Source organism: Mytilus edulis, chromosome 8, assembly GCF_963676685.1.
Source record: "Mytilus edulis chromosome 8, xbMytEdul2.2, whole genome shotgun sequence".
NCBI lineage: Eukaryota > Metazoa > Mollusca > Bivalvia > Mytilida > Mytilidae > Mytilus > Mytilus edulis.
The window spans coordinates 49,916,285-49,988,373 of NC_092351.1; the positions used below are offsets into that span (position 1 = coordinate 49,916,285).

At 32.9% G+C, this 72,089-nt stretch overlaps 1 protein-coding gene across 1 annotated transcript; it reads left to right on the forward strand.

Moving 5' to 3' along the window:
- Positions 1–26,300: 26,300 nt before the first annotated feature.
- Positions 26,301–38,396, forward strand: LOC139484166 (uncharacterized). Its single transcript, XM_071267898.1, has 6 exons — positions 26,301–26,565; positions 28,007–28,070; positions 28,953–28,984; positions 32,062–32,151; positions 35,495–35,584; positions 36,331–38,396. The coding sequence occupies exons 1-6, from the start codon at positions 26,301–26,303 to the stop codon at positions 38,394–38,396; spliced, it is 2,607 nt and encodes an 868-aa protein (XP_071123999.1).
- Positions 38,397–72,089: the final 33,693 nt, after the last annotated feature.

The window sequence follows — 72,089 nt, forward strand, 5'->3', positions numbered from 1 at the left end:
TTCAGCCAAGCGTGATCAGTTTTTTTTTTCTATTTATGAGTTTGACTGTCCCTCTGGTATCTTTCGTCCCTCTTTTCTGCAGTTTTCTGAGTACTGACGTTGCCTATAGCTATCTTCTTATTAATCATATAACGCGTTATAATATTATCTTATTTGTTTTTATAATTATAACTTTTTCTTTTTAGTCTGTTGTTGATGATATCCATTTGACGTGACTCTGTACTATTACACCCCGTCATTATGGTATTGTGCTATAGTATATTTTTGTATTTTTGTTTTTCTTTTTTGCTAATGGCATTTGTGAATATACCTTTGTGTGTTTGTTCTTGAAACACATGATGTGGCTCTGTACTGGGACATCCTGTCGTTTTGTTATTGTGCGTTGGTAAAGTCTTGTATTTTTGTCTGTCATTTTTACTAAATTAAATGCGCATTGTCAATAGACCTTATTGTTTTTTCTACGTTACATATTTATCTGTTTTTAAAGTGATTAAGATCATAACAAAATGTTTACTGCTGTACCCCAATTTTTGACAGGTATGTTTGTATTGTTTACAAGTCGTTGTCATTATTATAGATTATTATACGAATGCAAGGCTTAGCTAGCTATAAAACCAGGTTTAACCACCATTTTATACATAAGAAAAATGCCTGTACCATGTCAGGAATGTAACAATGTTATTCATTCGTTTGATGTGTTTGAGTTTTTGTTTTTACCTTTTGATAAGGCTCCTGACTATGGACTGCCACAAACATACAGAATTTTGCGGAGTTAAACATGTAAACAGGACCCCCTCCTCCCCTTATCTGGTACAATGGTGTAACAGTAAATATAGGAACACACGATTAGATCGGTTGAAAAAGTCTTATCTCATCAGATGAATAGAAATAGAAATACATATAACAAAGACATAGTTAACGTGGCTGTGTACTTGTACATCCCAATGACAAAGAAAACATTAACATGATTAAGTACAGATCTGAGAGTTCTCGCAGTTACTGACAGCTAGTTCAAAGCCAATAATGACTAATAAAAACAATCATGCATATAAGACTAAATTATCAATCAGTCGAAAATAAACTACATGGTTAAAAAAGAAAAAGTCAGACAGACAAACAAAATATAAGAACACAAAAAAGATAAAAGAAAATACTGGACAACTCGATTTCCATCAAACAATTGGGGTGATCTAACGTGCTTCGGAGGGGTGACCAGATCTTGTCGACATGTAGTAAAAATCGTGACAAACTCGGTAATATTACCAAATTAAGTGTCATTAGAATGATTCATAGTTCAAGCAGTTTATTTGACGTTTTTTACAAACAAAAATGTCATACAAAGCCAAATGATATACAGTTACAGTCATTTATAACTGTCCAGCATTTTACGTAACAGAAATTACTGTCATCTTAAATATAAATTTAGCAGATTATCAACGTTTGAATCTTTTGATTAATGATACTGTTGTATACATTGTACATACATTTGTTATTTCGGGGCCTTTTTAAACTGAATATGCGCGCGTTATGGGGTTAGTTCATTATTGAAGGCTGCAAAAAGACCAACAGTCGTTCATGTCTGTATCATTTAGTGTCCTTCGAAAAGTTGTATCCTCTTATTCATACAATATATTTTTTATAATTAGTGCAGATGTTGCATATTTTTGCAAAAAAAGGTATAGGAAGATGTGGTATGAGTGCTAAAGAGACAACTGTCTATCCAAGTCACTATTTGTAAAAGTAAACAATTATAGGTCAAAGTGCGGTCTTCAACACGACGCCTTGGCTCACACCGGACAGCAAAAAACAAGAGTCCCCAAAATGACTAGTGTAAAACCATTTAAACGGAAAAACCAGAGACGAGAAACATTGATGAACCACATCAACAAACGAAAACCACTGAATATCAGGTTTCACATGAAGTACATCTAAAACATAAATGAATTAATAAGCATTCACGGAGAGTTTACAGTACTTATGTCCACAAGATTTTGGTAGAGTTTCATTATGTCCTTTGTATATAATATGTTTCGGATATATACGTATTTAACATTGCCACACACTTTTGACTTTTCCCAAAAAAATTTGTTCATATTTCATGATTTTTTTTCTTCTTTTATATGAAAAGGGGGCGGTATACATGGATATATTTTTAATAAATTGTATTATTTAAATTGTGTATGTAACTGTATGTTTTATATAGACAGTAACATTATTACATAGACGTGTATTGTGTATTTCCATTACCATTTACAAACATTTAACTAAATAAATTCCATATTGAGTTTCCCCAAAAATCTTGTTCCTGTTTTCTATTTTTTTCCTTCTTTTATCTTTTACGTATTCTCTCGGAATTCAATCAGAGCACTCATAGATTCATTTATGTTAAATGTGGATAGACGGTTACACAACGGAGCCAGCAAACACTAATGTGCGTTAACTTGAATTATACTGGCTGCCTTGCCATCTGCTAAATAACCATGTTCGCCGTACACAACCCAATCAAGTTGTCCTAATAGAAGAAACCTTCTTACAAAACATGTTCCTGTAGGCAATCAGAAATATTGTTGTAATATGTTGACCTTTAACCTATAACTTTTGACTTGAAATCATGTGTGCTGTAAAAAGAACAAAGTAAGGTACACGGTGTTTTGTGATAACCTTTGTGTATTTATGTGAAATTTCCACTGGTTGACATCTATACATGCATGACGCAATCAATGGCTTTATCAATGTAGAGAAATTCAAATAACATATATTTATTATACATCTCTGTATTGTATTATACAAACTTAACAGTAATAACACATTTAAAAAAAATGTTTTCGTCCAGAAAACCCTTAAAAATATAAATAAGAAAAAAAATTTAAGATGAAATGAAACAAAGTGAAATGTTCCCGACCACATTAAACCAAACGGTAAATAAAAATATGTTCAAAAACTATCAGAACTGTTCTTCTTCTAAAAATGAAGTCATTCGTTTTTATAAACAATAGTTAAGCTGGGGTCACACATTCAAGATTTTTACTGCCGTCCTTGACAGGACCATTCCCGATTAAAATTTGTCAAAAGTCTGATCAAGATCCTGTGAATCGTGGATGGAAATTTTATTTGTATCTTTCGCCAGGTAAAATTCGACCGAGTCTGTCACGACTGCGTCCCGATTCTACCGAATGTAATCCGACAGAGATCAGATAGTGACAAGACAGTGAACCGACGCTGACGGAAGTTATCCGTTCGAAAACTGTCGGCATAATCGGGATGATCAGGTACTGTCGGAACGTAATCCTATCACGGTCCGCTCTATCGCATTGCAAACGGCTTTGTCTGGTCTCAGTCGTATTGTATTCTGTTATTGTCGGGACTTCTCCAGATCATTCCCGTTTCACATGACACCGTCCCAAATACACAGAACATTGTTAGGAATTCGATCCGATACAGCAGAATCTGTCACGACATAGGCACGATTGTAATCCGACTAGCCAAATCGGCTGAGTTTCCCCGAATGTTACGGGACGCACCTAACTGTCGGGGTGCTTTGCCGAACTATTCGGACCCTTCCCGACCAGTAGGAATCTGTTACGAACTAAAACGACTTCGTTCAGACAATAATAGGACATTCCAGATAATTGAGGATACTAATCCGACTTTTTCACTTTTCGTGTCGTATCGCTGTCTGATCTCAGACGGGAGCAATAATCGGCAATGTGTGAACCCCGCATTAGGGAACAGTTGTTGAAAACTTGTGGACAAAGTGTAGTACGATTTATGTTTACGGCAGTTTCAGTAAAATCGTTAAACAGCTCATTTAGATTAACATCTTGCAATGATTCATTAAATGACTGTGTGCTGTTTCCTTGTTGTGTTGTACTTAAATGTTTTGGCTTAAACGTATTGCATGGCAAAGATCCACTAAATGGCAACGGCGGCGCTTTGTGTTCCTTAGCAGATGTATACAGAGTCTTTTGTCCAACGTTACAAGTAACGGAACTACGTTCTGTGCTCATTAGTGTGGTGCTGGCTGTTGTTATATTCGGTAGAGGAAGGCATGTAGAAGGAGCAATTGCTAAGATTTTTTTCTTCTTTTATATGAAAAGGGGGCGGTATACATGGATGTATTTTTAATAAATTGTATCATTTAAATTGTGTATGTAACTGTATGTTTTATATAGACAGTAACATTATTACATAGACGTGTATTGTGTATTTCCATTACCATTTACAAACATTTAACTAAATAAATTCCATATTGAGTTTCCCCAAAAATCTTGTTCCTGTTTTCTAATTTTGTTTCCTTCTATTATCTTTTACGTATTCTCTCGGAATTCAATCAGAGCATTCATAGATTCATTTATGTTAAATGTGGATAGACGGTTACACAACGGAGCAAGCAAACACTTATGTGCGTTAACTTTAATTATACTGGCTGCCTTGCCATCTGCTAAATAACCATGTTCGCCGTACACAACCCAATCAAATTGTCCTAATAGAAGAAACCTTCTTACAAAACATGTTCCTGTAGCCAATCAGAAATCTTGTTGTAATATGTTGACCTTTAACCTATAACTTTTGACTTGAAATCATGTGTGCTGTAAAAAGAACAAAGTCAGGTACACGGTGTTTTGTGATAACCTTTGTGTATTTATGTGAAATTTCCACTGGTTGACATCTATACATGCATGACGCAATCAATGGCTTTATCAATGTAGAAAAATTCAAATAACATATATTTATTATACATCTCTGTATTGTATTATACAAACTTAACAGTAATAACACATTTAAAAAAAATGTTTTTCGTCCAGAAAACCCTTAAAAATATAAATAAGAAAAAAAATTTAAGATGAAATGAAACAAAGTGAAATGTTCCCATCCACATTAAACCAAACGGTAAATAAAAATATGTTCAAAAACTATCAGAACTGTTCTTCTTCTAAAAATGAAGTCATTCGTTTTTATAAACAATAGTTAAGCTGGGGTCACACATTCAAGATTTTTACTGCCGTCCTTGACAGGACCATTCCTGATTAAAATTTGTCAAAAGTCTGATCAAGATCCTGTGAATCGTGGATGGAAATTTTATTTGTATCTTTCGCCAGGTAAAATTCTATCGAATGTAATCCGACAGAGATCAGATAGTGACAAGACAGTGAACCGACGCTGACGGAAGTTATCCGTTCGAAAACTGTCGGCATAATCGGGATGATCAGGTACTGTCGGAACGTAATCCTATCACGGTCCGCTCTATCGCATTGCAAACGGCTTTGTCTGGTCTCAGTCGTATTGTATTCTGTTATTGTCGGGACTTCTCCAGATCATTCCCGTTTCACATGACACCGTCCCGAATACACAGAACATTGTTAGGAATTCGATCAGATACAGCAGAATCTGTCACGACATAGGCACGATTGTAATCCGACTAGCCAAATCGGCTGAGTTTCCCCGAATGTTACGGGACGCACCTAACTGTCGGGGTGCTTTGCCGAACTATTCGGACCCTTCCCGACCAGTAGGAATCTGTTACGAACTAAAACGACTTCGTTCAGACAATAATAGGACATTCCAGATAATTGAGGATACTAATCCGACTTTTTCACTTTTCGTGTCGTATCGCTGTCTGATCTCAGACGGGAGCAATAATCGGCAATGTGTGAACCCCGCATTAGGGAACAGTTGTTGAAAACTTGTGGACAAAGTGTAGTACGATTTATGTTTACGGCAGTTTCAGTAAAATCGTTAAACAGCTCATTTAGATTAACATCTTGCAATGATTCATTAAATGACTGTGTGCTGTTTCCTTGTTGTGTTGTACTTAAATGTTTTGGCTTAAACGTATTGCATGGCAAAGATCCACTAAATGGCAACGGCGGCGCTTTGTGTTCCTTAGCAGATGTATACAGAGTCTTTTGTCTAACGTTATAAGTAACGGAACTACGATCTGTGCTCATTAGTGTGGTGCTGGCTGTTGTTATATTCGGTAGAGGAAGGCATGTAGAAGGAGCAATTGCTAAGATTTTTTTCTTCTTTTATATGAAAAGGGGGCGGTATACATGGATGTATTTTTAATAAATTGTATCATTTAAATTGTGTATGTAACTGTATGTTTTATATAGACAGTAACATTATTACATAGACGTGTATTGTGTATTTCCATTACCATTGTATATACATGGATGTATTTTTAATAAATTGTATCATTTAAATTGTGTATGTAACTGTATGTTTTATATAGACAGTAACATTATTACATAGACGTGTATTGTGTATTTCCATTACCATTTACAAACATTTAACTAAATAAATTCCATATTGAGTTTCCCCAAAAATCTTGTTCCTGTTTTCTAATTTTGTTTCCTTCTATTATCTTTTACGTATTCTCACGGAATTCAATCAGAGCACTCATAGATTCATTTATGTTAAATGTGGATAGACGGTTACACAACGGAGCAAGCAAACACTTATGTGCGTTAACTTGAATTATACTGGCTGCCTTGCCATCTGCTAAATAACCATGTTCGCCGTACACAACCCAATCAAATTGTCCTAATAGAAGAAACCTTCTTACAAAACATGTTCCTGTAGCCAATCAGAAATCTTGTTTTAATATGTTGACCTTTAACCTATAACTTTTGACTTGAAATCATGTGTGCTGTAAAAAGAACAAAGTCAGGTACACGGTGTTTTGTGATAACCTTTGTGTATTTATATGAAATTTCCACTGGTTGACATCTATACATGCATGACGCAATCAATGGCTTTATCAATGTAGAGAAATTCAAATAACATATATTTATTATACATCTCTGTATTGTATTATACAAACTTAACAGTAATAACACATTTAAAAAAAATGTTTTTCGTCCAGAAAACCCTTAAAAATATAAATAAGAAATTTTTTTTAAGATGGAATGAAACAAAGTGAAATGTTCCCGACCACATTAAACCAAACGGTAAATAAAAATATGTTCAAAAACTATCAGAACTGTTCTTCTTCTAAAAATGAAGTCATTCGTTTTTATAAACAATAGTTAAGCTGGGGTCACACATTCACGATTTTTACTGCCGTCCTTGACAGGACCATTCCCGATTAAAATTTGTCAAAAGTCTGATCAAGATCCTGTGAATCGTGGATGGAAATTCGATTTGTATCTTTCGCCAGGTAAAATTCGACCGAGTCTGTCACGACTGCGTCCCGATTCTACCGAATGTAATCCGACAGAGTTCAGATATTGACAAGACAGTGAACCGACGCTGACGGAAGTTATCCGTTCGAAAACTGTCGGCATAATCGGGATGATCAGGTGCTGTCGGAACGTAATCCTATCACGGTCCGCTCTATCGCATTACAAACGGCTTTGTCTGGTCTCAGTCGTATTGTATTCTGTTATTGTCGGGACTTCTCCAGAGCATTCCCATTTCACATGACACCGTCCCGAATACACAGAACATTGTTAGGAATTCGATCCGATACAGCAGAATCTGTCACGACATAGGCACGATTGTAATCCGACTAGCCAAATCGGCTGAGTTTCCCCGAATGTTACGGGACGCACCTAACTGTCGGGGTGCTTTGCCGAACTATTCGGACCCTTCCCGACCAGTAGGAATCTGTTACGAACTAAAACGACTTCGTTCAGACAATAATAGGACATTCCAGATAATTGAGGATACTAATCCGACTTTTTCACTTTTCGTGTCGTATCGCTGTCTGATCTCAGACGGGAGCAATAATCGGCAATGTGTGAACCCCGCATTAGGGAACAGTTGTTGAAAACTTGTGGACAAAGTGTAGTACGATTTATGTTTACGGCAGTTTCAGTAAAATCGTTAAACAGCTCATTTAGATTAACACCTTGCAATGATTCATTAAATGACTGTGTTATGTTTCCTTGTTGTGTTGTACTTAAATGTTTTGGCTTAAACATATTGCATGGCAAAGATCCACTAAATGGCAACGGCGGCGCTTTGTGTTCCTTAGCAGATGTATACAGAGTATTTTGTCCAACGTTATAAGTAACGGAACTACGTTCTGTGCTCATTAGTGTGGTGCTGGCTGTTGTTATATTCGGTAGAGGAAGGCATGTAGAAGGAGCAATTGCTAAAGTTTTAGGAGGCACTGTACAACTTGAGCTTGGTAAAGCACGAATATTTGATGATGTTTCACCAGCAGTTAAAGCTAATACTTTAGAATGTTCAGTGATGCTTTCTGTTAATGTCTGTCTCATACGTATATTATCATCATCATCAACCCGCTGATACAAAGAAAGAAATGCTACTGTCCAGTTACGGCCATGATCTGTGCATTGCAATATGAGTTTTTAGCTAGAACAGTAGCCCCGGTAGCACGTATTGAATGGTTAGTGTAAATTTCAGACAAGTTGCACTTCTTGCGCAGGTATGACATGAAATTGCCAAGCGTTTTTTCGCCCACAGGAATGTTATAATACCATGAAGGGTCCTCTTCCCAAAACTGATCTTTTGGTCTCTGCCATAGTTTGTCACACTCTGGATTTAATTTATTTACATACTTTTCAAAGGAGGACACGGGGCAATACTCAAAACCGGAATTTTCTGGCATTATCCCTGAAGTTTTTTCTTTGTCACTGCTGCGATGGTTTTTTGTCAACTCATCTAAAGTTTTAACAACATATTTAAGCCCCGTTTTCGGATCTGTTTTAACAGAAAACGTGGATTTTGTCATTTGTGGCATCTTTTCCATTCCCCTTCGACAAAAATACAGGCGAATATCAAACTGAACTTATTTTGAAGTCCAAATGGAGTTACTTACTTACTTACTGCCCTTGTACGTCATTGGCGTGTAGGGCAGTAACGAATCCAAATTGAGTATTTGGTGATAAATATATTGAGGTATACATTTTTCTTCTGTCAGCTTCGTCAATAGACGGATAATGCTCGACGTCTCCTAATCCCATGCGTTTAAGTTCTGCCATTGCCGCTTTAAAATTTTCTCTGGAAGCGCTAAAACTTTCATCATTCACAATGTTATTTTTTTTTATTGTACGGTGGAGCCTTTAAATATCTATTCAATGAGTATCTCAAGCATTGCTGTGAATTTGTTTTATATTGTTTTCCATCAGCTTTACGGACATCCATATAAAAATGACCCAACACTTCATCTAGTTTTAAGGTGTCATACTGGTCAAATCCAGGATCCATTTTCTTTACTTTGAAATACTCCCTGAAAATAGTGGCTGCTGCTATATTCTGCTTTATTGCTTTGTCAGCACTCATTTTCAAACGTTTTGTTCAATTTCTTCATCACTAGTATCAACAAATCGTCTTTTACCAGACTCCATCTTTAGTTGGCATAAAACCACATGAACTATGCACTACATGGAAAATCAATAGATCATCAGGGTTACACAATACACAGGTCAGTGGGCGGAGTTAACAGGTTACTATTGCGTAGTGAAATCTAGGACACTTGTGTATTAAACGTTTCATTAATTATATAGTACCTAATACGGTTAGCATAACCGCACAAAAATGTTATCATGCTTTGACCCAACTAGCATGATTATTTAGACGGAGTCGAAAATTGATAAACGGTTTCGCCCGAACCGTTCAACAATTTTCGACTCCGTCTAAATAATCATGCTAGTTGGGTCAAAACATGAACTTATATTTTCCTCACCGTTCAACAATTTTCGACACCGTCTAAATAACCATGTTAGTTGGGTCAAAGCATGAACTTATATTTTCCCTGTAGTGTACAGCAAAACACATCTATATTTAATTTATTGATTTATTAACATTATTAGCGTTCCCCTCTATGGCCTCCTTTTGTTATCAAAATATTTCCTGTTCGGTTTTTACACATTGTACGACTTTGCCCCCCGCAGAGCTATAGAAAAACAGTACATTAACGGGTGTTACACGGACTCTTTTTAGACGATACACGGACTCTTTTTAGTTGTTACACGGACACTTTTTATGAATAGAATCACTCGTGCATGATCAGTGAGTTCATGGGCACTTTAACTTTTAATTAGATTTGAACTTTTTGGTTCACCGACTTATTTCCTGTCTTTTTATTGAACAAAATATTTACGTTAGCATCAATATCTTTTTTTCAAACATTTCCAGTTAAATACTATTCATATCAGTACACTTAGGGATTAGACATTAAACTTCAATAGTGGGTGGGGGGGGGGGGGGGGGGTTATGGTTTTCAAGCAGATCCGGGTGGGGGTGTCCGGCGGTTGGTACCCCCTTTTTTTTGGCCGATCAATGCATTTGAATGGGGACATATAGTTGGAACACACACCCCCCCTTTTATCCTGGGTTGGGACCCCTCCCGCTTTGTCCTGGCTTGGACCCCCTTTTAAAATGGCTTGATCCGCCCCTGGTGCTAATTTAAACAAAAACATTTGGGTGATGGCGTTGAAAAGTAAATAGTTAATGTACTAAAAAAAGAACATACTTCCCCCTTTATGAAGCAAAATATTCGGTCAATAAATGTTTTCTTCAATATATGGACATGAATAGTATTTCGGACAATGCTTAAAGTAAAGAAAGGATGATACTGACGTGTATATTTCAATAAAAATAAGACAGGAAATAAGTGAATAAAGATCAAATCTAATATCAAAAGATAAAATCCCTATCAACTCACCAATGCACGATTGGTCCTATAAACAAAAAGTGTTCATGTAATACACGTCCAAATAAGCAGCAAATCTAGAAGAAAATCATTCAACTTATGTCATCAATTTTGGGCGGTAAGCTGCGATTGGATCATATAGTAACACGTGTTTTATCCCGATCAACACTTGCAGATATAGAGACGAGCATGAATTTATAAAAAAATCAAAATATATGGCTGAATATAGACAAAATCCATTTTTTTCATAAACATTTAATTCACTTTTATCGAATTTATATCAGTGGTGGATCCAGGTCTAAATCCAGGACAAAACAGGGGGGGGGGTCCAACTTTATTTTTAATTTAAATGCATTGATCGTCAAAAAAAGGGTTGTTCCAACCCCTGGGACTCCCACCACTGCATATTAAATTCATGTATTTGGCAACAAACGCGCGATTTCCACGATTTTTTTTTTAAGGGGGAATGGGGGATGGAATGGCACATCCTGCATTTTTTCATCAAAAATAAAGATCACAGCCTGTTTATTTTAAAATGAATTAGCCCCTCCCCCCTTTTCCCCGCTTTCCGTTTTATTCATTAAAATCAAACGTTATCTTACTTACCATTAAAATATTTCTTTAATATATTGCTTTTTTACGAAGTTGCATTTTAAAAAGTCTTAAATGTGTAAAACATTTATCTTTTACTTGAAATGGTTCTTTTTTTTTTTTTTTTTATCAAATTATTAAATTCCTGGTTTTTTTTAATGAAAAAAAAATCTCGGTTGATGGGAAATGAAAAAAAAAATGTGTTTATGCTATAACTTACATTTACTGCTTTATGGCTGTCTACGTTTCTCAAATGTTTAGTCTTGCTAAAAGTATTATTACTTTCTTGAAACGTCGTACAAGTCAGATAAAAAACAAAAGTAACAAAAGAAACAGGCCGGTTACAACCAGCCGAATAGTTTTTCTGCACTTGTAGTCAGGTCAAGGTCCTCGGCTTTCGCCTCGGACCTTGACCTGACTACTCGTGCAGAAAAACTATCCGGCAACGGTTGTTACCGGCCTGTTTCTTTGTTACCTTTGTATTTTATCTAATACTTAGTTTTTAAATGTGGCACCGTATCAAAACACTAAACTGATGTAGAGATTTAAAGACTTCTTGTGTATCGATTTATGTATGTGTTTAATACTGTTCCCAATGTACATATAACTTTTCAAAACATCATATTAAACATGCAATATTATTAATACGTATTTAAAAATCCTTATTAACTCTTACATTTAGAACATTTACATTGAACAAGAAGAGTGCAGAGAAAATAAACTCGGAAGAAAGAAGAGAAGAGTAGCAGTGAAAAAAGTCGAGGAGAGAGAAAGAAATCACTTAACCTGAAAGCTTTAATTACATACTCCCACTTTCAAAAACAATAGCTCAACGGACACTGAACGTTAAGGGGGTTAACTCGAAATAACAACTTTTGACCGGTTGTACAATGTACACAATTCAAAACGGACTAATTATATAATATGGTGAAAGTATCTTTGGGAGCGGGCGGATGACGGCTAGACGAACAAGAGAATGGAAAAAACAAAAACAAATTCCAAGCATTTTGAGTAATAAATTTATCTCAGCGAGGGATGTCTGTTATTAGCTAGAGCTGTACAAGTCAACGCAATGTGTGTCTAGGCATGGATAATTTACCCATGTGTTTATGGATTCGTTATGAATATATTTTGCAGATTTTGAGAGGTTGTTTTTTCGTGAAATTTCGGTAAAAATGTGGGTTTTTTTGGGGATCCCTGCACTTTAGAATTGTATGTTTATTGTGTTTTTAATCGGTTTTTTTTAATGAACATATTCAAAATACCGTTAATCGGTAAATTCCAACAAGACGGAAGTAGATCGTAGATGACGCAAGGAGCCCTACATTTGTAATAGTTTAAACATAATAAAAATCCAATGAAAAAAAATTAAGGTTTATACCAACACTAGTGCAGATTACGTGTATATTTCGGTCAACTTTGCCAGAATGTTTTTAGGAACACTTGTTAACAGTTACTGTAAAACTTTTTTTACGGAATTGATGTACATACATCTGTACATTTTACCAATATCTTCATCGTCAATATTTCTAACTAAGAATGCGGTACATGGGCGGATGCAGGAATTTTCGAAAGGGGGGGGGGGGGGGGGGGGTGCTAACCCAGGGCTAACCCAGGGCAAAGGGGGGGGGGGTGCAAAACATATGTCCCGATACAATTGCATTGATCGGCAAAAATAAAGGGGGGCGCGCACCCCCGGAACCCCCCCATGGATCCGCCACTGCGGTATGTTACTAAATTCGTAAAAACATTATAATATTTTTTAACAGACGTTTGTTTTTAAAATGTTCATATTTAAATCACTTAACACAAATAATGCATGCATTGTTTATCGACTGCATGTAATCAAAACCTTTCTTTAACTTAGCATAATAAAGATATGTTCCACTTCATCGAGATTAGCTCTATGTGAACAAGGCCATAAACGTTCTAGATTTAAATAAATAATAGCGTGTTACCTGTTTAAAAAATCTATAAATATGTTTTGACACAGTTACATTCCTTTAAAGCTACGTTTAAAATTAGCGTCCTTTATATAACTTTCCTATATAAAGACAACTAATCGAATTAGAAGTGAGGTAAGATTTATTTATACATATTACATATAATTATATATAATATACATCTAATAGATATTTATATATACGATCATGTGACATATAAAACAATGTTTCTAATGGGTAGTTTTATTGTTTAGACTGTTTTTAAGATCAATAGAATGTGAATGTCTCAGTATTTGTAGATCAATGAAATATTAGGATTAAATAGCAGTAAAATATCAGTTCATATCTCTAATTTTGAACTATTCAAATGATGACTACACCATTATGTGTAAACAGTGTTTTAAATAAAATATGTACAGAGAATGTCAGTTTTTGACTGAATTTCCGGCTCTTTCTTGACACCATGTGAGAATATTGTCTTGAAAAACGATGATAGTCCGTCGGAAGGGGACGATAAGTGGCGGACCCGTGGTTACTCTTGCACGTAAAAGATACCCATGTAGAATTCGAAAAAGAGCAGGCAAATATGCCGCTACACGGCTGCACATGCATGGTGGAATGGGATAAATATAAGTTGCAATTACATTTTGTTTGTGTACTTATATCCAAATCCACCACAAATAAATATGTAAAACTAATTTCGTTTATAAAAAGGATCTGGAAACAATTAAACAGTTCAATATTGACCTTTATTTTTAATCCCTATATTGGACAATTCTCTAAATCTGTGTCTGCCTCTGTCTAACAATGACCACCCTTTTAAAAAAACAACATTCAAACAAAATGCATGCAAATAATGTCTAAAGTAATAACGTATGATGATACATATTGCATCTGTTATGGATCTACAGGCAGCTTCAGGGTTGATAGTGACCTCTTAGAACTTCATGCAGATAATAGAAAGCTTTCCACGTTAAAAGATTCTGTATATTTATAAGAGTAATACATGAAAAAGCCTAAAAGGTACCCCTGGTTATTAGATCATATCATAGTTTTAAAGTTAATGTGTTGTCTTGTTGTATTACTCCATGTATCAACTTTCAAAATAGTGTCTTTTTCTCTGTAATTTTGTCAACTGGTTAAAGAAAAGGAGTATTTATTTATTTAGAAGCTATCATGATAGAACCTTCAAAAAAGACATAAAATCTGCAATAACTTATATTTTGTTCTTTAAGACCAGAAGATGGTCATAAATCACATGGAATACATATTAAAATAAAATTTGAAGACATTAATGATGACATTTTGACGACAGATTTAGATTAAACACCTCGAATAGATAATTCGAGACATGATTGTATAAATAATCGGCACCTGGTGTTTTGAACAATTACTCTTCTAATTTTGTAAGAACAAGTCAAGTTGCTTCCCTTTGTACATTACCCGAATTTAAATTAAAAAAAAATAATGTCTTTTTAATAAAGATATACATAAATTATTTGTGGTAACGATGATGTATTTAGCATGCAAAGTTGAAAAAAGTGCATGGAAATAATTTAAACTTACTGCAGGAAATTAACTTATATAATATTTCTACACTGAGAAAAATTAGATATTTAGAATTGTTTTTTTTTTGTTAAAAGATGTTTGTTTGAAGACCACTGAAAGAAGTTATTCATGTAACTAATATAATTTATACAATGATGTTATGATTACTGCCAAACGATAGATTTCAGTAATTTACGAAGCGAACAGGGGGAGGGTGTCATTCTTAAATTTAACCACGTGTTTGCATGTGATAAACATAAGTTTCCTTCTTCTTTCAAAAGCATCACGGTAAAAATGTATTTCATAATTTGTATGAAAAGATACAATTTTATTTTTTATTTTTTATAAATTTTGATACAAGCCTTAAAGCACGTCCAGTATTATGCTTTATATTGTCTTGAATACCAATGTTCATTTTATCAATAATTCATCGTACTATAAATCGACATGTACATGTATTCCAAATGCAATAGCAGGAGAAGTATCTACAATCTACAATGTTATTAAGAATAATGACAAAGTAATTGATTGCAGTTTGTTTTACGAAAATATTTCATGCAAAATAAGAATGATAAAAAAATCAGTACTGAATACAACAAAAAGTTCTATAATCGAAATTAATGGGCGAGAAATTTGAAGTGTCTCTAGAAAGTAAGGTATATTGGACAGCGAAACTGAAATTCAATCTTTCAACAGTCCGCCTACGGACTTAAAATAGTTAAAGAGGCCGAAAGTCAATGCTTTGAAATTGGATAATAAGTTCAGGATCAGTAATAGCTAGTGTAGTCGAAGAAATCTATTAAAATTTTAGCTAACTGGTCCGAGATTAGAGTTATTTAGTTGTCCCATTCTTTAAGACAAAAAAAAAAAAAAAAAAACACAAAATCGCTCTGGCTCTATCTGTATGATTGATATATTTAAGCATTCCAGTCTTTTTCTACTCTTTATATAATAGTATCCCATTATTCTTTATTCTATGAATATAGGCATCCCATCGATTTCTATTTTATCATTTTATTTTCTTATTAATTTTTTGTCCATGCTGTACGGTCTTAGTCAATTTCTCTCTGTTTTATTACATATTGTACATGTAACACCCCAACCAGACCGTCATTCATGTCTATGTTAATATGACATGAATCATCATTTGTCTAGAGAAATAAAAATATTTAACACGAAAGTTCAATTTTAGTCTCCTCAGTAGCGGGCAGTTTACATAATGTTTCAATCTAAAGGAAATGCTACAAATAAGGCTATAAAGCCTACAATGCATGTCAAATACTAACATTTTCAAAATATTAATATTTATAAGTAAGTCCTTACAAAACAATTTAACTTAGGTTAAAACAAGAAGAACAGAGTTGCCACAACGGGGAGTTGTATATTGGTTATCAAAGGTACCACGATTATAATAAAACTGTTCGTTAAAAATATATTTGTGTTAAAAACGGTTGTGGGAGTACACATTTTGTCAATATTAATTTTTAGCAATCCATGATATTTCAATATTTTTCTGAAAACTAAAAATATCTTGTACAAAGAGAGGCAAATCAAATTTATTATTTTTACATGTAAGGTTCCATATCGCAAGCTGATGATACTACATCATGTACAGTATTTCAGCAGGCTACAAGAGTGCAATTATTTATTTACATTTTACCGACAAGATGGTACTCAGAATAGAATCCTTCACAGCTTCTGATTGGACGATACAGGATTGGGATTACTTTTAATCGAAAGCGTATCCAAAATTAGGTTTAGAAAATGGAGAAAAAATCATATTCATAATCATAGGAGTTTTTCACCATATTTGATGCATTTTACCATTTGATTGTTTTTTGCCGGCTATCTTCAAAATAAAATAGATATACATAGATTTTTTAATAAGAAACATGATCATCAAGAGAAGATCTACTGATAAGTCTGCTGAGGCGAAATCTTCAGTTTACTCTATTTAAGAATTATTGCTCTATAATGACAATTCTTTCCATTTATTTTCCATTTTGCGTCATATCTACGTCTACGACAATAGGTCTTGGTGTTGATTGGTTGCACCTATACCACTTAACTATCGTTGTAATATTTTGCAATATCAAATAATTAATAATTTATAATTCCAGTTGCATACTAGAAATGTCAGTCTTGCATTGTTTTGCACAAATGGTGAGTATGAAAATTAGTTTTTCTAATATTATAATATATATATATATATCTGTATACATTTAGTATGCATATTTTTTAAGGGGCTAGCTGAAGGACGCCTCCGAGTTTCTCGCTACATTGAAGACTCATTAGTGGCCTTCCGCTGTTGACTGCTCATGGTCGGGTTGTTGTCGCTTTGACACATTCCCCATTTCCTTTCTCAATTTTATTTGCTTAGATTAGATTTAAATTAAAGTCATATGAAACCTCAAATTATAAAATAATATTAATATGTGTTTTATAAGAAAATGGATACTTTTCACTATTAAACTTATTTACATATACTTTTTTCTGAAGAAAATTCTTCAATTTGTCAACATTTAGAGTAAGAAGAGTTTACTTTTTTAAATTGCTTGCTTCCAGGAAGTAATTTGCCGACATAGTTTCCGTATGCAAAGTGATCTTAGCGTGACCCTCCTTCTAAAAATCCGGTGATCGCAATACGCATGGATCTGATACTGAAATAAACTATTATCTGATTGTTCATGTTGTACACGTGCTCAACATCTATGCTTCTTAGTTGATTGTTTACTATAAGGTGACAATCGGTAAACTACGGCTTCAAAACCCGACCTTAAATGATCGGCCATATGTTCACTTCATAACAGACAGAGAGAAAAAAAATTACGACTATACGATATGTTTGCGTTAAAATTGATAAAATCGTGCACAGAAGACTAAGTTTATGATATATACATGCATTGGTTCAAGAATTAAATAAACATTATTTTTCACCAGTCACTCGTTTCATATGACTTCAAATTATTATTGAATGTTTAAAACATTATTAATCGCTTTTTCTGAAACAACAACGCCAATCAACTGCATATTTCCCTATCTGACTTTCTGTAAAGTCACGTTCGAAGCCCACATCTGATATTTAAACTGCAAGTGAACACTAAATAATTCATTTATCATTGTTTATGACGTCTTTTAACTTTAACAAAATCTTCTTCTTTGAAACCACTTAAGCAAATTTAATCAATTTTTCCATATTAATGGGGTGTTCTGTTTAAAAATGTCTGAACAACCCGTTTGCCAACTAAGATGGCCTACCTGGCTACAAATAGAACAAAGGGGTAAAATATTTCCATATTTCTTTTTAAAACCAAAGTTAAGAGAGAACATCTGAAGAGATAAACATATTCAGAATATTGAGCTCTTATTAGCAGGGTAAAAATCTACAAATATTTCGACATGGCTGAAATTATCAGTATTCTATAACTAAAAATACACAAATTTGGCCATTGTTGAAGATGCAGATAATCGAAAGTTTATTCCTGTATATTTAACTCGTGCTGAAAACATATTTGCTTTTTATTTATAGTCGAAAGTTGTCAGTAAATAATGTCAGAACTGAGTGAGTCTTGTTAATTTTATTTTAATGATTTTTTGGGCAGCATTTTTCAACCAACAACTACGGTATCTTATTAAGCGCACCTCTTGTAATCATGGTAATAGCGATCACAGTTTGATTGTGCCTTTCCTGTTTGGGTTGTTCTACTCCCTTGCACTAGTTAGTGATTAACCTATAAAGGGTCACTGCAAAGTTTTTTGTCTCATCTTGACGGAGTCAAAAAGCGAGACAAAGGTATGCCGTTTTCGGCGTCGGCGGCGGCGTCAACAATGTATTAGTTTGTGATTATGTCTAGTTTATGGGGAAACACAAGTGGTATGTCAATCATGTTTGGTATGCAGTTGTATAAGCATTGGCACATCTCATTTCCATGGAGATTATTCGAGCCTGCCCCCTCAGTCACGGTCTATTGACTTCAAAATTTTGCTTTATACATGTATTAGTTTGTGATTAGGTCAGTTTATGGGGAACCACAAGTGGTAGGTCAATGATATTTGATATGCAGTTGTATAAGCTGTGGTATATCTCATTTCCATGAAAATAATTTGGTTCCGTCCCCTTTGTCATATTCTATTGACTTTGACATTTTTTTTTAAGTTATCATGTATTAGTTTGTGAATATGTGAGTTCAAGGGGAACCATTAGTGGTAGACCAATGTTAATTGGTATTCAGTTGTAAAACATTGGCATATCTCATTTCCATGGAGAATATTTGGCCTCGCCCCTCAGTCACAGTCTAATGACTTTGGAACTTATCTTAGTTCACATGTATTAGTTTGTGATTAGGTCAGTTTAAGATAAACTGCTAATGTTAAATCAATGATATTTGGTATGCAAATTTGCAAGTATTGTTTCCATGGAGATTATATAGCCCCACTCCCTCTTCATGCTTCATTGACTTTGACATTTTTACATAGTTTACAAGTTAATTTTTGTATTTTGCTTTAGGAACGACTTACAATAAGTCAATGGTATTTGGTATGCAGTTGTATTAACATTGGCCAATCTCATTTACATAGAGATTGTTTAGCCATGTAACTCAGTCATGGTTCATTGACTTTGAATTTAACTTGTGTAAGATGTTAAGGTATCGCTATTTTGATTTCAACATTTGCATAATCAAAATTACAAAAAGGCGAGACATATCTCTGTGATAACAGTTTTTTTTTTTAATTTTGTGTTTACCTCATATTAGTTATTATTATGTTTTCAGATTTTTATATACATATGTTTACACACAACATATGACATCCAGTGTCCTCATACTTCACATTGGAACTTGAGGGCACACAAAGATTGTAAGGAGATATCACAGTATTACTGTTTGTTCGACGAAAACACCGTCATGTATACTGAATTTTGTAGGCGGACACCAGATTTTGAAGGACCAGGTATTTTTTTGCTTTACACTTTTTTTGCTTTTCCTGGGAGTTCAGTATTTTTGTGATTTTACTTGTAGATAATAATTAATCCATGAACTCGAATTGTATTTGTTACAACTTGTTGGCATGTTGTATATTATATTATGTTATAGCTATTGTCAACAATGGCACAGTGCATTTGTGAGTCACTCTGGGTCAGCTGGCTTTATTTTCAAAGTATTATTCAAAATCTGTGTAATCGATGACCATCACATTGCCAACTGACATCCCTTAGAACAATCAGGCTATCGTTTCACAAAGAATCGTACGACAATCTTAGATCGTACGTCGGTCGTACGTCAAATCGTAAGTTTTTGACCGTTTCATAAACAATCGTTAGTCAAAATGTATCGCAAGTTTGATCGTAAACTTACGATTTTTAACAGGCAGTTGTAAGTCAAATCGTAGGGATTTTACCTGTCGAAAATTTGTTAAAATCAACAACATTACATTATCTTCAAGAAAAATAAGTGTCATTGGATCATTATAATACATGTATTTATGTAATATTGTCCAATCATAAGTAACTGATACTTTAAATTTCTGAAATAATCTTATTTCTCAGTACATTTGACTTTATTTTCCTTTAATTCAACGCAGCATCTTGCTTCCAATAGTCCAAATATTTGACCATAAAAACATAGAAGTGAGTGACCTAGCACAGTAACTATAAAGTCTAACTATATAAAAGGGGATCGGTATACGTCGTGCCACGGTGCTTGTACATAACTGTGTACTAAAGTACAGCTAAAAAAAGAAAATTATAAAAGCTTATTTACTAGTTCTACATTTATCACTCATGTTTTACACGGACTTTATGAAGATAACAATAAATACATATGTGATCATATGTCAAGCTTTTAAATTACAATCCAAATTAAGACCCCCTCTAGTCTTTAGACAAATCCCCCATTTTCTCATCTATCAATGCATGTCCTGCGGTTGTACACTACAGAGGAGGACGATGCTCTTTATTGATAGATAAATAATAGTCCAAAAATTGAGAAAACAATCATGTATAAGTACATGAATGTATTGGTATGAATCCATAGTTTCAATGTAATTTACTAATGAAGTTATTGTGAAATTGCCTATTCTAGAGGTGGCGTGAATCAGATGTGAATACTTAAAAATTCCAAAGATCTTTTAGAGAACATACAATTTAACTCTCTTTCATCTTGTAACAGTATTAAAGCATTTGACTTTTCTACTCTTTACACAAGTATTCGACATTCTAAACTAAAAGACAAATTGAAAGAGTTGGTACTGCTTTGCTTCTTAAAAAAGAATGGTCAACGTAGATACAAGTATCTTGTCCTAGGGAGGGATAAATCCTACTTTGTAAAGGATCACTCTGATTCAAACAACAAATTCTCTAAAACTGATATTATCAAGATGCTTGATTTATTGATTGTCAACATATTTGTTACGTTCGGAGGAGGTGTTTTTCAACAGACTGTGGGCATTCCAATGGGAACAAATTGTGCCCCTCTACTTGACGTCTTGTTTCTTTATTATTATGAGGCTGACTTCATGCAGGAACTTCTTAGAAGAAAGATAAGAAGTTAGCGATATCATTTAACTTTCCACTATATAGATGATGTTCTTTACTAAATAATTCAAAATTTAGTGACTATGTGGAACGCATCTATCCCATCGACCTACAGATAAAGGATACTACAGATACAGTTAAGTCGGCCTCATATCTTGACTTACATCTAGAATGGACAATGAGGGTCGGTTGAAAACAATACTTTACGACAAAAGAGATGATTTCAGCTTTCAAATTGTGAACTTTCCATTTCTAAGTAGCAACATTCCAGCAGCACCTGCATACGGGGTATATATCTCCCAATTGATACGATATTCCCGTGCTTGCATTTCCTCTCATAATTTTCTTGATAGAGGGTTGCTACTCATAAGGAAGCTATTCAACCAAGAGTTCCAAATGGGGAAGTTGAAATCATCCCTTCGTAAATTTTACGGACGCCATCACGAGTTGATTGACCGTTATGGAATAACCGTTTCACAAATGGTATCGGATATGTTCCTCACGTCGTAACTACAATCCCCTTCCCTTTCGTGAATGTGACCTGCCGAATTAGACTATTTACCGGATTTGTTATCACATAAGTAACACGACGGGTGCCACATGTGGAGCAGGATCTGCTTACCCTTCCGGAGCACCTGAGATCACCCCTAGTTTTTGGTTGGAGTCGTGTTGTTTATTCTTTAGTTTTCTATGTTGTGTCATGTGTACTATTGTTTGTCTGTTTTTTTTTTTATCAGTTTTAGCCATGGCATTGTCAGTTTATATTCGATTTATGATTTTGATTGTCCCTTTGGTATCGTTCGTCCCTCTTTTTTAAATCATCACATAAACATGTTTTAGTGCAATGCTAAATGAAAGTGGAGGTTTAGAGTCAACAAATAGAACCTCATCATTTACGAAAACTTCATTTATAATTGTTTGGAACAATGTACTACTTAAGATACTTGATATAAATTTCTGGAACGTTATCAACATAGTTTTTAAAATTGCATACAGAAAGGTGGTGAATTTACAGGATTTACATAAACATCAAGGTAAAATCTGTTTGACAGTGAAACTTTCACTTACTATAGACACATGATAGAGAATTGTAGATGTTATGCTTCACCCAGAGAGATTTTTGACATCACTTTCGAAAAACAATTGAAGTTCTTGCTTCAATTATCAATTTAAAATCATAATCTCACATTTTAATGTTGTTTTGTTAAAAATGCAAAAAATATCTCAAATTGGCAATATTTATCAATTATGGAATTTTGAATAGGTATATATGTATACGTTATACTTGTTTAAATTATTTCGACGAAGTCCGGGTGTCAATATAATCTAACAAGTCCGTATATAGCGTATTGACTGAGTAAAAGTATATAGTCTATATGTATGTACTATATAATATATTTTATAAAACGGCTTGCAATAATCTTTCGGTGTATTTTTAAATTTTATTTTGCAAGAATTGTAACATATTATTAAAAATATCAATATTCTTTGAACAACTCAATAGCTTGTGGCGTTAGCTTTCAAGTTTTTTTAGCGTCTGTATTTTAACATTAAAATTAAATGTCTTTAACTCTGATAAAATGACACATCTTCTTTTCGTTTGGTGCGGCGCTTCCCCCATGGTTGTTATATTTGTAGTCAAGACGTCATCAATCTTTAGCAAGATTGATCAATGTACATATAAATAGAATTGTAGCGTCAATGTACCTACAGTATAAGAGTATTTAAGAGTTTGTGAACTATAAGTAACACGACGAGTGCCACATGTGGAGCAAGATCTCCGTCCCTTCCGAAGCACTTGAGATCAGCCCCGGTTTTGATGTGGTTCGTGTTACTTAGTCTTTAGCTTTCTATGTTGTGTCTTGTTTACTATAATTTGTCTGTTTTTCTTTTTTAAGCGATGTCATTGCCACTAAAGTAAATGTTGTTTAATGTATTTTATAAGGCAGAATGATAAACATTGCAATATTTTTCTATGATATCTTTAAGTTAGAAACTAATCATATGAACATGTTGGTAAATAGTGGAAATTTCAAATTTGTAATTTTTTTTGACACAATGCTTTTCAAGTAATTAATTCAGAAAAAAAAACTCCATGTTGAACAAAATGGGATATTGACTTTTATCGACTTAAATAGTAATTAGTATGAAATCGCTTATTTGTAGTGTCTCGAAAAAAGCTACAAAAACTCTAAATTATACAAAAAGGATAATCGTTTGTAGCATTTTGAAACAGCATAAGTGATCGTTAGAAGTTGATTCATAAAATAATTTCAACTTAATCGTTCCTTTGGAAATTTGGTGTGTGTAAGATACCAATGCGCACATTTTAGACATGAACAAAAGCAAAACTATATAGAAATAACAGTAACAAATAGTATATTTTCATCGAAACTGAGGAATTATAAATCATTTTACTTACAGTATCTGAAATGCATGAAATGAAAGGGTAACATTCTCATATAATTTCAATAAAACCTGAGTCAAACAGCAGCATTTTCGTAGATGTCCTTGTTGTTTTACCAAAAGTCAGACCAAGACCCTTTTACTGTTTGCTGCACGTCCAACATTATGTAAATTACATCCATTCGCGACAAATTTTGTTCCAAAAAGCGTCCCGTTTCTCGACGAATTCGTCCCAAACTTCTGTTCATAATCCGATTTAATACTATTTGTATGCGTGGGTCTTGAAAAAAGTAAAATCACAAAAATACTGAACTTAGAGGAAGATCAATTGGGAAAGTCCATAATCACATGGCAAAATCAAATAACAAAACGCATCAAAAACGAATGGACAAAAACTGTCATATTCCTGACGTGGTACAGGCATTTTCAAATGTAGAAAATGGTGGATTAAACCTGGTTCTATAGCGCTAACCCTCTCACTTTAATGACAGTCTCATCAATTTCCGATATTTTTACATTGATGCGTTAAATAAACAGACAATAAATATAATAGTCAAAATATGGGTACATCAGTCATCATCGTTTAACACTTTTAAAAGGAACAATTTAACAGAACACAAAAACATCTACTATCTACGAACATATTTATTGAGTGTCTGACGTCAGAAAATTTTATACGTCACATACATTTTTCGTTCAATGTGCGTACAAACAATTTTAAAATTTTCATGGGAATGTTAGCATACAGGGTTAAAAAATCAAAAGTATGTAAGAATAGATTTAAGAAATAGACCGAGATTTAAACTAGTCCAAAAGCTTGAAGCTCACTTTACAATTTGACAAACTTTTAGTTTTAACCGCATCAAATATGTAATAATAAGATTTTAAATAAATTATTAGGAAAATTAAGGTGTACACTTTTATTTCGTCTATCAGATGTTACATTTTTAGCTCAACTGGCCCGAAGGACCAAGTGAGCTTTTCTCATCACTTGTCGTCCGTCGTCGTCCTGCGTTAACTTTTACAAAAATCTTCTCCTCTGAAACTACTGGGCCAAATTTAACTAAACTTGGCCACAATCATCATTGGGGTATCTAGTTTAAAAAATGTGTCCGATGACCCGGTCAACCAACCAAGATGGCCGCCATGGCTAAAAATAGAACATAGGGGTAAAATGCAGTTTTTGGCTTATAACTCAAAAACTAAAGCATTTAGAGCAAATCTGACAGGGTAAAATTGTTCATCAGGTCAAAATCTATCTGCTCTGAAATTTTCAGATGAATCGGACAACTTGTTGTTGGGTTGCTGCCCCTGAATTGGTAATTTTAAGGACATTTTACTGTTTTTGGTAATTATCTTGAATATTATCATAGATAGAGATAAACTGTAAACAGCAATAATGTTCAGCAAAATAAGATTTACAAATAAGTCAACATCACCGAAATGGTCAGTTGACCCCTTTAGGAGTTATTGCCCTTTATAGTCAATGTTTAACCATTTTTCGTAAATCTTAGTAATCTTTTACAAAAATATTCTCCTCTGTAACTACCGGGCCAAATTAATGCAGACTTGGCCACAATAATCATTGGGGTATTTAGTTTAAAAAATGTGTCCGGTGACCCGGCCAACTAACCAAGATGGCCGCCATGGCTAAAAATAGAACATGGGGGTAAAATGCAGTTTTTGGCTTATAACTAAAAAAACAAAGCATTTAGAGCAAATCTGACAGGGTAAAATTGTTCATCAGGTCAAAATCTATCTGCCCTGAAATTTTCAGATGAATCGGACAAATTGTTGTTGGGTTGCTGCCCCTGAATTGGTAATTTTAAGGAAATTTTACTGTTTTTGGTTATTATCTTGAATATTATTATAGATAGAGATAAACTGTAAACAGCAATAATGTTCAGCAAAGTAAGATTTACAAATAAGTCAACATGACTGAAATGGTCAGTTGACCCCTTTAAGAGTTATTGCCCTTTATAGTCAATTTTTAACCATTTTTCGTAAATCTTAGTAATCTTTTACAAAAATCTTCTCCTCTGAAACTAATGGGCCAAATTAATGCAGACTTGGCCACAATAATCATTGGGGTATTTAGTTTAAAAAATGTGTCCGGTGACCCGGCCAACTAACCAAGATGGCCACCACGCAAAAAAATAGAACATGGGGGTAAAATGCAGTTTTTAGGCTTATAACTAAAAAAACAAAGCATTTAGAGCAAATCTGACATGGGTAAAAAAAATTATCGGGTCAAGATCTATCTGCCCTGAAATATTCAAATGAATCAGACAACCTGTTGTTGGGTTGGTCAATTGACCCCGAAGGAGTTATAGCCCTTGATATAGTCAAGTAAAATTTTACTAACATTTTCCACTGTAACTACTGGGTCAAGTTCATTATAGATAGAGAAAATTGTAAGCAGCAAGAATGTTCAGTAAAGTAAGATCTACAAACACATCACCATCACCAAACCACAATTTTGTCTTGAATCCATCTGTGTCCTTTGATTAGTATTCACATAGACCAAGGTGAGCGACACAAGCTCTTTAGAGCCTCTAGTTAATATATACCTAAATGTAAGTTAAGTTGTCTACATGCAAAATATATTTTTCTTTCAGGATTTAAAGTAGTCGTTTTAGGTAGTTTAAATGGGAAAATGTGTGCCTTCAACCGATACCAGCCATTTATGTTTTGGACAAACGGAAGCAGTGAATGTACATTCCAAAAATCATTGTGTAGCGGAGAGGGTCAGATGGTTGTGACTGACAATTTAACCAGGACGGATACTACCTGTCGTTGTGATTACAGAAAAGGGTATTCCTTTGTTATACAATCTAAGTATATCACTTATTGTATACCTTCTGAAGAAGATTGTTCATGTTACAATAAACAATGTCTTGGTGGATATATACTTAATGCAGGTACAGCACTATGAACACACAAGTTGTTAGTTATTGTAGTGTTAATGATGTTAATTAGGAGTGTCAACTCGGTGAAGATTTATCAATCTAGTACTCGTTAGATTTACTGAGCGATACTCGAGTACGCACTCTTTAAAACATTTACAGGTGGAAACACAGAATTATACCCATTTTTTTTATGTTGGTCGTTGCATTATGAACGTAAAACCCTTAAAATTATGACCTTGGACTAGATAATAGTAGTCCAAGGAATTTTGTATCATAACTAATAGCCGATTTACTCTATTTACTAACTATGTTAGCTGACTATAATCTAATCAAGTAATTATTATAACAATTAATATCTTTAGAAAAATGATTACTCTAACAACAACATTTGGGAACCGTTAAACACACATTTGATTATTATTAAAGGGGTTATGATAAAAACTTTCGAAAGGGCTGACAAAGGGTGCGACGAATATTTTCTTATTGAAAATATTATCTTGTCAACGTTGTCTGGGACAAGGCGATATCTCAAAGATGTAAGGTAACTAACAGTCATGCGGATGAAAATTGATGCTCTCACAGTACAGAGGTTGGGGATGACCAAAATGAACTAAAAGTGTAGGCATTGGTAAAGTACTGTTTGTCAAAATATATCCTTCATCTGTTTGGAGGAATTTTAAATGAAAGTTAAACACAAACATTCGAATCGTTTTTTTATTTTATCAGACCAATATTTTTTTTTAATTCCAGAAGGCGCTCTCAATAAAACTATTTCTTGTTGAATGTTAGGAAAGAAACAAAATTTTAACAGCAAACTGATTAGTCGAGTAATATTTTAGTAATCGATACTCGGTACTACCGAGCGATAATCGAGTACTGGAGTACTCGTTGACATCCTTCATATACATCAGAAAGAAACGTTTTTTTTTAAAATTAGGTTGAACTATACGTATGCGTTCTATATTCTGTTGTTGATTCTTTACTTTAAGTTTCGTATTATTAATCAAGCTGTGTGGAGTATTCATTGGAAACAATTATACCCATCCTGTTTCGTCGCGCAATTACAGTCATATGGATTGTGTTTAAAATGTTTTTTCAAAAAGTAAAGGTGAAGTTGTCAATTTATTTTTTCCCAAAACGTTTAGAAATATATGCCCTTGTCAGTTTGACTGCAGGACAAGTTATTATATAGCTTCAAAATCATAAAAATGGGGATTTCACTCGTTGCTCAAAGACATATAAGGCTTAGAAAAGTTGTAGAAAACTGCTATGTTTTGAGATGACAGGTTAAATTATATGTCCTTTCATGAGCTCTTTTTGGGACCTTTGCAATTTAAGACACCATTGATATATTTTTATTTTTCATTCTTCAACCAATTTTGAAATGATATTTATTGTAAGTGTTATTTTTAGTCCTAGTCTGCCTTTCATCAAATTAAATTTTTTTTTTAAGATTATCAATGTGTAGTAGGCAGCCACAATGGTCGTACAACCAACGACCCAACCATCTCTTCCGAGTAAGTTGATACATTCAAATATTATAATTGTTAGAACATTTCATTTAGTCGAAGAATGTACTGTTGTTTTAATTATTTCATCTTAGTTGTTGATTTCGTCAAATAATTAATATTTTAGAAATGTGAGCGTACGCTTCAAAAAGAAGAAAAAAGGATAGAAAAACAATATATCATTCTGCTATAAAATATCATTAATATTAAATACTAGTACTATTCAAAATAAATTTGAAATGGAGAATTTATCTTTGACTAAATTGCAGATATGCATGAGACCGAAAAAACAGCATTTTGTTGCGGCTCTTCATGCATCTGTAAGTCAAAGTGAGACTTTCAACATAGCATAAAAGGTCACAACCCACTTCAATTACAAGAACGATTCTGACATGGCGTTTGTTTGTATTGCATCATATGCAAGATAATAAAATTACAACTCTAAATTGAAACTCAGTTGCAGGTAATTTCATAAAGTAACATTACATATGATATAATGAAGGTAATCAACAATATTCTAAAACACACTTTATCATTTTTTACCGTTAGTTTTAGTGTTGAAATTTTATATCTCTGTTGACTGTACGATAACAAACTATATATCCTTCTCGTCAATGATAGGCAACAAGACGTGTTCTTTGTGAATGACGTCCTCATGCATAGTCGTCCTATTTCGCGACCTTGAAAGTTAGTCCTAGGGAACCAAGAAAATTTGACCTCCGATCATACGATGTTATGTATAAAAAGAAATAATGAAACGGTCGGGAAGATTAGAGATCAAACAAGAATGAGAGATTCAGCAAATGAATATATCTTGAAGCTGTTTTTGTACGTATGGAGAAACATATATTTTGAGTTCTTTGATCCATAAAATTTTAATTGTATTTTCAGAAATAAATCAACAGAAATATTTGTTCAAACTGGTAAGTTGTTTGCAAAGGTTTTTTTTATGAATATTTGTTGTACATACATTATTTTTTACCTATTACGTAATTATCAGTACTACAGAATGATACAGAATTTTTAATTAAACAAAAAAGTGAGTTATCATTATTATTAGCCCTATCAAATTTTTAAAGTCTTTCTTTGCTATTTAATGTACGTATTCACTTTTGTCCGAACAAGGTATTCAAATTCCTTGCTTGGTGACAAAAGTTTATTCGCAGACAGTTTAGTCACACAACTAGCAGGTTTACTATGCCTTACGGAGACTACAATAGTTCACCGATGTTCTAATATCAATTCACGACTTGAGAAAAAAAGATAATAAAAATATCAGAATAACACAAACCTAAAGACATACTATAAATAGCAACACTTATAATTTCTGAAGTAAATAAATATAAAGCTGCTGATGCATTAACCAGTTAATGTTTTCTTTCAACCAAAACATGACACCAAGAATTTACTTAGACAACAACATCCGTTAGTCTTTATTAATTTTACTGTTTGATACACAATGCTATGAGCTGGTTGTTTATAGTTAAATTGTATCATTCTATTTGAGGTTGAGATGAAAAAAGAATTGTTATATGGTTTGGACATGTATCATCTGCGTTAATCAAGCTAGTATTTTTCAGTAGATCCCACACAAGACCAAATGAGATTCAGGGACAAAGGACCAGTTGTTGCTTTTATATGTACAGGTAAAATATTTGTTTTATCTAGGCTTAATTAAATTACAATATCGATGGTTAAATCAAACTACTTTGACGTATATATACTTATAAAAAAAGACGATCATACAACTTACAAATGAAAAAGAATTGTTTTTGCAAATGAACCTGCCTTGATAAATGTATCTGTTGGGAATACTGAGAAAAACAAACCAAAACACAACTAAACCTGAGGAAACGTTAAATGTCACGCTGCAATCTCTCTCAAGTTAGGACAATGTGTAAATATTTTTACAAACAGTTAAATGACAATCCCTGAATGAATGCGAAATGTTTTCCAATTAAAATTGAAATAAAAGGGTGAAAATCGTAATTGCTCTCGATGATCTGCCTTTCATGGTATGATCTTATTTAAGAAAGTTCAAACGATATGCCTGCAACAACACTGTTATCTTTTATTAATAGTGACATCGGGAAGTTTTGTGCGGGCAAAGCAATGTCTCAACCCCCTCCCCTTTCCGATGCAGCGAGAAGGGTAAATTGTTGGGCTAACATGTCCGTGACCTTTTGATTGCTAGTTTTACTATTCAAGTATATTCATGGTTGTTTATGATACATGTTTAACAGATAATTCTAAACATGTCTTTTCAAAAATAATGTAATAGGTAATAATAGAGGGTCATCAGATAATTGTATATTCTTCATACGAATCTGAATTTTGGTAAGATACACAGTGCATGGTTAGGCTTCTATTTTGATTTCCCAAAGGTCTAACTGATACTCCAATGTCGTTTCCCTTGTGGGTGAGGTAAGAATAAATTATTTATCATTTGATATCAATCACATTTTTCATAATATTCATTGAAGTTTGAATGCTTTTTTATTGTAGTTTCCTTTATTATTATTCTGTTGGGGATTGTCTGCACAATACGCATGGAAAAAAGTGAGTACTTATTCTATTAAAAAGACGTAAGTAATGACTCTTTGTTCTAAAATTAAATAAAACATATGTTTTGAAAGGTCATTTATACGTTTCTAGTGTTCTAACTTTCCTGAATTTGCAACAGAAACCTCTCTATATACCAAAACAATATGAATATTTAAAATCTAAAACAAAACAAAGAACGTAATGTGAGACACATGTTTCCTTGAATAAGGAAAAATATCAGAAAAGAAGATAAAGAAATATATTTGAGGTTTATCTAAATAAGCTGAAACAGTCATTAGTTTGAAATAACAACATCGTGATTCATACAATGTATCATTTGCAAAACTTAACTCGGTCTTTATACTCGTCAATTTTGATAATTCATGAATTGTATTATGCACAGCTGAATGATCAGTTTTGAACGAGAACTGTTTTAGCGACTTTAAAACACTATAACCTGTTAATTTATTATTTCATTTATTTCTCAAGTATTATTTATGCCTAAACAGGAAAAAAATATTGAGATGCAGATCATAAGACTGTTTCAAACAGCTATTTGTGAACCCGAGACAACATAGACCTCAATATGTTGTATGCAAACCCTATCATTCTTTTCTGTTATTAAATTATACAATTAAAACACCCTAATACTACCAAAACGGCATATGTCATACTAGTGACGTCGTCCTTGTCATATAAATCACGTGATTTTAAAAATGAAACAAAGTGTATACCTCAGGAATAATTTACCTTAGCTGTATTTGGCAAACCTTTAGAATTTTGGTCCTCAATGCTTTTCAACTTCGTACTTTATTTGGCCTTTTTAACTTTTTTGAATTCGAGTGTCACTGATGAGTCTTTGTAGACGAAACGCGCGTCTGGCGTAAATACAAAATTTAATCCTGGTATATATACTGAGTTTATTTACAACCACTGGGTTGATGCCACTGGAGGTGGAGTTCTAATTCCCCGGGGGTATCACCAGCTCAGTAGAAATCCCTACTGTGTTGACATAAATTATCATTGACATGGTCATGTTTATAAATTGACTGTTTACAAAACATTTATACTTTTGAAATACGAAGGCTTTTCTACCTCAGGAATAGATTACCTAAGCTGTATTTTGCAAACCGTTTAGAAATTTTGGTCCTTAATACTCTTCAACATTATACTATATTTGGCCTTTTTAAATTTTTTGAATTCGAGTGTCACTGATGAGTCTTTTGTAGACGGAACTCGCTTCTGGCGTAAATACACAGTTTAATACTGGTATCTATGATGAGTTTATTTGCCTAGCCTGAGTACATTGCAACTTTCAAAATATGATATTACATGTAGTGTAAGTATTATTTTAAGGTTTTCTTTGTATTGGTCTTCCTACTTACTGAATGTTGCGTTTATTGATCAATTGGCAAAAAATTAAACATTGGGTATTATGTTTTATTATTTCAAACAGAAACATATAGATGTACTGGTGAATTAGGCCTGCAACGTATCACAACAGGGGTGAATGAAGAAACTTTTGTACTACAATCAGGTGAAAAAGGCTAGTTATATTTAACTATATCTATTCGTTAAATGAAACCACTCAGCCGATAACATGTATTGTAGTATATTTTCTGTCATTTTTTATTACCTCTGTGATAGTTTGTTAAATTATAACTTTTCCCCTAATTTTTTGGCAACGACTGTGTTTTAAAAGTGTTATATTGCTTCTAAGTTTCTACTTTATTTGTAAAACAGTAGAACATTGACTACGGTAAATCCATCAAATGTATGTTGAAATATTGTCGAAACCACCGACTGGAGTTCAGTATAATTTTCAACAAAACGTTCTTATTATTAAATACATTGTATAGGTATTTGAATGTACATGTCGTATATATTAAGTTTTTTAAATCTGTTGATTTAAATCCTCAATGCTTTTCAACTTTGTACTTGTTTGGCTTTATAAATATATTGATATGAGCGTCACTGATGAGTCTTATTAAGACGAAACACGCGTCTGGCGTACTAAATTATAATCCTGGTACCTTTGATAACTATTTACACCACTGGGTCGATGCCACTGCTGGTGGATGTTTCGTCCCCAAGGGTATCACCAGCCCAGTCGTCAACACTTCGGTGTTGACATGAATATCAATAATGTGGTCATTTTAATAAATTTCCTGTTAAAAAACTTTGAATTTTTGCGAAAAACTAAGGATTTTCTTATCCCAGGCATAGATTACCTTGGCCGTATTTGGTACAACTTTTTGGAATTTGGATCCTCAATGCTCTTCAACTTTGTACTTGTTTGGCTTTATAAAAATTTTGATATGAGCGTCATTGATGAGTCTTATGAAGACGAAACTCGCGTCTGGCGTACTAAATTATAATCCTGGTACCTTTGATAACTATTGAAAGTGCAGACAGGAATATGCATATTCGCAATTGGTCAAATAGTCAAATAGTCAAAAAGTCTTCAAATTTGTTCTTGTTTGGCTTTATAAATATTTTGATATGAGCGTCACCAATGAGTCTTATGAAGACGAAAAGCGCGTTTGTCGTACTTAATTATAATCCTAGTACATGTACCTTTGATAACTATTTGACGCTCATATCAAACTAGCCAAACAAGTATAAGCCTAAAGAGCACTGAGGACATAAATCCCAAAAATGGTGCCAAATACTGTTAATGTTTGTTATGCCTGGTATAGGTAAATCCTTAGTATTTTGTATAATTCGTAACTTTGCAAACGGTTAATTTTTATAAAAAAAACATGTATTTTTTTGATATACATATAGAACATAATGTTCAAGATTTTAATTAAAGTAGAAGGATATACTAGTATTAGTCAAAAACAAAAGACTGATTAAAGTAGTGGAACAGGTTTTCCCTAAACTAGACACGAGTTAACCCAATTTTTCTGATGGGGTTGCCACAATCTATAGTTTAACGCTGAATTTGATATGTTTTATTTCTAAGCATTAAATATTTTTCCAAACATACAATTCAATTCATTCACATAATTGTAATCTTGTTAACATTACAAAACGTAAGGAGTCATCTTTTTGGTGAGAACTAATACGGGTATACACTCATAACATAAAATCAGTTTGTGCTCAGCAAAAAAAAAACCAACTCGAAATTGAGAGGACCAGCGTTTGTATTGCTGTTCTCAAATTTGACTTTTTGACGAAGTCGTATTACCAAGTTTTGAAAAGAAAACAAAATTTGAACCCAACAAATGAAACATAAGACCTTAACGCGGGCATATACAGCTTATGAACTGTTGTAGGATGATGTTTGTAAAAGATAATTATGTATGGAGAATTTCATAAAAGGTATCAAAAGCCCTTTCCCTTTTTCCAAAGTTCGAAATTTGTTTCTTTTTTGTTAAAATTAACTATTTTCGTGTTTCTGGCCTCAGACCCCAATTATTCTTCTCCTTTGCTACAATGCATCTTCTTTTGGTTAAAGTCAAATTAAATTTAAAAATTTGCACCGCTTCAAACATGAAATAAATGTAACTACTTATATATAGACCATTATTAGTCTAATAAAATATGCTTCTAAGACAATAGGATCCATCAGTGCTTTTTCTTTTGAGAGCCTTATTAACATGTCAATGGTGGGATATGAACCTTGTATAAATGACTAAGACCGACTAAGGCTAAGTTGAGGGGGGGGGGGGGGGGGGGCGGAGGGGTCCTCATCCCGAAATCTCGGTCTTAAAAACATGAAATCCCGAGATGCAGAATTTAAAGAAATATATTCCCCGGATCCTGTATTGATCAATCTCCAAATCCCGAGCTTAAAAACTTGATCCCGAAGTCCCGTAAAAAGGTCCTGCCTCCCACTAGTCTCTACCCTACTTTCATTTTTGCCAAATCACTACTTTCACTTTTAACAATAATTTGTTATGCCCCATTTATGTGCATTATGTTTTCTAGTCTGTACATCCGTGCGTTCGTTCGTTCGTTCGTTCGTGACGTCCGTCAGTCTGTCCCGCTTCAGGTTAAAGTTTTTGGTCGAGTTAGTTTTTGATGAAGTTGAAGTCCAATCAACTCGAAACTTAGTAAATGCAGTGTCGAGGTGGCACTGTGTACTATGGACACGTTCTTGATTCCACATGTTTTATTTATTTTTATATATATGCAACTGGTATGACCCCTTAAATAGTAAACATTTCAAAGAAAACAGTAGGCAGAATACAGAGAGGATCTATATATTAAAGTAGCATAATCGTAGTTTACATGTAGATAAAACGCGTAAAATAATTGCCCTCTCTAAGGAGGTATAATAGTTGTGTTTCTTGCGAACTAAACAACATGATATGGAGAACGCACTGGTTGGTTTATTTATTTTTCGATTTTTGTTATCTATCATACGATTGGTTGTTTTACACCGGAAGTCTTATCTATGACTAAAAGTCAGTCTGATTACGGAATCAATATCCGGACTCCTTTTTTGTCGTTTTTCTTCAAAAATAACTCAATCTGAATAATCATAAGATTGGATGACAAATGCAACTATGCATGTTAACTATAGAATACTGATGCATGGTGATTAATTAATCGTGGAAGGAAGAGAAGCGAAACACAAAACGAGGTCTTCTCGTTTAATAGTATAATAGACAAAATGATAAGCAGTGAAAAATAACTGTGTCGCATACCATGTGCGTTGCATTTATTTCAATGGTATTTTAATTTAGAAAGAAAACAAAAATAAGAAATACCTTTGACTGGACTGAGTACATTACAACTTTACAAGTATACTAGTACATGTTGTTTAAGTACCGTATTAATTTTTCTTTGCATTATACTTTTTCTAACTGATTTATGTGTTCATTGATCAAAGTACAAATCATTAAATATTGGTTATTATGTTTTGTTATTTCAAACAGAAACAGATAGCTGTACTGGTAAATTAGAGTTGCAACACACCACAGCAGAGGTTAACGAAGAGACTCTAGTACTACAACCATTTGTAAAAGGCTAGTTTTATTTTACGATATTTTTCCGTTTAGAATAAACCATCTACGGATTACAGATACTGTGGTTTCTTTTCTGTCATTTTGGTTTCCTCTGTAATGGTTTATGGATGCTTTTTTTCTTGCTTTTTGTTTTGTTTTAAAAAGTGTTGTATTGTCTCTTTCTTTATACTTTATCTTGTAAAATAGTAGAACATTGACTTCGGTCAATCAATAAAATGTGTGTTTTAAATCTATTATAATTGAGATTGGTAGAACTTGCAACAAAAACATTCTTATCTTTAGATACAGTGTATGGTTATTTGAATACATGTATTAAGATTCCTAAATCCTAAGTGCAGACAGGAATAATTGGGCAAAAACATCTAGATTTCACTAAACTTGTATAGAAAATTCGAAGGATTTATTAGTTTAAGTCATTAAACAAAATGAGTGTTTATAGGCAACAAAAAATGGAAAAGGAGGGGACCAGCGCTTGTTTTGCTGATTCTCATCTCAAAAACTGTACTTTTCTTCAAAATTTTGAAAGAAAAACGCCAACTCAACCCGACAAATTTATATGTAGTAATTCATTAATAAAAATCAGTTACTTTATTTAAAAAAAAAGAAAACAGAATAAGGGGATGTGTTATGATTGATAATAAGACAACGAAGTGTCCATCAACGTTAAAATTAATTGGCTGTATCATAAGGCCAATTTAGTAACTGTATTTTGTATTGAACATTATGATTGTGCTTTTCACTTTCAGAACATCAAATACATTTAGAATATAAAAAAAGAGGAACAGTTCAAGATAGTTTTATACGTACAAAAGCATTTACGTACATTTATACAACTTTGAGAGAAAATCAAGTAACACTTATTTCTGGACCACCAGGCTGCGGAAAGACGTCAATGTGCTATCAAGCCGCTTTTAAATTAAAAGAGACAGATAACTATGAAATAATTGATGTATCAAATCCAATTCAACTTATTAGGGCTTTAATTGAAAATACAAAGCCATTAATTGTAATAGACGATATAGTTGGAAAGTATTCGTTAAACGAAAATAGTTTACAGACGTGGGGAGCACAATCAAACTTTATTTGCCATTTGCTAAGTCACAGTTTGAATGCTAAATTGATAGTCACGTGTAGATCATATATCTTTAGAAACGAAAAATTTAGTGTTTTAAAACTTCCTCATTTTCATTGCGATATGTTGGCAGATGAAATGTTAATGACAAAAGAGGAGAGACGGCAACTATTCAATCTTTATGTTTCTGAAGAAGAGATCCAGTCACTCCAAGATACAGTTGTAATGTTATATAGTTTTTTCCCATTAATTTGCATGCACTATCAATTTCAATTACAAAAAGAGGTAACAGACTACTTTACGAATCCCTATGATATAATTGAGACTGAAATGAATGGACTGCGGCTTTCGTCAGATCCTTGCTTTATTGCTTTAGGATTATTAGTTATCTCTTATAACAATATTGATAAACAATCTTTAATTGTGCACGACCATAAGCAAACAGCCGACACCGCTATTACCGAAATTCTATACGATATACTACAAGAGATTGATTATGCATTAATAACATCATTGAAGGGAGTCTCTTCCAGCCTTTCATTTTTGAAAAATATATATGTCAAAGAAACAATTTCAACATTTACCTCTATTAATAAGTCCATGTTTGATATGCTAGTGGGAACTGTCGGCCGACATTTAATACCATGTATACTGAGGCATAGCAAAAGTGAACTCATTAAAGAATACTTTGAACTTTTGCAATTTACCAGCGATCGAAACCCTCATACTATTACAATTGACAGTCGTTACGACAAATTGTATTTTAGGCGGATTATAGAAGACATTAATAATGGTTTCAATTTGGATGTTTTTGATTCTGTTCAAATGAAACATAAAGAATACCGATCGTATTTCTTAGAAAACGTTTTGAAAACTGAAACACCTATATTCTGTAAATCTAGAAAGGACGGATCATCACCGTTGCACGTTACAACACTTCTTGGATACAATGAACTTTCATTCTTTTTTGTTGAAAGCGACAAATCGCAGGTAAATTCAAGAGACAACACCGGTAAAACTCCTTTGCATTTGGCATGTTTGAAGGGCAATGTAGCTGTGGCAAAAGTATTGATTAAATTTAATGCTGAAGTTAATCAATTGGATATAAATAAAGTGACACCATTTATGTTAGCTTGCTCATCTGGTCACACCGAACTCATAAAGTTTCTTCTCACAAAGGACGTGCATATCAATGCTTTTAATTCGTTTGGATCCACTCCACTTCTAGAGGCATGCATGAAAAACAACGTTGAAGCGTGTTCTCTTTTACTCGAAAATAAAGCTAAGGTCGATTGTTTTAATAAAAACGGCGATACACCTTTACATTTAGCATGCCAAGCCGGGCAGACTAAAATTCTGAACCTGATATTAAAATATAGTGTAGATACATGTATAAATAGGCCGAATGTCAAAGGTTACACTCCGTTTTATTTAGCTATAAGTAATGGACAAAACGAAATCGCAAACACAATTATAAAATATGGAGCTGATCCAAATTACCAAAACGAAAACGGATCAACTGCTTTACACAGCGCATGTGAGACAAATAAATTCGAAATTGTGAAAATTTTACTAGAACAGTATCAAGTAGAATTCAATAAAAAAGACAATAAAGGCAGAACTCCACTGGATGTTTCTAAAATCCACAAACACAAAGATATCTCTCAACTACTAATTGACAGAGAACAACGAGACGAAAACAAAGTCAATATGCCGATTGTAAGTACATCAACTTGTTAATAGGATTAAGATGTTAAAAAACTCCGAGGGAAATTGTAAACGGAAAGACCTTACGCAAATGTCAAAATCAAATGCTCAAAGTCATCAAACAAATGAATAACAGCTGATACATTCAAAACTTTGTACATGTATTTTCAGATGTAGAAATTGGCGTCTTAAACCAGCTTGTAAAGTTATTTAAGCCTCCCACTTGTATGATATATATTTATTATATTTACTTTTTGATGTTTTGTCTTTTTATAATAATAGTTACTATAAGCGGTAATCAATAACAATGTTACAACTTATCCTTAGAGTATTATGTATCTTAAATACAAATTATAGTTAATATGTAGTGACGTTCGCAATTTAAATAAGAGAGGAGAGGTCATCGGCCTTACTTTTAAAGAAACATTCCTTTAGCAATTGTATAGCCACTTAAACATCGTGTTCATAGAATTGCAGGTTAATGTATCATTTCATCGTTTTTCACGTTATGCTGAGATTGAACTGATATGCATGCACTCAAAATCTTTCAATTAAAAACAAAATTAAGAGATCAACGGTCATTTTGTTTTGAAATATACGTTTCAGAATAATCGTATCTCAATTGATAAAATGATAGTCAAATATGTTTATGTAACTACAAGTATTTTTTTGTATACATAAATACATTATGATCATTTATAAATCATTTTTAAAGACTAAACACTAAATACGTTTGTTGGAGGGTGTTCTATTTAAATTTATGTTATGTGTATATTTGTTAGTATTTTTATTTCCCTATGTTGGTCACAAAGGGTAGCCCTTTTTAATATAAATGCTGTCCTTTCTCTATATGTATCTAGTCTAAGACTTATATCTAGTCACTACTGCTTAATATGTAAATTTGTCATATTTTGAATTGATGTTATAATTATAATATGCCGAAAAATAAATTTTTGAACATTCTGAATATCTTTTAAGTTACTTTCTGTATAGCCAACTAACATACATGTACAATGTGAGAATGTAAACACAAGGATTTACCATAAATAAAAAGAACTGCTATGTTAATTATTGTGTATGATTAGCAAATCAATTGTCTTCTTATTTAAGGTTACAGGTTTATCTTTAACAATCTTATAAGAAAAAAGATAGCCACACGATAAATTCAAAAAAGAAGAACGCCATGTTAATTAACACAAAAGAAATGCAATATTCATTGAATTAAAATTAGGATTTCTATTATAATTCACCTAGGACAATATGTGATTATGTTTGAACAATGGTGAAGTGAGATACCCTCTCTGTTTGTAATATGATATCAGTGAACTCAGTGGATAATAAACTTGGAATTGATAGTAAATAGCAAATACAACTATTTGTCGGATAGTTATTCTTATAATACAAGAAAACGTGAAAATAAATGAAGTTAATAGAAATCGACAATATAATTGATTTTAAAAATAAAATGGAAAGGCAAAAAACAATTGAACGTCTCGTCCTTTTTTTTAAAAGTTCATCGGAAGGTACCAAATAAACTCATCATAGATACCAGGACTAAATTTTGTAAATACGCCAGACGCGCGTTTCGTCTACAAAAAACTCATCAGTGACGCTCGAATCTAAAAAAATTAAAAAGGCCAAATAAAGTACGAAGTTGAAGAGCATTTAGGACCAACATTCCTAAAAGTTTTGCCAAATACAGCTAAGGTAATCTATGCCTGAGGTAGAAAAGCCTTAGTATTTCAAAAATTCAAGACCTTGTTGATAAATATTCCGTATCAACTTCACAAATAATACATGATGGCCTTGATGTATAGATTCTGCGTACTGATGCTGTTTATCATCTTAACAACGTGTTATATTGTTCTTTCATTTGTCTTTGTTCTATTATTAATTTTACTTTTACTGTTGGATTGTTTCTATGTGATATCCATTTAACGTGGCTCGGTACTTAAACATCCTGTCAATGTGTTTGTATTATCTTTAATTTTTTGCTAGAATAAGTGTGTTTTGTACATGCGATTTTTTGTGTTTATTTTGTTCTGATAACGTGACTCTGTACTTTAAAGGATCCCGTCAATGAGATATTGTTCTATTATATGTCATTATGATATATTTTTATTATGAATTAGAAAATACGTTGAACCACCAACGTCAAAATTATTCAATCGCGTAGTGGAATTAACTATTTGTGGATTCTTATAAATTCTATATAACTTTTGGACTATTTTAAATCTCGGTCTATTTCTGAAATGATTCTTACATACTTTGATTTTTTAACCCTGTATGCTAACATTGCCCATGTGAAATGTTTAAATTGTTTATATATTCACTGAACGACAAATTTATGTGACGTATATAATTTTTTGACCTCAGACACGCAACTCAATGAATGTGTTTGTAGATAGATGATTTTGTGTTCTGTTAAATTGTTCCTTTTAAAATTGTTACACGATGATGACTGCTGTACCAATATTTTGACTGTTTTATTTAAAATGTGTCTCTTTAGTTCACACATCATTGTAAATATAACGAAATTTGTTGAAACTCTCTTCAAAGTGAGAGGTTTAGCGCTTTAAAACCAGATTTAATCCACCATTTTCTACATTTGAAAATGCCTGTACCAAGTCAGGAATATGACAGATCTTGTCCATTCGTTTTTTATGTGTTTTGTCATTTGATTTTGCCATGTGATTATGAACTTTACGATTGGATTCTCCTCTGAGTTCAGTATTTTTGTGATTTTACTTTTTGTTCTGTCCGCAAGTACAAATGACTTGGACCAGTCTTTTTTATTTGGAAAATGAGACAAATTAAAACTGGTTTTATATTGACAAAATTGGGTGAGCAACACAAATAGATAAAATCCATTAATGTGAAATTAAATGAGATTCAGCGGTTAAATCTTTGTAAACATACATCACCGACATCTTCAACAGCTGACTTAAAAAAAAAATTAAAAAACATGCAAATGATTCTCATAGACGCGCGTAAAACGCATTATTGTGGTTGACAGTTTAACAAATGAATCAGACAAAACAGTCAATAAAAAAGTTTTTGTAATTTATAATGCATACAGCAAATCAAAGCATAATGTCATACAATTTTACACTTTTCCGATAACGTACATACTAGACGAAACAATATACAAGGAAAAACAGACAGAAAACAACATAATATATTACGTATCTAATGCGTCCAAATCGAACTTCTAGACCCATCTGCACAAGGAACGCTCAGAGCCAAATGTACAAATAGATATACGATCGTATATAAAGTAGACCTGTTTACTTCCTGATTATTATTTTGTGAAAACAAACGTTTGTGACATATCCCAGTCAATATTTTGTGTCAAAGGCTGAAAACATAAACTCAGCAATCTCATATTCAGCTACAAAAGGCACCGAAATCACAAATGTAAAATAATTCAAACGAGAAAAAAAAAGAGACCATCAATGTACATGAAATGAAAGAATACAAATATTTAATACAGCAACAAACGACAACACTGAATTGGAGGCTCCTTACCTGGGACAGGCACATACGTACAGTATGTGGCGGGGTTAAACGTGTTAGCGGGGTCCAAGCCCTCCTCTGGGATAGTGGTGTAACAGTACAATATAAGAACAAACTTTAAAAATCAGTTGATAAAGACATCTCATGAGATGAATACAAATAGAAAGGCATATGACAAAATCACGTGGACGTGACCAATTACTTGTAGTTTCGAACATAAAAATTAACACTTATTACAGATCTTTATTATTCGCCTGAAGATGTACTTTAATTATATGTTATATAACTTTCGTTAATTGAACATTGTATGGTATTCAGTTCAGGACAAGATCAACATGAATGATAATTTGATAAAATGATCCTGGTAGTGAAAAATTCAATTTTCTGATAGTGAACAAGGTCTACTTGACAACGAAAATAGTCTGTATAAGTGATGGGACAAACGATTAATGTCGTGCTTTCAGAGCTCTTTTCTAAATACACTGTCCACACATCTGAATGAAAATCCTGATATAATCTCTGATGACATTGGCAAATTGTTTATTTTAACTCTTTACAAGTTTTGTGGATGTCAAAATGACCAACTGCAGAATATGCTGTTTTAATTAAAGAGTACAGTTAATTATCTGTAAAGTAATACATATTTTCGTCTCCTTTAATTTGCTAATGAGTTTTCTCTGCTACTTTCTTGTTTAAATATTTGTTTGTTTTTGTTCTATTTGAGATTGTGACACAGTGATGACTGATGAACCTCTATTGTGTCAATTTTAACTAGTATTATGTCTGCTTTGTTCACCCATCGTTGTAAATATAATGAAATTTGATGCAACTCTCAAAAAACTGAGGGGTTTAGCGCTATAAAAGAGGAACGAAAGATATTAGAGGGACAGTCAAACTCATAAATCGAAAATAAACTGACAACGCCATGGCTAAAAATGAAAAAGACAATCAGACAAACAATAGTACACATGACACAACATAGAAAACTAAAGAATAGCAACACGAACCCCACCAAAAATTAGGGGTGATCTCAGGTGCTCCGCAATTGTAAGCAGATCCTGCTCCACATGTGGCACCCGTCGTGTTGCCTATGTGATAACAAATCCGGTAAACAGTCTAATTTGATAGGTCACATTCATGAAAGTGAAGGGGATTGTAGTTACGACGTATGAAACATATCCGATATCATTTGTGAAACGGTTATTCAATTACGGTAAAATTTACGAAGGATTGATTTCAACTTCGCCATTTGGAACTCTTGGTTAAATAGCTTCCTTGTTAGCAGCAACCCCCTATCAAGAAAATCACGATAGGAAATGCATGCACGGGAATATCTTATCAATTGGGAGATATATACCCCGTATGTAGGTACTGCTGGAATGTTGCTACTAAGAAATAGAAAGTTCACTATTGAAAAGCTGGAATCATCTCTTTTGTCGTAAAGTTTTAATTCCAACCGACCCTCATTTTCAATTTATAGATGTAAGTCAAGATATGAGGCCGACTCACATTTATCTGTAGTATCCTTTATCTCTAGTTCGACGGGATAGATGCGGTCAACATCGTCACCAAATTTTTAATAAATTAGTGAAAGAACGTCATCTATATAGCAAAAAGTAGAGTTAAAAGATATTGCTAACTTCTAATCTTTCTTCCTAAGAAGTTCCTGTATGAGGTCAGGCGCATAGTAATAAAGAAACAAGTCGGCAAGAAAAGGGACACAATTTGTTCCCATTGGAATGCCGACAGTCTGTTGAAAAATACGTACTTCGAACGTAACAATTATGTTGTCAATCAAGAAATCAATCATCTTGATAATATCAGTGTCAGAGAATTGTTTTGTTTGAATCAGAGTGATCCTTTACAAAGTATGATGTATTCCTTCCTAAGACGAGATACTTGTATCTACGTTGGCAATTCTTTTTTATGAAACAAAGCAATACCAGCTCTTCAAACTTGTCTTTTAGTTTGGAATGTGGAATACTTGTGTAAAGTGTAGAAAAGTCAAATGTTTTAATTATATTACAAGATGAAAGAGAGTTAGATTGAATGTAAAGAGCTTTGGAATTTTTAAGTATCCACATCTGATTTAAGCAAACCTCTAGAATAGGCAGTTTTACAATAACTTTGAAGCCCGTCTTTGATTGCTGATAAAATAAATGTTAATAATTTAAAAAGAGGTCTTGTGGAGCACTTGGAAGACCCAGCAATATACCGTTGTTTGTAAGGATACTTATGTAGTTTATGTGTCCAATACAGTGATGGAAGATCAAGTTCTTCATCTTTGCTTGAAATTTCAAAGGAACATAGACATGATAGAACAGACCTATGATTATCCAGGATTATAAACCATTTTCTACATTTGAAAATGCCTGTACCAAATTGGTTGTCCATTCGGTTACTGTGTTTTATAATTTGATTTTGCCATTTGATTAGGGACTTTTCGTTTTGAATTTTCCTCGGAGTGTAGTATTTTTATGATTTTACTTCATATAAGTAACTAATTGTATGATGACTTTGTACAAGTAATAACTTGTAAAAATGAGTGTACAAGTAGTTACCTGTACAAAATGATAACATGTACACGACATATATAAAAGAAACAACTTAATCCTTTATATGTACTTTTATCGGTTCTGCGTCGCATTTAGATATATACATTTACTCACATCTCGGAGTACCTCATATATAATGAACATTTTCTGAATTACCATAAGGTAATATTTATTTTAGTTGTACACTTGTGTTGTTTCAAAACAACGTAATCGCGAAAGTCATGACCATATTCGAATTCAGAAAGCAGAACAAGATTAAAATAATTATTGACAGACTTTAAGTAAAGGAGCATATGGAGAGGTTATCATTAATAACCTATAGTTATTAGCTTTCCCGTTTTAAACTGATAATGCTCAAACCCATTTTAAACATCTACATGTAAGCTCCTTTTGATTTTATCATGCGCTAGATATTTAAGCCTGAATCAACATCTATGACACACCAAACACAATCTCTAATACAATACAATAAATATTTTCGACTGATCTAAAAGTGGGAAATTATAAAGCTGGCTATAACACCTTGTTTAAATCAGCATTTTCTTCATCATTTCATAAGGAAATATTTGTACAAGTCAACAATATGATTACATAGTTTTTAGTATAATGATAACATTTGAAACCTGAATGTGCTCATTTTCTGTTTAACACAATGTACTGGATTTCAAATGGTTTTCCTATTCACATTGGTGCATTCACTACGATTCCCTGTTGTTCTCAAATATGTATCCATGCTTATTGTTTTCTTCAACTGATTATCAGTTGGTTTTGACAGAATCAGACAGTCGTACTGACTATGGTTCCAATTTATAGCACCATCTTTTATTGGTAAGTTTATATTTCTAATTTGAATTTTCCTCTCAGGATGAATTAGCGAATGGTATGGATGGAGGTATCCTTCGTCGTCTTCGGTTGGTTTGCTGTGTGAACCTTCTTTCGAATCGCTATCACTTTCTTCTAATTGAATAGTTCGAAATTCTGGAATGTCATTCAAAACCGTCTCGTCTATTTCTTCATAATCATGATACAACATACTTAGTGCACCTGCTTCAGCTGGTTGATTTAACACAGGAAAATTGAATTCATTCACTGGTTGCATGATTAAACCAGCGCCAGACATTCGAGACCGTCTTTTAATTATTATGAAAGAAGCACAGATACAAATTGCAATAAAAACGACACCACCAGCTGTCATGTACATGTAATTAAGTCTTGGCCAACCATTGTGTGCAAATGTTTTTTTGTTGTCAACTACAAAAGATTAAATAACATATAGGACAGAGTTTCCTATCAGTAGAGTTTTTTTACTATATATATTCCGAACTTAAGGCAAACTTAATGCAGTTTAATCAATACACATATATAATGTTGTGTCATATGTACTATTGTCTGTCTGTTTGTCTTTTTCATTTTTAGCCATTGCGTTGTCAGTTTATTTTCTATTTCTATGAGTTCGACTGTTCTTTTGGTATCTTCTCTTATATAGCTGGTTTTCTGGAGGTCACTAACTACCTTGAAGACAGTTGACCTAGTTGCATAATTCGATTTTAAATATCACATACATGTAAGGTATATATGTATTTTTTATCTAAATTTTCTAAAATAAGAATTGATTGCTATCTCCTTTCTATATATCTATACGAAATGAAAAGTAACCAATACTTTATAGTTAGCTAAATAAAAGTCTCAACAAACAAATTCAAACGAAAAACATGTTTTTTTATTTCTATTCTTTCGATTTGAGACCTTACTAATACCAAAATATATGTACATATATGTTGTGTACAAGTTATCATTTTGTACAAATTATATGTTGTACAAAAAAAAATGTACAAATTATAATTTGTATTTTGACTTTGTACAAATTGTAATTTGTACAAAAAGTGCCTGTACAAATTACAATTTGTACAATTTTTGACGAAAATTCACTTATAACTTGTACAACAAATTATAATATTGATTTTGGTGGAAAAAGCATTGATACACACCACTATAGAATTGTTACTAAGTTACCATAGAGTACATCTTATGCACAAAATACAAACACATGTATGTAGTTCATTTGAGCTGGTGAGTGGATGATAGCATCAGAAATTTCATATTTTGACTTTCACATATATCTTTCTTCAATACTTTGCAATGGGTAATTACTTTCGGGTCAATTGCTTTAGTAAGTTTTCATGAAAGCTATATATCCGAGGTATTATCATTTACATTCATCTAGTCATTTACTCGGTTGATGTAATTGTGTAAACATGGTCGGCATTGTTGATCTGAAGAAGAAATTTGTCCAAGGTTCTGAACCTAGCGGGGAATGATACATGAAAGAACAATTATGTGTCAATGACAGCTTATAGTTGAATTGAGTATGACAATCACATTGAAACACCGATCATTCGCCGTGTGGACAATAGACCCAAGACTAATATCCAACATAGAAAACGAGACAATAACTTATAATCAAAACTTGTTGTTTCGGGTTAATGTCATTATACATATTCCTCAGTGTGATCGTGTCCAAACCAGTTCTCAAAATATCTAAGGTGTAATTGTTGAATCTGGAGATTTTGGGTACCAAATATACGAAAAGCTATGTTAATTTTAACAGGTTATTTATGTCTTACGGTTAAATTGAAGCTTTCAAAGACACATGTTAATTTACAACATCGGTTCTTGTGCTTAAATTTTTGATACGTACAAAAGTTTAACAGCCTTAAAAAACAGGTTGTCCAGGGTTTGTTTCATGTAAATGCATAGGCGGCAATAGCAATTCTGAATGTAAATGTGATGTCAAAAGATGCCATAATTCACTCACCTGATCAAACAAAATCAATCATAAAGAACTACTTAGTATTTGATAAAAAAAAAAGATGAACTGTGTGGTCATTTTACAACAGTTATGTAGTGTGTATCAGAATACATATTGTAAATTATTGTACAAGTTATAAGTGAATTTTTGTCAAATTTTGTACAAATTGAAATTTGTACAGGCACCTTTTGTACAAATTACAATTTGTACAAAGTCAAAATACAAATTATAATTTGTACAAAATGATAACTTGTACACAACATATATATACAACTCGTTTAAACATCAACCCATAATGTTAGATCTGTAAATTTGCTTTCGCAAATTTTGTGTTCTTCCCTCACCGGGATTCGAACCTATGCTACTGAGATATCGTGACACCAAATCGCCTGCACTGTAGCCGTCCCGCTAGAGTACACGACCACCTGGGCTTCAAAATGAAGCTTTCGGTGACCGATAATCTATAAATATAAGATAAAAGACCAAGTCAGCCTTTTACCGCCATTTTCTTAAATATGTCGAAAAAGAGATTCATAAACTATCATTTTTTTCTCTCTAACGTATGCTCTTCTGGCATATATTATAGTCAATTTAAAATGCTAGATTGTTCTATGATTTCAACGAAGTGTGTACAAATTGATACTTGAGTCATAGATACATGACGTTTAGTGAATTTTTATAGACTCTGGTTTCGCTTTCAGTAATTGAGAGAATTCTAGATCTTTACTTTTTGTCGTTTGTTGGTGTGTTAGTTTTATGTTTATGTTTTATGTTTATGTTGTATTTACACTCTCTAAGTGCCTGTCCCAAGTCAGGAGTCTGTAATTCAGCTGTTGCTGCTGTTGTTGTATGTATCTAACTTATCTGTTTAAATTTTAGTAAATGACATTTACAAGCTATTGATGTCTTACATGGAAAGAACAATGGGTGTTATGGGGATAATTATTTCAACCTGTATTGTAGGATAAAACCGAGGAGTCCGAACATTTGACAAAAATTCTAAAAGCACACACAAGTACACCCTTAAGTCTAAAAACGTTATTAAAAATAATACCTAGTACAATGCAAAAACAAAAACCTGGTATCAACATATTGAAGAACAATACATGACACTTGACTGAGCATTCAACTTAAAATTTATCAAGGGTCTCAAGATTGATCAAAACTAAAGAAACGAAAATTGTGTAAAAGACAAGACTTTTTATTTTTTTAACGTTGTATATACATCGATACAAAGAACGAACATATAAAACATATGACACATAATACATAACACATGGAGTACATGACAATGATATAATGTGTCCTTGCTAATAAAGTCAGTATCAAAAACAAAACGTCATTTTCTATTACATAACTTTTTCAAATAATCTGATGATATAAAAATATCTGAGCGACCCTAGGTTTTTGTGTCAAAAATATTTTGTATAACCAAATTATGATGGTCAAAAGCATCGAGAATAGTTGTTGTAATGAGATTTACCTAATCATAAAAATCAAACTTACGATCGGTCTAACCTTGGTGCTGGAGAAAGGGAGGCGGTTGTTACTTCTTCCGATGATTTTGTCGTGTAAAGTAACACTAATCAATTTATTAAATGGCAATTATTGTAAACCTCATTTTACCTCTCCAATGTAGTCCTATCTGACTGAATTCTCGAATGGAATACCAAAAATATGGTAAATTAATATATCGAAACATTTCGGTAAAAGAAAATAGTATACTATTGATTTCGTTGTAAACTATCATAGGATACAGACACATATCCGGAATTTGAAAGGAGGAATACCATACAATGACCTTTAATTGCTTACAACACGGTCCTTATATATTTGTTGGTTAACTCTCTAAATGGCAATACTACCACGTCTTCTCTATATTGTTTTTATCACCCAGTCTTTGATAGAACCATGCAAAATGCTTATAAGTGGGTCCACATGACATGTCAACTAAATGAAATGAAACTTTACACACATGTTATGATAGTCAAGAGAAAAAAAATCTATCTTCAAAATTTTATTTTAAGCTATTTGTAGATTTCACAGCGCCATCTACTGGGAATACCTGAATTTCCATAAAAATCAACAAAAATATCACAGTTTTGTTACTCTGAATATGCTAGATAAGGTTATGTTTAACTGGTATTTGAATTGATTTTTATAACAAGCATCATTCGTCCTTCGACTCTTGACAAAATGTTAAAGCTTGAGTACAGCTAAACTTGGAGGCTGACCGGTCAAAAAAGGGCATGTTTGGCATATTTTGGATACTTGATAAAAACATCAACAAAAGGACATGAAATCCCGTGAAGTACTATGATTTTTTAAGTGTTCTATAAAGGTTTACATGTGTACAACAAGTTTTATGATTTTTGAGCTGGGGTCATTTACACCGTTACCATGGGAACGGAATAAAAATGGGTTACTTTCATATATTTTCCACAATATAATCTCAATATTTAATCATAAAAATCTGTTTTATCTTTTGACACTATCTTATGATATTTGGCATGAAGTTGTATTACAATAAGACAGTATATCTCAAAAAATGATAACTGCTAATTGACCTTGACCTTTGACCTCAAGGTTAAAATATTTGATTTTTTTCCCGTTTTTTTTACTTGAGCACACATTTTTCTCTTCCTTGAAGTTTTTTAATACCTGACACACAATGTCAGCACCACAATATGATGTGATGTGTACCATGAATAATGACCTTGAAATTAGACCTTCAGGGTCAAATAAAAGGTCTAGGTCAAACATATAAGTATATATGTCAGCCTAAAACAAAACATTATGTCTTGCCATCTCAATATGAAAGAGAAGTGCACTGACTGCTTATGAGACAACTATCCATCACAGTTAAAATGGAGTGGTAGTAAGCAATTCATAGGCTACAGAACGGACAAGACCTATGCAGTACAGCTAAGGGCTTTTTCCCTGGGTCATGTCCCGCTCCCTCATATAATGACGATGCTGTTTAGATTTATCTTTTAAAAAAGTTCAGAACCCCATCCATAACCCATATTTAATCTTAATTGCCTTTCTAGTTCGTCGTGGGGGTCTTGCCCTGCCCCTACATGCAATTAATGGTTAAAATATGTTCAAATTTTTACCTTAAATCATATATATATTTTCAATCAGACCTTTGAGTACAACAATGCTGTTTTTGCTGGAGTTCGCGCCCCTTATACACACTGTTGAGATACCCACCCTTAAACTATATATACTTTAATGAATATATCATGACTAGACCAATTAAGTGTACCATATATTATGTTCCTCATGTCCTAACCCCTCAATTCATCAATTGTTAAATTTATTGGAAATATTGCATATTTCCGCTCACGCACCATATATTTTTATTTGCAATCACAGTCTTTTTTGACAAGAGTGACTTCTACAGGGGAGACATTAGTTTTGATTCACTAAAACAGTTCTAACGAGTTGTAGGTAAATTAAAAAAAAAAACGTAAAATTTCGGCTTAATGCAGAAACTTGAAATACTGCCAATTCAAAACTTAATGTGTGTAATAATATTATAATTGCATATTCATGGTGACCGTCAAAAATGTGAGAATAATCAAAGAAAATGTAAATTACACTATAACAGAATGTTGTACAAAAATGAAAATACAACTTTGGTTATGCAAGAGCTTGGGCCAAAATAGAGCTAAATACAGTGGAGATCACTTCTAACCTCTCATTAGATCTGTCAGAATATTCTGTCATAGAACTGTTCTAACCTGTCCTAGAACAGTTCTAGCTAGAACAGTTCTACCCTAGAACTGTTCTAGGTAGAACTGTCAGGATCAGTTCTAGGTAGAACTGACTAAATCAGTTCTAGGTAGAACTGTCAGGATCAGTTCTAGGGTAGAACTGTCTAAAACTGTTCTAGGTAGAACTGACCAAATCAGTTCTAACCGTAGAACTGTCAGCAGAACTGACTAAATCAGTCAGGACTGTAGAACAGTTCTAAATGACGTCACTGCAGAAAGGGCAATTTAGAATTTAGAAGAAAAAATCAGTTCCAATTACTTTACTATATATAATAGCAGATGTTTCTATATTTTTTACTGATCAAAAGTTACATGTACAAATATCGAAGTGGATAGGAGGTTATCCAACTCATCGGAGAAATATTTTTATGAGATTGCAAATGAAACATCATTGTTTACGTTTCTTCGTTCCCCGTTCTTAAAAGTCTCCTCGTAAATATAACTCTGCATTTAATTCAAGTAAATTTAATCTTAATTTACCTTGTTTGCCTTGGATTTACATTCATGAGTTAAGATTCTGTTTTGACAAATGTTCAAACGAAAATTGTACAGTGGATGAATTATGGGATATCAAAGTAATGAACACAGTGTTGTTAAACGCAAGAAAACTATGTACATTTGCACTGAGCTCTCAGATTTGCATTATCTCGTTGCCAAACTTATCCATAAGTTATAACGATAATGAATAATATCTGGGAGTCTGGAACGTCAGAAATATATACTCGATCTGAACATGAATGAAATATTTGCCACTGGACGTAAGGCTACAAACAAAACCAATCATTTTCTTCTTCAAATTATATTAACAGTATAGTCAGTATACCTTTCCAAGAAGAGAACTTCTCATTCATGTACTTTACATTTTAAAATAAAGTATATGAATCAGTGATGCGAGTGTTGGATGATGCCGTTAAATAGTTTTGTTTAAAAAAAAAAAACATCATGAACTACTGACTTAAAAAGTCACTTTTTGTGACGGTTCATTATTTAATAATTTAAGTTTGGATGTAACGGGTCTTCTGTCGTTATTGTGTTATCAGCGCCCATAGACATAAGTTAGTCATGTGACCGTAATGTCATCAACGTTTTTTCATGGTTTGGCAAGGTTTAAAATGGAATTTAGAATTAAATTATAAGAAATGACTTATCATTTTTTTTCTGTCTATTGGAAATAACATAAAAAATGTGGTGCAAACTATTAAAAAAACCAGCTTCGCGCATTTTTACATCAAAAAAAGCAAAATGATCAGTTTTGGCTGATGCAGTTATATATGGTCAGATTTGGTTGATGCTGTCAAATATGGTCAGTTTTGATTGATGCAGACACATATTTTTGTTACATGAGTCAGTCTGAGGTATGAAAACTACTGATGTTTGTTCAATTTCCAATATTGCAGTTATTTATATATACTACAGTAAAAAAAAATATAACTGAAGTACTGTGCAACTATATAGACTCACATAAAAAAAAGCAAATATGGTCAGTTTTGGTTGATGCGGTCAAAAGATTTTATTATACAACTCAGTCTGAAGTATGAAAACTACTGATACATGTATTTGTTTACGATTCAATACTTTGAATAAAAAGAGGATATACTGGCACTATAAATTCATGCGAACAAAATTTTTAGGTCATTGTTTTCCAATGTTGCTGTAACTTGTATATTACAGTCCCTCTTGACCTAAAATTATAACTAAATTGCTGTACAGCTATATAGATTTGCAGAAAGAAAGAGCAAATAAGGTCAGTTTAGATTGATGCGGTCACAAGATTTTATTACACGACTCAGTCTGAAGTATGAAAACTACTGATATTTGTTTACGATTCAATACTTTGAATAAAAAGAGGACATGCAGGCACTATAAATTCATGCGTACAAAATTTTGAGGTCATTGTTATCCAATATTGCTATAACTTGTATATATTACAGTCCCTCTTGACCTAAAATTATAACTGAGTTACTGTACAGCTATATAGATTTGCAGAAAGAAAGAGCAAATAAGGTCAGTTTAGATTGATGCGGTCAAAAGATTTTATTACACGACTCAGTCTGAAGTATGAAAACTACTGATATTTGTTTACGATTCAATACTTTGAATAAAAGGGGGCATGCTGGCACTATACATTCATGCGAACAAAATTTTTAGGTCATTGTTTTCCAATATTGCTGTACCTTGTATATTACAGTCCCTCTTGACCTAAAATTATAACTTAATTGCTGTACAGCTATATAGATTTGCAGAAAGAAAGAGCAAATACGGTCAGTTAAGATTGATGCGGTCAAAAGATTTTATTACACGACTCAGTCTGAAGTATGAAAACTACTGATATTTGTTTACGATTCAATACTTTGAATAAAAAGAGGACATGCTGGCACTATAAATTCATGCGAACAAAATTTTGAGGTCATTGTTATCCAATATTGCTATAAATCGTATATATTACAGTCCCTCTTGACCTAAAATTATAACTTAATTGCTGTACAGCACCCTTTTTATGGACGATCAATGCATTTGAATGAGGACAATAAATTTTAGTTGGACCCCCCCTTTTTTTAAACTGCTGGAGCCGTCCCTGGTGGTTTGGGCCGGAATAACGTATTACATTAAGATCAGATAATTTTGTTATGTAAAACGAGTCATCCTGACTCCCCGAATGACAAATGTAAAATAAATGAAATAATAATGCCCCCCCCCCCCCATATTAACGGCTTCATTTATGTTCAAAAAATGAAAGAAAAAGAAATAATTTATGTAACACATCAACAAAAGAAAATCACTGAATAACAGGCTCCTGACTTGGAACAGTCACATACATGCAGAATATGGCCGGGTTAAAAACCGGCAAAATAGCAAAACTCTTTATAATCAGATAATATTAATCGCTATTTTGCCGAAGCCTTTATATTTAGACAAAGAGTTCTGAAATGTAAACTAAATCAATTCTAGCCGTAGAATTTATAAATAAATTTTAGCTGTAGGATTTATAAATCAATTCTAGCCGTAGAATTTATAAATCAATTCTAGCCGTAGAATTTATAAATCAATTCTAGCCGTAGAATTTATAAATCAATTCTGGCCGTAGAATTTGTTATCAATTCTATCCGCAGAACTGTTCTAGAAGTAGAACTGACCAAAGATTTGGTCAGTTCTAGGTAGAACTGTCTAAAACTGTTCTAGGGTAGAACTGTCAGGATCAGTTCTTGGTAGAACTGTCCAAATCAGTTCTAGGTAGAACTGACCAAATCAGTTCTAGCTAGAACAGTTCTAACCTAGAACTGACTGAAAGGTGTCAGGCTGACAGTTCTACGTACTGTCCTAGAACAGTTCTCCTGACAGATTCTGACAGATTTAATGAGAGGTTAGAAGTGATCTCCACTGTACGTGGTGTCGAGTTTCCCAGTTTCGAGCATCGGTTCGCATTGTTACGTATCTAGTATAATTTATCGTTATCTAATTTTGATAAAATTTATGCCACCGCTTTCTAAAGATAACTGTTCAAGGCTGAAGATGAGCCCAGTTCAAAAATTTAGAAGGTGGGGTGACATTGAAAATCGGTTGTGCTATTCATATTGCAATTATTTCCCAAATATAAACTAAGAAAACCATGAAGATTAGTTTTGATAAATAAAGGATGTGTTTTGAAAGGTCCAAGAAAGTTGTAAAATTTCTTGAAAAATGAAAAAGAACTTATTACAATACCACATCTTCTTACTTTTGTATTGTAAGCTTTTTATACGACCGCAAAATGTTTTTGGGATCGTACATGTACATTGTATAATGGTATGATGTCGTCTGCGTCTGCACCTGTGTCCGAAAACACATTGGTTTCCGGGTAATAGCTTTAGTAAAAGTGAATGAATCTGTATAATTGTTTTAGAAGGTTCAATACCAGAAAAGGAAGGTTGGGATCGCTTTTTGGGATGATGGCCCAAACCGTTTAGGAATAAGGGACCACAAAGGGGCCAAAAAGAAGTTTTTTTTCTAGTTTCAGGATAATTACTTGTGTATTAGTATTTCTATTTCTCTGACATTATACCAGAATGTTTACACCACAAGTAGAAGGTTGGTATTAATTTGAGGGTTTATGTGGCCAACAGTTTAGGAACTCTAGGCCAAAAAGGATCCAGAAACAAGCATTGTGTGGTAGTGTATGGATCTCTCTGACATTTCACCACAAGGTTCCATGTAACATAGGGAAGGTTGGGGTTGAGTTCGGGGTTTATTACCCAAAACATAGGGCCAAAAAGGGCTAAAAACAAGCATTTTTCTAATTTCTAGACAATAACTTGTGTTAAAGTGTTTGGATCTCTCTGGAAAGTACTACAATATTTCCTACTACAAAGCAGAGGCTGTGATTGTGTTTTGGGGTTATTGCTCCAAGGGGTTTTAAAAAGGTAAGGGGGAATATTTTTTTCCAATTCATTTAAGGGATTCATATTTTATTTCCAATTTTTTTTAATTTCGAATTCAATAGCACAGTATTGCGCAATAGAGTTGTAAGATCTTTGACCACATTTATTTTGTGTCAGAAACCTATAGTATGTCAAACATTTGATCACAATCCAAATTCAGACAGTTATCAAGCTTGAGTATTGTGTCCAAATTTGCCCCAACTGTTCAGTGTTCGACATCTGCGGTCGTATCAGGCTCCGTTCAGGGAAGCATTTTATTTGAGCAAGATGTAAAAAAATTGAAAAAGACCTCATTATGAAGGCTGTTGTTGTTCGTGTCAGTGTACAAGTGTAATTTTAACATAAAAAAGATTTAATGTATTTTCTAAAGTTTGCTTCAGAAATTATCTCTTAACCATAAAAAAGCTTAACATTAGTTAAGAAGCTCTGTCCAAATTTCATGAAATCTTAGTTTTGACAAAGTTATTGGTGTCTAAAAAAATTAGCTTAATGTTGACGCCGCTGCCACCAACGAAAGAATAAAGGATCAATATGTCTCACTTTTGCGACATAAATAGCCTAGTGCAGTATCGATATAAATTGTCAGCATGACAAGATGTAAAAACAATTAAATGGCTAAACTTGCCAGTTTACTTCCTATTGGTGTTATTGTCCTTCGATGACGATTTTAAACATTTATTTGCATATTATTTTGAAATGGGATAAACTGTAATAGTTTAATATATAGGTGTATAGAAACTATAGGGGCAAAGCGAAAAAAAAGGCCCAAAAAAAAGTCTGCATGGCTCAATTCGTCAGACGACTAATAGCCTTATAATGAAGATTTTTAACATTTTTTTTAAATTTTTGCCTAGTATCTTGAAAACTACAATCTAAAGATGTCATAGATAGAACTTAAAAGCAAGATTTTTTTTTTTTTTATAATTATTTCATAAAAAAGAAACATTTTAGAAAATACATGAGATGGTTTTATTATGATGAGTTACATTTGTAACTCGACTAGTAAAAATATGACAGCACACATTAGTTTAGAAGTCTGTTTTTATAATTAGATTTCATTATAAAAATCAAAGTTAATTTGACTGTGTTGTTTTTCGGTATTCACACCTTGATAAATAATAGCTCTTTTCTTTTTAAAGTATTCTTTGAAACTATATGGATATACAGATTGTTATTCTATAAATGTTTGTTATTAACAACTGCATTTTTCAACAGAATCGTACAAAGAATCACGATGGTTTTAGTCTACACATTCTCTTATTACACCTTGGTAGGCTTTGTTTTATATTTATCTTTATGAAAAGAAAGGACATATTGAAACACTTATGATTTATCAAGAGCAGAATACTAAATTTGAAGAAAAATCGATTTTCTTTATTCAGATTTTTGAAAATGCATTTTTTTCTCAGAATTAGCTCCCTTTGTACCATAGATAATCAATATTTATGGTATTATTTATTGTATTTATATTGCCTTCATTGTTAGTTTAAATATAATAATGGTTTAGAAAAAAGAAAAAAAATACATTCACAAAATTGTCTACAGATTGATATATTAATTTCATTGATTTCAGAGAAAGGCAAATTTGGATATTATTCAAGGAGAATTTTAGAAAGTACTACATGTAAAACAAGAGCCCACCCATCGTATATGCGTAAATACATAATTAACTATGTCTCTTCATATAACCGAATAGATATATACTTTTATATTTAATGTACCAAGAATTGGTAAGTTTGAAAAAAGTTTTTTTAAGTTTTTTTCAAATCATTTTTACTGGATTATCTCCCTTTGTACCATATAAATTCAATAAATATGGACCCATAACTTGTAATTGAACTATGGTCACTGTTACTTTGAATTAATTTGTCAATTATTATACAGCTTTTGAAATAAAAAACACTTACATTTCCAAAAATATCCACAAATGACTAGTTTAAATTCATTGATTTATAGAGAGAAAATGTAAATTTAGGAATTTTTTAGAAGAATTCTACAATGTACTTGAAAGAGACCCCAGCAAGTTTATTAGCTAAAATGGATAATTTTAGTATTCCAATTTATAAAACAAAGTGAGTTATCTTAATATTTTTAATAGACCAAAGGCTGGATAGCTTTTAAAATATGTACTTTTTATGATTTTCTGATATTATTTGTTACTATTTAACTCCCTTGTTATTATCCATTAACTGTTTCTTGAAAAATGTATGCACTGATGAGTTTCTTAAGCTTTAACACTTGTTTAGGGGACGACCATTTGATATTCTGTGGGGGGAGGAGGATTTGTTTTTGATTGGTTATTTATTTTCGTAAACTAAGAGGACAGATTATCATTCTCTGCACTATTGAAGCAAGATTTTTCATTTTCATTAAAGCAAGGGACTGATTATTCATTTTCACAACTATATTTATGATATTCGAAAACTTACAATTTTTAAATGATTTGTTTATTATAAATAATACATGTATAGTAAAGTCATTATGTACCATTTGATCAGAATTAATCATCATCCTCTGCTGAAAGGAATCTCTTTATATTCCCAACTGCATACATGTATACATGTATTGCATACAAAAGTCATACATATTATTAAAGTTTGGTTGTAACTAGCCTCTTTTAGAAGTGTTGGCAAACATATTTTTTTTGAAGGGTTTTTGAGCCACTGCAGGGCCAAGAAGCTATAGAACAAATGATGCAAAATCATGCTTTCTGGGTGTTCCGAAGACTCTTTTATAATCTGAAAATGCAAGTTTTTTTTAATAATTTTTTGACAATATTTTGGTCTCAAAGCAAAATGTATAAATTCAGTGTAAGACTTAAGTTTCTAGGGACAACATCAAAAGACCAATGTGCATGATAAAGCAAAAATGTAATTCACATAATAAAGTCTGTGGCTATTGTTTTTTTTTAAACTCATGATCAAGTTCATTACAAAATTACTAGATTACAAAAGGAATGCAACACTAACAGAATACAGACGGGCAATCAATGAACAAAAGACAAATAAATAAGAAACATTGATCCCGAAAAATCAGGGATACGTCTGAGGGAAAACAGAACTTGCTTCTTGCAATAAAGGCACTCGCCGTGAACACAATTTGATACGGAGACAAGCGTTTGGTTTTGAAATTTCCTACATGAGGCATTTGCCTCAATGTAGTTACGGCCCTGTAATAAAATAAAAGTGAGGTAAGGTTTCCTGAGACAATATACCTCAAGATAAATGAAACCAATTTTCAGACATTTCAAGTATATTTAAATATTTAAACTTTTATTATTAAAAAATTTGGGAAGAGTTTTTTTAGGAAAAAAGATGAATTTATGAAAAATCTGGTGCCATCTCATACTTTCGATTAGACCTGCTGAGTTATTTATTTTCAAGACATTGCAAGTCAGATAATTTATTTTCAAACTACCAGAGAACAAACCATGTATTTTTGTGATTATCAAGGCCAAGTTATTTATTTTCAAAATCCTCCTCCCCTCCCAGAATATCAAATGGTCGTCCCCTCAGTCAATAACTCATCATTCTGTATCTCGTTATTTTCTCAATTCAAACGTCTCAGGGTGTCGAAATTGGTCAATTTCATAGAAAAATGCTGCCTCAAACATGGGAAAACTGGTTCCCGGTACATTACAACATCTTCAAGCTGAAAGACATAGGAACCAGATGAAATATTTTTTTTGTGGACTTCTTTCATAATGTTGTTTACGCACACAAAGTTTCAATCGAATCGGATGACCCCGCTTGTGGACTGTTTTGCATGGTTTTATGGGAGACTGGTTGTTATATTAAATTTTGTTATAAACTTCCAAGCATTTCACCACAAAACAGCTACATCTATTTATAGTATTACAATAGTAGTTTCTATAGTAGGTAAATATGTAAACTTACTGTAAATTAGATAACTGGCCATTTAACTAATTTACCACGTAGAAAGTAAACTTACAAGACAGACTATATAAATTCCTGTGTTATTTTGTCTCTTGTGAAGAGTTGTCTCATGGCAGTCATTTCACATCTTCTTTTTGTATAATTTACAGAAATTTTGCACTGATCCTGACAAGAACTGAAGTAAGTGACAAAATGAAGAGAGCATCAAAAGGTTTAACCGAATATTAAGAAAAGCGTCTGACTAAGAAGTCTGGTCAATGCCGTCGGACAAGGTCAGCTGCTGTGAGGACAAAACCCCATTTTTAAGAAACATGTTTTCACATGTCAGAACATTTTTTCTTTGGGGATATATTTAAAAAAAATACTGTTCACCTCGATATCATAAAAAAATCACAATTTAAAATACAAAGTTCTAAAATAATGAAAATTATTCTTATACATGTACACTTTCTAATTTTATTTTATACATAAGAAAACATAGAATACAAGTAAAAAAAAAACAAACAACAAAATATAGATTTCTATATACATGTACATATATGGTATTTAGATATTATTTGTTTTTATTACAATTTATAAATTCACTCACATAAGGTATCACATAACCCGTATATAAAGTCTGTTCCAAAACGGTATCAGTCATGAGGGGGAGGACAGGGGGTAACCTTCTCCCTTCTCCCACCCCTCTTCTCATTTCTCCTACCCCTCTACTTATTTTTTTTTTAATTTATAGGAAAAAAGAGAGATATTTTATTTTTTCATATTTTATTTTTTTCTCCAACTTTTTCTCCTTTCTCCCAGCCTTCCTCTCCTTTCTCCTTTCTCCTACCCCCTTTCTCCCTGTCTCCCTTACCCCTGTCCTCCCCCTCGATCATGATCGACTGCGAATTGTACATATTAAGAGTCGCAATTTTCATATTTTGTTTATCATTTCCTTGCATAAAGGTCTTTTTTGCAGGTACTAAACTTTTGTTATGTCCTTCGTGCTGCCGATGTGCATAAGAGACCCCACGAGTAAGTCCATGTATTAGCATTACATGGGGATATTTACATTGTGATAGATTATGACAAAATAACTTTCTAATTACTGAAAATAGTAAAAAATTTTGTTATCAAAATATTTTCTTTTCCTTGAAAGTTATAAAGTATCGATATTGTCAAAGTGATCTCTCTTATATTTAGAACTCTTCCTTACACAACATTTTGACCCTTTTTGGACAGTTAATTACCATACGTAAATATTCTTGAACAACTTAAAGAGGTAGGGCCAATTTGCCGTGCTTTTTTTTTTCATTCGATAAGATAGGTAAATCATGCTTTAAATAGCCCGATTAATGCTAATTATAGTAGATGAAAATACGTCACATGATCTATTTTCATACCTTGAACAGGTATTCCTACAAAAATAAGGCCAAGACTATTGATTTTTTAATATAGATTTTATTTTATTATTAACATCCTTTATGCAAGGTACCATACCACGTAACTTATCAAGGAGCCAAATAATATCGAACAAATTCAAATCGTGTTTTTCTCATTCTGATTATATGCATACATGTATCTGTATTTTTCCTGATTTTTCAAGGTTTTATCGTCTATAATACATGTATATATTTTAACAGGAGAACATCAGTTGGTCATAGATCTCCCTGTGACATGTTATATTGCCTTTTCTGGCATTTTAACAAATCGGCCCTTCGTTGTTTTACCTACAATCACGATTTATAGTGTAATCAATTTGTTCTGTTGTGTTGTTTTATTTTTCTGGTGACTCAGGTACCGGTTATCAGGGACGGTGGTCAACATTTCAGTGCTGGTATCTACACAGTTTGTGAATTGGCGACAAAATTGCTGTTGACTGCATTTGTTTACATATAATACCAAAGCATGTTCAAAAAAGGTTTCGAAAATTTTTTTGTGTTGTTTAAAAACTTTCATACAATGGCCTTATTTTAAGTTATGTGTATATTACACCCGCAACATTTGGGCTTCATTGCTATATCTGTGAAAAAAAATTCTGGCAAATTGGCCCTACCTCGGATTAAAGATGGTGTCACTTTAAAAAAAACAATTGAAAGTATTTGTTTTACTTTATCATTGCTTGGAATTCAAATCTTATTTTGTTTTTGTTTTTATATACATTTATTAAAAGGATTGAAATAAGTGCCAATCTGCCTCTACACGGGTAACAACTGTTTTCGTTGTAACCTGAACGTCCAGGGAATTCCCTTTTAGAATTCGCTAGTCTTTTGAAAATTTGCCGGGAACCATTAAAACAGCGAATTTCACAGAGTATCGAGTGTCACCTTATACATAAGTTGGGATATTTAAAAATGAGTAAAACATTAAAAAAAAATATATATATATATTATGAAAATTTGATTTTACTATAATGATTTGTAGTCAAGGGACAAAAGCATTACCATTTTTGTTGATCTAATACAAATCAGCAACTTCAAATTCAGGATAAAAAAAATTATGTACATGTACATGTCAGCATAAATACATAAATTGGTCAAGTTATGAAAAGCAAAGTTATGTGCTTCCAGATACATTTTAACACCCATGATCTTAGTCTTTTTGTCGAATAGTAAGTTTAAGGCAAATCTCTTAATTATAAAGGCATTGTACATATATTAAGATGAAGAAACAATATACTTTTTTTAAATGTGTGAGTAAACATTTGAATTATGTCGCTGCATTTTTATATGCGTTGTTTAAGATTCAAAGATTAAGAAGGTTTTCGTCGTCAATTAGTTCGTATAGGCTTCCATTATCGTGAAGATCAAATAACACATTATGCTGCATTGATCGTGGTGGAACTGGTGGAATATCTGAACCTCTTTCTTCAATTTTGACAGTACATTTCGGTACATTATTTACATTATTTCGGTGCTGGTAAACTGCTGCAACTGCACATAAAACCAGTATGATGAAACCTGCGCATATCATGTAGATGAGTAGTGCATAGTTTGAAGTGGCTGTGCGAAGAAGAAAACATTTTTTTTTTATATATAAATAATAAGTTAATGGACACTTTGATTTTAATGCATTTATCAATCTTAATATGTTCATAGATCATATTCTATGACTTTAGCATGTTGCATTGTTCTTACAAGATCAATGGCCGATGTTTTGTGATCAGATTTCAAGATTTATCTTAAAATGATATATGTGCTTCAGTAAAAGTTTGTTCATACAAGGATGACAAAAGAAGCATTGAATTGTGAAATATTTACAATTATCTTAAAAAAAAAAAAAATCAGTTACGGACTTGAGAAATGCAACAGTAATTTTTAGGATTTTTTTTTCCAAAACATGATTGATCCCCATATAACTACTATTCGTGCTTGACATGAAATTGAGAATGGAAATTGAAATGTGTCAAAGAGACAACAATCCGACCAGAGACAAGAAAAGAGCCGAAGGCCACCAATCGTTCCAAATACAGCGAGAAAATCCACTACCCGGGGCCTTGGCTTCAACTGGCTTCTAAACAAAAATGTGACTACATGTAGTTCAGTAAAAATTGACAGAGGCTCCTGACTTGGAACAGTCGCAAATATGTTTCGGGGTTAAAAATGTCAGTGATATCTCCCCCTCCCCCTATATCTCTAGCAAATGTCGAAAAAAACAAACACATCATCATACTATCATGAAATATGTGAGAAGAACTTAACCCGTATCATTTTAATAAATTGTTTAAGATCAATCATATTTCTTTATGGTTAAAAAAATCAATACCTTACTTACAATGTACCTTAGATTATTGAACATACCGGATTATTTAGGTCGCACGAATTTATTAAAGAGAAAATTTAAAACCTCATTCCTATCCACGTTAAATTTTCATTTCAAAACATTTTATGGAAGCGGGATCAAAATACCTGTTTTATACATCAGACCGTACTGCACTGGTTACCGGAATTTTGGATACTCCCAACCAGGAACATTATATCTGAGAAATAGGTGCCCTCAATTTTAGACTGCATTCATACTTTTTGGTATTATTTAAAATTATCAGAAGATAGACTTTTCAACAAGGATCACCAGTACTTCATATTTCATCTGAAACCTTAACAACCAAAGTACATGCTACATAGGTAAAGATTTACCTGTATGCGTAGGAACTTTTTAGTTTTAAATATGTGCATGTACTCCTTTCCCATAGTACTTTTCTGACCGGCCCCGATTAGGTGGTGTTACATCTTACAAAGTCTATTCAAATTATTTTTGCAAAGAACTCTGCTCAAGCCAGTGTCAAGGACCGTCTTTAACTTGCAGTTATTTTTGCAAAGAACTCTGCTCAAGCCAGTGCCAAGGCCCGTCTTTAACTTGCAGTGAGGTGAGCGTGTTTTTTAGCTCCGGGTTTAATGCCTCACTGTGACTTTGAAATGGAGAACAGCAGTTGGCGTTGTGTGTGTGCATTAGCTGAGTGTTTGTCATGGATCGATACTCCATATCGTATGTTTATCTATTACAATAGAAACCAGGGGAGGGACTAATATTTTTTTTCAATTTCATGTCCTCCTTCCTTTGTTTGAACCGTCAATACTATTTTATGATTGATTTATTACATGTATTTAGTTAAAAAAGAAAAGAAAAAAGAAAAAAAAGAAAAACATTAAAACAGGATAAAAAAAATCAGAATACACCTAAATATCCCAAAAGAACCCTAATACATCATGCATGTATCCCAACAAATATGACAATTTTTTTTTTAAATTGAATGGAATTAATAATAAAAATAATATTCGTCCAAATATCTTTTCTCGATTAACTTTCACACTAAACGCTAAAATTAGAATATGGGAAAGCCATTGAAGACCAAAAAAAGGACCTAGACAATTATATCCAAAATCCACAGTGACTCCTGAAACTTTGTCTGATAGAGTTGAAAACTTAAAATGTTTAAATTTTTAAATTTTTAGAATAACAATTTTAAATGACTGTCTGTTGAATGTTTAACGTCCATTGTGAAATATTTCACGTCATTTCAAGACAAGAACCAATAAACAATAAATCCTGTCACAAAGGACATTTACTGTGAAGATCGGGAAAATTTGGCTGCTACTGGAAATGAGGGTATATTGGATGAGCAATGCAACAGGCCAACTACATCAAAGAGTTGCTGTGAGGATTCTTAACGCCAAGTGAGTGTTGCACTCTTTACTCGCCCTATTCTGACCGGATGTGGCTGTGAACATGAACGGGATGCGAGACGGGCGCCCTACTTTAGCAAGGGTCTTAATTGTTTGTCAAAGGAGAACGTAAGTGACCTTATGTCTACTCACCAGCCTTTTTTGGAGGTTAACAGTTATAAAGGATTGTTATAAATCATAGTCAGCTGATGGCTGAAAGGATACTTATCCAATGTATTTAAAATTTATCAAACAACGAAATAAATAATGTGTAATACGATCCTTTTGAAATAATTTAAAAAAAAAACAACGACATTTGCCAATATGATGCTCACAAAGAGGTTTATTTTAGTGGTCGCTGGGAACTAGTGCCGGGGGTAAAATTTTGCCAAACAATATTTTTTAGAATTCTCGAAAGATTAAAAAAAAGTTATATTTGACACTTCACATCAACATGTGTTACGAAATAAAACACTCACATAACACTTTTCAATATTCAGAATGAGAAAGGGAACGCTTCGTACAAAAAAAAACCTGTTATCTTGGTGTAATTAGGGGTGGAATGAGGTTTACACTGGTTTTGAGAATGCATACTTTATGAATTTTACACATTGCTGTAAAATTCTATACAAGCCTTATCACACGAAGATAACCAATGTTATAAACAAGACAAACAGAAAATAAAACATTTAGGATTGTGTTATGTTACAAAGAAACACACATTTACCCGCTGCACTATGTGAACGTACACATATACGTCCCAATCAAAAATGTTAGCTCGCACCGGAAGATTGTTAACATCACGAAGTATTCACTGTATGAAATACATATCAGTGCAGGTTTGTAAAGATATATGAATACAGATGAACGTTGAAAAAAATGTACATCCTCCCACGTCCAATCTGTGTAGTATTTAAATTTTATCCATCTAATGAGTTAAGTCTTTTTCAACTGATTGTTATAGTTCGTTGTCATGTTAAATATACAGTTACATCACGGTCCCAGGTTAACATGATGACTGAGCTCTCGCTAACATGTTTAACCCTGCCACATTCTGTATGTTTGTGTTGGTGCCAAGACAAGAACCTGTTTTTCGATGGTATCGTTTTTATGTGTTACATGTTACAGACATATTTGTTTTTCGTTCATTTTTTTTTTTATAAATTAGGCCGTTAGTTTTCTCGTTTGAATTGTTTCACATTGTCATTTCGGGGACTTTTATAGCTGATTATGCGGTATGTACTTTACTCATTGTTGGAGGCAGTATAGTGACACATAGTTGTTAATTTGTGTCATTTTGGTCTCTTATGACAATTTGTCTCATTGGCAATCATACCAACACTTCTTTTTTGTGATAATACAGCATTATCAAACTTGTGTATTGCATTGTTTTGCGCTTTGTGTACTACTCTTTTTGAACCTTTTCATTATAATTATAAAACGAAAATACATAGTAGTATTACATTTCAAGCTATGTGAATTTTTTTTTTCATCCTATCCACCCCAATAAAAATCAAACGATCGCTTCCTTACGGGGTCAGTAACGAAATTAGCAAAACTATTATTACTTTTAAATCTTTTAACTAAAGTATTTTCTTAACTTGCTGTCGAATTTCAAATGTTTATTAAGATATATTTTTATTTCGAAAGTAATAAAAAAGAAAAAAATAATAATTTGCACAAAATGAAAACAACCTTAAGCAAAAAGCGCTTTGAACCTCGTTTCAAAAGAAAATGTAAAGGTTACTGGCTTTCTTTTCGTATATTTAAGATAAAATTCCTATCTATTCTATGATATTTACAGAATAACATCGTTAATAAACAGATGTCACTTTTTCCGAAATCGATAGCAACCGTCATGTGTAAATAGTAATTATCAAATTTAACAGTTAACTTTTCCTTAATGAAATTCAAAATTGAAAATGTTATTAAAGATTTGTTATGTTACTCACCTTTTGTTAGATTGACATCATTAATGCTCTCGCTTTCTTCAGTTGACAGTGTTTGATATCCTAAGAAATAATTTCGACTAGTCTAACAAAATTGATATAATAAGAGATAGAACAAACCGGCATTACATGCATTAGCGACCATCATACTACTTTGACATACGCAAGAGTATTCTTTGGTGCAACACTGTGTACACACAGAAATATGGATGTCGCTGTTATATGCATACACATTTGTCAGTTATACATAAAAACAACTTTCATTTTCATACAATAGGCATGAGGGCAAGCTTTTGTTTTTAGTTGAGATGAAAGAAATTAATTTTAGTTTTGGATTAAATGGGAACATTTGTGACACAGACAATAAGCCCAAATTCCTTTTTGTTCAACAGAAACTCTCAATGTTGGCCCATTTTTTCCTTATTAATTATTCTATGCAAAAGTTCAAATGAAAATTATAAAGTAACACATGTGAACAGTTTTGCAACTTTTTAGGGTTTCTTTCACTTTGAAAAATCGTTTAAGCATTATTTTGACATGCACCGTAAATGTGCAAATCGTTAAGAATACACATTTCTTTCTTATGTTTCTGCTCAATTGTATCGAGAGTACTATAACAAGTTAATGTTAAAGATAGTTTTGTTAAAGATTTTAACGATAATTACTTTTTCCAAACAGACGTAGAAGGACTTATAAAAAATTGGGGGCAGCTATTTAGCTACAAGAACCACCTACACTAGACTCATAAAAAAATGAAAACAACAACATACCAGACACAAAAAAAGATTAACACAACGAAACATACTTTTCAGTCTTTACAAAGTTATTATATGATTGTGCTTAAAAGAGGGGCGAAAAATATTATACGGAGATTCAAACTCAAAGATCGAAAACAAACCGACAACGCCATGGCAAGAAAAACCAAAAAAACAGACAGACTGACAGACAAATAATAGTACACAAGACACAACATAGACAACTACAGTGGAGATCACTTCTAACCTCTCATTAGAACTGTCAGAATAATCTGTCCTAGAACTGTTATAACCTGTTCTAGAACAGTTCTACCCTAGAACTGTTCTAAGTAGAACTGTCAGAATCAGTTCTAGGGTAGAACTGTCTAAAACTGTTCTAGGTAGAACTGTCCAAATCAGTTCTAACCGTAGAACTGTCAGCAGAACTGACTAAATCAGTCAGGACTGTAGAACAGTTCTAAATGACGTCACTGCAGTAAGGGTCAGAACTGTCAGAATAATCTGTCTTAGAACTGTTCTAACCTGTCCTAGAACAGTTCTACCTAGAACAGTTCTTCCCTAGAATTGTTCTAAGTAGAACTGTCAGAATCAGTTCTAGGTAGAACTGACTAAATCAGTTCTAGGTAGAACTGTCAGGATCAGTTCTAGGGTAGAACTGTCTAAAACTGTTCTAGGTAGAACTGTCCAAATCAGTTCTAACCGTAGAACTGTCAGCAGAACTGACTAAATCAGTCAGGACTGTAGAACAGTTCTGAATGACGCCACTGCAGTAAGGGCACTTTAGAATTTAGTAGAAAAAAATCACTTCCAATTACTTTGCTATACAATAGCTGATTTTCTACATTTTTAACTGATCAAACGTTACATGTACAAATATCGAAGTGGATAGAAGGTTATCCAACTCATTGGAGAAATATTTTTATAAGATTGCATATGAAACATCATTGTTTACGTTTCTTCGTTCCCCGTTTTTAACAGTCTCTTCCAAAATATAACTCTGCATTTATTTCATGGAATTTTAATCGTAATCTACCTTGTTTGCCTTGGATTTACATTCATGATTTAAGATTCTGTTGTGACAAATGTTCAAACGAAAATTGTACAGTGGATGAATTATTGGATATTAATGAAGAAAGTGTTGTATATAAACGTAAACAAACTATAAACATTAATTTAGCCAGACTTATCCATAACGATTATAAATGAGAAAAATATACTCGATCTGAACATGAATGAAACATGTTCCCCTGAACGTTCGGCTACAAACAAAATCATGCATTTTTCTTTGCCTTCTTCAAATTATTTTAACAGTATACTATTCCAAGAAGAGAACTCCCCATACATCTGGGAACAGTATATCTATAGTTAATATATATGTTCCTGCATACATGTACTTTCTGTTTTAAAATAAAGTATATGAATCCGTCATGTGAGTGTTGGATGATGTCGTTAAATAGTTTTGTTTAAAAAAAAAAACAACAGCACAAACAACTGACTTAAAAAGTCACTTTAGTGACAGTTCATTATTATGGATACAGAGAGGAAATAACGGCGAGCTAAATTTTTAGATACATGTATGGTATAAATACACCTCATTGCTATTTGTCTGCCATTTATACTGGATATCACACAGGTTCCCATAAAACTTTGACGTAATAAAACAAAATATCTGACGCCACAAAAGTAATCGTTGTACATGTATGGTTCAAAAGTTCAAGCGGCGGGGTCAGCCGGGATTAGCGATAAGGTGTATTGTGTTCCAAAGTTGGTGTCATTTTTATCATACGATTCGTCCTGACATACATGACATAGAAATATTATTGGTTTACAATGAGGCCATATACAAATGATATATATTTACATGATAAAGTGTAAATATGTTCAGTTTTGGTTGATGCGATCAAATAATTTTGTTAAAACGACTCAGTCTGATATATCGAAACTACTGAAATTTGTTTACAATTCAATATTTTTAATAAAAAGAGGACTTGCTGGTACTCTAAATTGATGTGGAATTTTTTTTGTAGCCAATGTCTTCCAATATTGCTGCCATTTGAATTATATAATCCATCGAGATATGTAACTATAAGTGATTTACTATGCGGCTATATATATATTATATTAAGATTTACATAATAAAGTGTAAATATGGTCAGTTTTGGTTGATGCTGTCAAATATGGTCAGTTTTGGTTGATGCGGACAAATAATTTTGTTATATGAGTCAGTCTGAGATATTAAAACTACTGAAATTAGTTTAGGATTCAAAATTTTTATTAAAAAGAGGACATACTGGCACTATAAACTGGTGCGAGCATAATTTTGTTTTCCAATATTGCTTTCATTTATATTAAACAATCCATCCTGATATAAAAATATAAGTAATTTACTTTGCGGTTATTAAGATTTACATCATGTACATTTGTACATAATAAAGTGCAAATATGGTCAGTTTTGGTTGATGCGGACAAATAATTTTGTTATACCAGTCAGTCTGAGGTATGAAAAAACTACTGATATTTGTTTATGATGCAATATTTTGAATAAAAAGAGGACATCCTGGCACTCTAGGTTGATGCAAACGAAATTAGGTAGCATTGTGTTCCAATATTTCTATCATTTGTATTATCATGATTATACAATCCATCCTTACATAAAAGTATTCCAGATTTACTATGCGACTAAAAGAGTTACATAAAAAAGAGCAAATATGGTCAGTTTTGGTTGATGCGGTCAAATATGGTCAGTTTTGGTTGATGCTGTCAAATATGGTCAGTTTTGATTAATGCAGACAAATAATTTTGTTACATGAGTCAGTCTGAGGTATGAAAACTACTGATATTTGTTTCTAATGCGATATTTTGAATAAAAATAAGAAATGCTGGCACTCTCACGTGATGCGAAAAAAAAATTGTGGTCATTGATTTCCAATATTGCAGTTATTTATATACTACAGTCCCTCTCGGCCCAAAATTATAACTGAATTACTGTGTAGATATATACATTATATAGATTTACATAAAAAAAAAGCAAATATGGTAAGTTTTGGTTGATGCGGTCAAAAGATTGTATTACACGACTCAGTCTGAAGTATGAAAACTACTGATATTTGTTTATGATTCAATATTTTGAATAAAAAGAGGACATGCTCATTGGCGGATCCAGGGGGAGGGGGGTTCCAGGGGTTGGAACCCCCCTTTTTTTGGAAGATTAAAGCATTTGAATGGGAGCGTATAGTTGGACCCCCCTTTTTTTTAAATGGCTGGATCCGCACCTGCATGCTGGCACTATAAATTGATGCGAACAAATTTTCCAACTTGTATATTACAGTCCCTCTTGACCTAAAATTATAACTGAAGACGTACTGTGCAGCTATACAAATTTGAAGAAAGAAAGAGCAAATAATGTCAGTTTAGATTGATGCGGTCAAAAGATTTGTGTTAAACAGGTCCGTCCGACTCGGAGGTATAAAAACTACTCGTAATCAGATATCACATTTGTGGATTGGGAAAAAAGTTATTACATTTGGTTAATGAGGTCAGATAATTTTGTTATGTGATAACGAGCCATCCTGACTCCCGGAATGACAAGTGTAAAACAATTCAAATAATCATGCCCCCCCCCCCCCATAATACTAACGGCCTAAAAATGAAAAAAAAAACAAATAATTTATGTAACACATCAACAAAAGAAAATCACTGAATTACAGGCTCCTGACTTGGAACAGGCACATGCAAGCAGAATATGGCGGGGTTAAACATGTTCTCTTGCATGCCGATTATTAATCTGAAATAGAACCGGCAAAATAGCAAAACTCTATATAATATTAATCGCTACTTTGCCGAAGCCTTTATATTTAGACAAAGAGTTCTTAAAACTTATAAATCAATTCTAGCCGTAGAATTTATTAATTAATTTTAGCCGTAGAATTTATAAATTAATTTTAGCCGTAGAATTTATAAATCAAATCTAGCCGTAGAATTTATAAATCAATTCTAGCCGTAGAATTTGAAATCAATTCTAACCGTAGAACTGTTCTAGAAGTAGAACTGACCAAATATTTGGTCAGTTCTAGCTAGAACTGTCTAAAACTGTTCTAGGGCAGAACTGTCTGGATCAGTTCTATGTAGAACTGTCCAAATCAGTTCTAGGTAGAACTGACCAAATCAGTTCTAGGCTAGAACTGTTCTAGCTAGAACTGACTAAAAGGTGTCAGGCTGACAGTTCTACGTACTGTCCTAGAACAGTTCTCTTGACAGATTCTGACAGATTTAATGAGAGGTTAAAATTGATCTCCACTGTAGATACTTGGCAGCACGAACCCCATCAAAATTCGTATTGATATCAGGTGCTGTGGCAACGTGAGCAGACCCTGCTCCAAATGTGGCTCCCGTCGTGTTATTACAATCCCAGATAGATATAGGAAGAGTGCCAATGAAAAAGACGTGGTTTGAGTGCCAGTCTGATTTGGTCGGTCACATTCGCGGAACGGGATTGAAGTTACGACATAAGGAACATATCCGATATCATTTGTGAAACATATATTCCGAAACGGTCAACCAACTTGTGATGGCATCAGGAAAATTAAAGAACTTCACAATTTTGAACTTTCTTACTATCTTCTGTGTGAGTAACAATCCTCTATCTAGGAAGTCGTGTCAGGAAATCGAAGCCCGGAAATATCGTATCAAATGGCGTGTACAGGCGCTTCTGAAATGTTGCTACATATAAATATTCTCTTAAAAATACCATAATCCATTAGTATGATCAAACGCTAAGATATTATGTATATGATGCATTTTGCACAATTTTTTTATTTGTGGGGTGAGAGATGAGCACGAATGCAATATGTCAGTCGTGTTCCAATGGACGATTCTATTTTGGTCATATTGATCTTAATATGTAAATATAAA

Coding starts and splice junctions, on each gene's coding strand:
- LOC139484166 (XM_071267898.1), top strand. CDS start 26,301: ATGTGTGCCTTCAACCGATACCAGCCATTTATGTTTTGGACAAACGGA. Junction 28,071..28,952: donor GACCCAACCATCTCTTCCGA/GTAAGTTGATAC, acceptor TTGTATTTTCAG/AAATAAATCAACAGAAATAT. Junction 32,152..35,494: donor ACTACAATCAGGTGAAAAAG/GCTAGTTATATT, acceptor TATTTCAAACAG/AAACAGATAGCTGTACTGGT.